General features: G+C 46.5%; 1 protein-coding gene across 9 annotated transcripts; it reads left to right on the top strand.

Annotated features, from left to right (window-relative positions):
• Nucleotides 1-30,578: 30,578 nt before the first annotated feature.
• On the top strand, nucleotides 30,579-52,728 carry LOC103650352 (uncharacterized). Of its 9 annotated transcripts, none has more exons than XM_020550252.2 (7): nucleotides 30,579-31,065; nucleotides 32,934-33,218; nucleotides 33,312-33,417; nucleotides 47,485-47,608; nucleotides 47,701-48,432; nucleotides 48,808-50,725; nucleotides 52,019-52,728. In XM_020550252.2, exons 2-7 carry the CDS (start codon nucleotides 33,026-33,028, stop codon nucleotides 52,444-52,446), a joined length of 3,501 nt encoding a protein of 1,166 aa, XP_020405841.1. In that variant the 5' UTR covers nucleotides 30,579-31,065; nucleotides 32,934-33,025; the 3' UTR covers nucleotides 52,447-52,728. The 9 variants fall into 9 exon arrangements, with proteins under 9 accessions (XP_020405841.1, XP_035822147.1, XP_008674168.1 ...); XM_035966254.1 differs by having other exon boundaries at nucleotides 30,638-31,065; nucleotides 32,934-33,227; XM_008675946.3 differs by having other exon boundaries at nucleotides 30,638-31,065; nucleotides 33,312-33,459; nucleotides 52,019-52,691.
• Nucleotides 52,729-60,948: the final 8,220 nt, after the last annotated feature.

Here is a 60,948-nt window from a genome sequence, read left to right on the forward strand (position 1 = left end):
ACAGCCGAGAGGATGGCGAACGTTGTAGAGGGGTTATTACCGGAGATTGGAGCGCAAATACTCGCGGTCGACGAGTGAAGCGGCACGGTGGTCAAACGCCAAGTCCGACGATCAATTCCGCCCAGTCGCACGATTTATCCCCCAGTCGAGCAACGGATGACAATCAGTGGACCCGAGCAAACTCCCACGGTCGTCCAGCGCAACAAGAATGGCCACGCGGACGGGAGTTCCTAGCGGCGGTGTCGATTTCTATTTTGTTTTCGCGGTGACGGTGGAGGTCGGCCCTGGTGTGGCTGTTTGCGCATTGACGAAGAAAAGTGGAGGTAAGGCCCCAGCTCCGCTCTTCTTATGGTTGCCCGAGGTCGGTTTGCGGGTGACCTCAACTGACCCCGCGAAGTTCGCCATGACCGGGCACGTTCGAGCTGAGCGGCGAAGAAAGGGGAAGGCCCTGACTGGCCGGACCTACCGGTCAGCGAACCAGCGAAGACCGCGCGGTTGTTGGTGGTGAGCGGCTGACAGTGGGGACCATCTACTAGGGACAGAGGTGACGAGCGCGCGACCACAGCGACTGCCCCGTTGGGCCCACCTGTCGGCACCACAACGCGGTTGCTGGGCGGGCTGCGCGGTAGGGGAGGTTAGATGGGCCGAGTCCGAAAATTGGGCCCACGCGGTGGATTCCTGATTTTTCTTTATTCTTTTCTATTCCCTTCCAATTACAACTTCAATTCCACTTTAAATTCCAAATTTGTGGCAATTTCATCTTCAAACTTATATGTTCTATTCCTCTGAACATAGTATGGATAAATTTTATTTATTTACAAATTTATTCTGTTTTGCATAGTATTTTTTTCTCTTGCTTTATATACATTATTTCCAATTTCCTAAAGTGCACCTTTTTAGTTAACTTCAAATTCTCAACTCAAGTATTATATATATATTATTATTATTTTAAATGCACAAACAAATAAGACCCAACATGATGCATAAGTTGTTTATTGCCACTTGTTAATTATTCACTTTTAAATGTGGTTATTCACATGTACCAATGAGTAAAGGCAACATATATAGGGAAACTAATCTCGTTTCTTATGATTTTATAAATTTGGGTATTACAGTCCATGAGAAGAGTTATCCAATCCATGACCTAGAGTTGGCAGCAGTGGTTCATGCACTGAAGACATGGAGGCATTATCTGTATAGGCAGAAGTGTGATGTCTACACAGACCACAAGAGTCTGAAGTATATATTCACCTAGTCGGAGTTGAATATGAGACAAAGAAGATGGTTAGAGTTGATCAAAGATTATGAATTGGAAATTCACTACCATCCAGGCAAAGCGAACATGGTAGAAGATGCTTTAAGCAGGAAAAGTCAAGTAAATATGATGGTCGCTCACCCGATGCCTTATGAGTTGGCCAAAGAATTTGACAGGTTGAGTCTCAGATTTCTGAATGACATGCGAGGAGTAAGAGTTGAGTTAGAACCCACCTTAGAGCGGGAAATCAAAGAAGCACAGAAGAATCATGACAAGATCAATGAAATCCGGCAACTAATTTTAGAAGGAAGAGACAAAGATTTTTGGGAGGATGCAGAAGGTGTGGTATGGTTCAAGGACCGCTTGTGTGTTCCAAACGTCCAGTCTATTTCGAAGTTGATCCTCAAGGACGCTCACGAGACAGCTTATTCCATACACCTTGGAAGTGAGAAGATGTATCAGGATCTGAAGAAGAAATTCTGGTGGTACGGAATGAAAAGGGAGATTGCGGAGCACGTGGCTATGTGTGATAGTTGTCGGTGGATCAAGGCGGAGCATCAGAAGCCAGCTGGGTTGTTGCAGCCATTGCTAATTCCTCAGTGGAAATGGGATGAAATCGGGATGGACTTCATAGTCAGATTTCCTCGCACTCGAGCTAGCTACGATTCCATTTGGGTAGTGGTGGACCGCTTGACCAAGTCAGCCCAGTTCATACCTGTCAAGACTAGCTACAACAGTGCAATGTTGGCAGAACTGTATATGTCCCGGATCGTTTGTCTTCATGGTGTGCCAAAGAAGATAGTGTCACACAGAGGAACACAGTTCACCTCTCATTTCTGGTAGCAGCTGCATGAAGCTTTGGGTACACATTTAAACTTCAGTTCAGCTTATCATCCGTAGACCGACGGTCAAACTGAAAGAACTAATCAAGTCCTCGAAGATATGTTGAGAGCCTGTGCGCTGCAAGATCAGTCCGGATGGGACAATAGGTTACCTTATGCAGAATTCTCCTATAACAACAGTTACCAGGCCAGCTTGAAGATGTTACCAGGCCAGCTTGAAGATGTTACCAGAATTCTCTATGGGAGGAGTTGTAGAACTCCGTTGCAATGGGATCAGCCTAGAGAAAGGCAAGGGTTCGGGCCAGACATTTTGCTTGAAGCTGAAGAGAACATCAAGATGGTTCGGGAGAATCTAAGGATAGCGCAATCAAGGCAGCGAAGTTATGCAGACACAAGAAGGAGAGAGCTGATTTTCGAAGTTGGAGATTTTGTCTACCTAAAGGTATCGCCTATCAGAGGAGTCAAAAGATTTGGTGTCAAAGGCAAGCTAGCGCCCCGATATGTTGGTCCGTATCAGATTCTCGCGAAGCATGGAGAAGTGGCCTATCAACTCAGATTGCCAGAAGATTTGTCAGCGGTGCATGATGTCTTTCATGTGTCTCAGTTGAAGAAGTGTTTGCGTGTGCCAGAAGAGTAGTTGCCAGTGGAAGGTCTAGAAGTTCAATAAGACTTGACCTACATAAAGAAGCCAACGCAGATTCTTGAGACTGCAGACAGGGTCACCCGGAGGAACACTATCATAATGTGCAAAGTTAGATGGGGTCACCACTCTGAGGAAGAAGCAACTTGGGAGCGTGAAGATGATCTGATAGCCAAGTATCCCAAACTCTTTGCTGGCCAACCTTGAATCTCGAGGGCGAGATTATTTTAAGGGGGATAGGTTTGTAACGCCCTGAATTTGGGGGGTAGAATTTTTCTTCTTCGATACTCACCAAATTCATGCGTTACTCTCTTTTCTTCCCGTTTCGCTCCAGTATAGTGACTAGTGTCTGTCTCGCGTGTAAACAAAAACCTAAGTTGACATGGGTGTTGCATCATGCTGAAGCATATTTCTTTTGTCTGATGTTGTGTTTAATCGTGCGTCCGTCTCGCCTCGTTTCAAGTTTTTGATTCGCAATTGGATTCCGAATAGTGGTCGTGCGTGCTATGGGTTTTCGGCCCGGCCTGCGATCCGGCCCGCGGCCCGCCCTGCGATCGGCCCGCGGTCCGGCCCGCAACCCGATCCGGCCTGGCCCTGGCGCCACCTTCCTTCCTCTCTATCTCATTTTGTTTCCCGCGCAGCAACCTCCTCTCCCTCTCTTCCACCTCTCTCTCACCTCCTTGCCCTAGGTGTAATCCGATGGATGGTTATCGCCGGTTTTTGGATCCCAAGGTGAGCTCCCCTCCCCTCTCCTCTCTCCCTCCCTCCACTTTCTTCTTCCCTGCATGCAGCCCCTAGCCCCCGGCGGCGCGGCCCCTGCCCCCCCCCCCCCCCCGGCGCGCGGTCCCTGGCCCCCAGCGGCGTGGCCCCTGGCCTCCCCGACGCGGGGCCCTGGTCCCCGGCCCCCCGGCGCGCGGCCCCGACTCCCCTGCGCACGGCCCCAGCCCCTAGGTAAAGTGGCACCTACCCCCGGCAGCGCCCGGCCCCTGCCCGCGGCGGCGCGGCGCCCCTGCCCCTCGCGGCAGCGCGCGGCTCGCCAGTCACGTTCCCGCGCGCGCGATGTTTAAATTTCAGTTTAATTAATTTTAAATTTCATTTAATTAATGTGCTACGTCACGCGCTTCGTCGCACAACGATTTAGTTAAAATTCAGATTTATTAATGTGATGTGTCGTACGCTTCGTCGCGCGACGGTTCCTTTTAATTCTACATTATTTAATGTGTGACGTCGCGTGTTTAGTCACGCGACGTTTTGTTTTAAATTCAGTTCAAGTGTTTCGTGGTGTGCCTCATCACGCAACGATTCGTTTAGTCTAAGTGTTGTGTCGCGCGCTTTGCCGCGTGACGACTCATTTTATTTTTCAGTGTGTGCTGTCGCGTGTTTCGTCGCACGACAACTCGTCCCAGTTTTCGGTTTAGTTCGCGTGTGGCGTCGTGCGTCTCGTCGCACGACAATCCTTTTAGATTTACCTCGAATTGTTTATAATAATTAAATGCGTAGCGTAACTTTATTTTATGTATAGCGTGATTGTCAAATTAATATGGTTATGTTTAGACGAGTACTTTAATATATGACTGCTTAACGTAATCGCCTTTCGATCGTAGCCTCGACCGTTGTTTTCTCTTTCTCGCTTAGTCGTAGGTGCGAGCCCTGCACCGAGCGTCTGCTTATTTATTATATTATACTGCGTGGTGTATTGTTCTTTTTATATTAAATTTGTGAAACGTATTCATGAACTCGTATAGATAACAGTCAGTTGGTGGAGTCCGAAGGAGTTGCAGGCGAAGACCCTGAGCAACAGCTGGTTGGTGACGGCAAGTGTCCCTTGACCCATCTATGTCCTACTCATTTTTTATTCACTCCTCACATTTACATAATTTATACCTAAGGATTGACTAGCTTTGTTTATCACGTCCTTGTTTACCTATGTGGGTTGGGTTATTTTGGTTTAGCTTTATGCTAGAGCTTCACACTAATCAATGAACATGATGAGATTATTTATGATACGTTATTTTCCCTTTTGATTATGATGATGATATTGTGACATTTAAGGGGAATCGAGCGGTTTCTCGAGTGCCTCTCCGTAAGGACTGGTTAGTTGGATGACCGCCCAGAAAAGCAGTACAACCATGAGGGTGGTATGAGATGCCCTTAGGTGAATAATTAGATGAACTGAGCTGTAGTTCGTTTCGCCGTCATGCCATCAATGGGGCTCGGTGTATGCGGCTCGCTCTGCCGAGGGTGGATTGCCCCTTGGGGAGGAGTGCGGTACATTTAGGAAACCTAACGGGCGGCTACAGCCTCAGGGAATCTTTGTAAAGGCTACGTAGTGAAACCCTGCCTATTCACCTTGGTAGTGTTTACGTTTTGATCGGCCCAAGGCAAAAGGGGATCACGGCTTGTGAGTAAAGTGTGCAACCTCTTTAGAGTGTTATGAAACTGATATATCAGCCGTGCTCGCGGTTATGAGCGGCCAAGGGAGCTCCATTGATTAGAGACACATGGATCAGAGATGTTTTGTTTACAGTTGACAATAAGGATGATGGTTTTGATTATGATTATGGTAATGGTTTCTGGTATTCTTTCCGTTTGGAAAGGGTGCTTTTGGGTTGACAACATGGGTTAATGCTAAAACCTGGCTCTATACTAGTAATATTAACCTGACCAACTAAAAGCAACTGCTTGACTTTAACCCCACATAAAGCTAGTCCACTATAGCCAAACGGAACAATTGCTGAGTATGTTGATGTGTACTCACCCTTGCTTTACACAACAACCCCCCCAGGTTGTTGTCACACCCGGTTTTGGAAGGCAAACCGAATGCGAACCATGTACGCGCCAGGATCAGAACTCACGTACACAGCGATTACATAATTAGACATCATCACACAATGCTCAAAGTAAATAGCGGAAATGTACTTTAATTACATCAAGATGTCCAAGACATCCATAGAGTCTAATACATAACCATTGTCTTCAACATTAATATCAAAGTGCGGAAATATGAAACGTAGATGATAAGCCTACATAGGCAGCTGACTGGGGGTTTGCCACTAAGATAAACTAGAACTCGTCGTAGTCCTAGAACTCCTCAAAGTCCTCCATGTTGCCAGCATCACCTCCTGAGCGCTGAGTACAGTGGGGACAACCTGGGGTGGGGGTGTTTTGTAAAGCAAGGGTGAGTACACATCAACGTACTCAGCAAATGTCTCGTTTGGCTAAGGTGAACTAGTTGTATGTGGGGTTGAGGTTAAGCAGTTGTTTTTAGTTGGTCAAACATTTATTTACAATTAGTAGAGCCAAGTTTTAGTAATGAACCCAGTTATTACCCAAAAGTACTCCCTCCCAGAGGAGATACCAGAGATCAGAATTACAACCAACATTATTAACCATCATCATAAAACTAACCAAAGTTCTTCTAATCAAAGAGGATCCCAAGGCCGCTCTTAACAGAGAGCACGGCTGATATATCAGTTTCTAACACTCTGCAGAGGTTGCACACTTTACCCACAAGTCGTGATCCCTTTATGCCTCGAGTCGATCAAACCCTCAAACACTACCAAGGCGAGTCGGCAAGGTTTCACTACGTAGCCTTTACAAAGACTCCCCTGGTGCATAGCTGCTCGTTAGGTTTCGCCAGTCGTACAAACGCAGTACACCTCCCCAAGGCGGGTGACTAACAAAACCAAATCAAATGAACCTCTACACCCCCCCCCTTGGCAGAGCGAGCACTAAGCCACGACCCCCATTGACGGCCCTCAGGAAAAGCCAACTACACCCCCAGGCTCATCTAATTAATCAGCTAAGGGCGTCCCATTCCACCCTCATGGTTGCACTGTTATCCCGGGTGGTCACTCCACGAACAGGTCCTTACGGAGAGGTACTCAGGAAAAATGGCCCGAGTCCCCTAAAATATCACAAGATTATCATCGGGATAACAACATCGTATCATAAATATTCACATCCTGTTCATTGATTAAGTTAAAGCAATAGCACAAGCTAACCATAATAACCCAAAAAGGTAAACAAGGATAAGTAAATAAAGACTAGTCTATCCTTAGGTTTAAATAATGTAATGCGAAACAGTGAATTATAAATGAATGGGACATAATGGGTCAGAGGACACTTGCCTTCACCAGGTTGTTGCTCAGGAAGGTCTTCCGCAACACACTCAGGAACCACGGACTGCTCGTTGTCTAAATAAAGCGGTCATACATTCAATACATTTGGTAAATGACAAATAAACAACACATCAAACATGTATAAACATGGGAACACATCTCAAAAGAAAAGTTTAAATTCAAAGGAAATTTAAATTATAGGGTGAACTAATTCTCATTAAGTAGTTCATTATTCTCTAAGTATTGTTCATGATTACATAATCTAATTTAATTCCTTTTAATGAGACATACAAATTAAACTAGAGATGAATTCATGTAATACACATTATTAATCTCACAAGAATAAATATACTTTAACCACTAGGGTTTTCCTTTTATTTATTTTATTAAATGAATAAATCAATACATATACTAGTTCATAGTTAGCCATAAAAATTAGAGTGTGCAGATAGTGAATGGAACTAATTTATTTAAACATATAATATTCCTATGAACATTTTGCAATTTGAATCACTAAATTTGGAGTTCATATGCAAAAGATATGAAATAAACAAGTTTGGAAGTTTAAAACATGAAAATAGGTCTAATTCTGTAATTATTTAAAAGCATAGGGTTCAATCTGCAAGATCACAGGGGCCTGCGTATAAAGTATAGGGACGACGGTTTCTATTCGTAGAAAACCGAGGGGGTCTTAAGCAAAACAACCACGGCGAAAGGGTATTCGAGCTTCTCGGCCATCCAATCGAGAACAGACGCCCGAGATTAGAAGCGAGGGCACGGGATCGGACGCGAGGGCTGACCGACGGGTCCCACGCGTCAGCGGCCCGGTATCCCCGGTGCGGGACGCGAGCGCGGGCGCTCTCTAGCGGGCGGGGCCCACGGGTCGGCGACTCAGCCACTTGGGAGGGGGAAACAACGGGGGTCTAACAGGCTGGGTCAGGGGGGTCGGGCCCTCTAGTCAGCGGTAGAGGGCACGCGCAAGCGCGACTTCGCGGGCGCGCCCTGACGGACGGGGCCCTTCAGACAGTGACACAAAACGGGGAAAGAAGGGGGAGACTGACCGGCGGATCCTCCTTGTCAGGACCGCCGTCTACCTTGGTCGCGTACACACCGCGAGCGCCATGGCCAGAGCCGGCGACTCCGCGCGGGCGAAGAAGGCATGGGGCGATTGCGGTTGGCCAGGGGTCTCGGTTTGACGGTGCGGTACCGGTATGAAAGGATCACGATGCCCAAGAGGGGGGTGAATTGGGCTTTTCTAAAAATCAACACTAATTAAAACCTAAGCAAGAGCTAAGCAAGAGCCCAACTTCACCCCAACAACTAGCACTAAGATAATAATACTATAAATACAACAATGCTAAGACAATACTTCAAATACTTGCTAAACAAATACACAATGTAAAGTGCTTGAATTAAGTGCAGAAAGTAAAGCAAGGTTTAGAAGACTCCTCCAATTTTTCCCGAGGTATCGAAGAGTCGGCACTCTCCACTAGTCCTCGTTGGAGCACCCGCGCAAGGGTATCGCTCCCCCTTGGTCCTCGCAAGAACCAAGTGCTCACTACGAGATGATCTTTTGCCACTCCGGCGCGGTGGATCCCTCGAGACCGCTTACAAACTTGAGTCGGGTCACCAACAAGATCTTCACGGTGATCACCGAGCTCCCAACGCCACCAAGCCGTCTAGGTGATGCCGATCACCAAGAGTAACAAGCCGTAGACTTTTGCTTGACCAAGAGAAGCCTAATGCAAGTGGTGTGTGCTCTAGGTGGCTCTCGCTAGCGCTAATGAGGAACAAATGCGGGATTAAGATTCTCTAATCTCCTCACTAGGCTTTTGGTGCTTGCAATGCTCTACCAAGGTGCTAGGATAAATGTGGGCAGCAAGACATTGAATATGGTGGGTGGAGGGGGTATAAATAGCCCTCACCCACCAACTAGCTGTTACCAGCACTCTTCTGTGCATGGGCGCACCGGACAGTCCGGTGCGCCACCGATGCGCCAACGGTGCGCCAATGGTCGACTCCAACGGCTAGTTCTGACAGCTTACCGTTGGTCTGATGGCACACCAGACAGTGAACAGACACTGTCCGGTGCACACCGGATAGTCCGGTGCACTGTCCGGTGCGCCACTAAAATTCCACTCGGGAACTAGGCGCTCTCGGGTTTCTTCGGGAGAAAACTCTTCCCCAGGGCCACCATGGCCCCACCTGGCAGACGGTGCACCGGACAGTCCGGTGCCCCAAGGCCAGAAACCCTATTTCCTGTTTTAAGCTGTTTTTCAAATCGGTTTTCGTTCTAACTTGTGAGTGAGTTCTAGAGTGACACCTAGCACTATATCTGAGTGTGAATGTGCACCAACACTACACTAGAACTCTCTTGGTCAAACTACTCATCGACAACCCCTCTTTATAGTACGACTAAAAGAGAATAAAAGACCTAACTAAATCACGAGTGTCCACAACTCCTTGACACTCGGACTCCGTAGTCCTTCACTTTTTGTTTCGTCGTTTAGCCATCGCTTCGAGTTCTTATCTTCGGGATTGTTTTCACCGTTGTAGTACTTCTACCTGTAATGCGACCTAACTTACCATTTGTCTCTACAAAACACATGTTAGTCATATATAACATTACATTGTCATTAATCACTAAAACCAACCAGGAACCTAGATGCTTTCAATCTCCCCCTTTTTGGTGATTGATGACAACCCTACAAGATTTGTGAGAGTAGTTTGTTTTGAAATTTCTGTCAATAGAGAAGATGGTTAGTTATACTCAGTAATCTTTGACAGCAAGAATGTGTACCATAATAATAAGAATGAGCGCATACACATCGTAAGTTTCTTGTTCATATAAAAGTGAAATCAAATCGATGAACAAAAACTAAAAGACTGGTGATAACATATAAGGTGAAAACATAATACACACATAGTCAACATAAGCATGGAGAGTATATATAGAGTTTGTGAGCCAAAAGCACCATACAAAAGTGAAGCTAGTACAAAGAGTAACAAGCACATATATTACATCAAAATGACTCTCTACCAACTCCCTAACTCCCCCTAGCTCTCACAACTCATATCTCTCCCCCTTTGGCGTCAAACACCAAAAGGGTACCCGAACCTACACATCAGAAGAGGGAGAAGGCGGCGGGGGCGCATCCGGTCGCGGTCGAGGCAGTAGAGCGAACACCAACTATGGGTCAGAGTCAGTCTCGGATCCAGGATCTGCTATAGAAGCTGGAGCTAGTACTGACTCAGATGGAAGCTGCGCTGCAGGGGCTGCCAGAGCCGAAGAAGTCACAGACACCGCCACAACAGCAGTGGTAACAGCAGAAGCTGGTGGCACTAGCGGCTAAGGGCAGACGGAGCTGATGACCGGCGATGTGAAAACCAGGGTGACCAGCCGGAGCGGAGAGGAAGAAGGACCAACTAAAGGAAGAGGGGGTCCTGCCGGAAGAGCTGGCACAACAGGAGCCTGAAGAGGTGGAGGCGGTGCTGACTGAACTGGGGGGATCGATATACCAGAATGCTGAAGCATGAGAGCCATGAACACCCTGTTCTCAGCCCGGTCCTGAAGAAGCTGCTGCTGTAGAGAATCCTGTCTGTCCGGAATTGTCTGAAACATCGAGAGCATTCTCTCGGACAACTACTGGTGGGCCGCTGCCTGACGGGCCTGCTCGGCTGCCAAGTGAGCCTGCTGCTGAGTAAGTGTCTGGAGGATCGAAGCAAGAGCAGGGTCAATGGCAGGAGGGGCAGCAGGGGCAGCACCAGAACTCCCAGCCTCATGATCATGTGAGCGTGGAGGCATAGGAGGTGAGGCGGAGGTGGAATCCCAAAATCATCATCATCATCATCATCAATTGTTGCATCCTGAGCTTCGAACTGATGAAGAGCAGTATCCTCGGCCTGAGTGTCAAATACTGGAGCAGGTGCTGGCACAGGATCCTCAGGCGCTGGACGGTAGGACCCAAAGAGGAGGCGTGAGGCCTCAAGTGTGCCCTGGAACTGTGGAGGCCGAATCAGCTAAGCAAAAATGTGACATAGATAGTGAGCATAAGGCAGCTATCGACAAGCACGCAGACCATCCAGTACGGTGTCCTCGATCTCACAAATAAGAAAATCCACAACATCAAACTCTGAGTGAGAGACTAGGGCACCAAGGAGCCAGAGCTGGATATGAGTGGCAGCCTCCCTATACCCCATCCGCGGCAGAAGTGTTCGTATCATAAGCTGATATAAAAACTTTGCTGCTGTGGTGAAGTCTGCCGGAGAGCGTCGCGACCCATCTGAGAAGGGTGGTCGGAACAGAGCCACGACATGAGCTGTACCAGGAGCAACACCGCCATGAGGGCGACGAGGAGGGTCAGAGGTGCCATAGCATAAGCTGTGAAGATGAGTCGATGACTCGTGAAATCCAAATAGTTGGCGAATCTGACTGACATGAATAGTGACATCCTCTCGCTCAAAACGGATCTCATCCAGTGGTGATCAGGGTCGATCCATACAGTAGCATAGAAAACTCGGACCCATTCCTCAACATATCTGTCGCTGGTAGTCAAAAGAGGGAGAAGTCTAGGCAGATAGGAGAGGTGAACCTCAGAGTCAGCACCGGCGGCTAGCAGAAAAGCGGGAAGGTCCAAAAGCCGGTGCACTCGCAGAGCAATCTGTGCAGACATCTGGGCCCTAAAGAAGGACTCCTGAATCATGGTGCTGAAGAGATCGACTGCAGCAGGGTCCCTCTGAGCCGGTAGCTAGGTCTCCACGGGTACATGTCTGAACCGACGTACCCGTGCCGCTGTAGCACGCTGAAGATCAAATAACCTGGGATCCGCAGCAAGTGGTCGTACCTCAGTCTCATCGCACTCCCGGAAGCGAGCAGGTGGGATAGGAGGAGCGGGAGTGGGAGGAGGAGCAGTGGAAGATGGTGTAGTGGAGGTGGTGGATGGCGCAGCAGGGGTGACGGGAGCAGGCAAAGTGGGTGGTGGAGTGGAAGCAGTGGTGGGAGTGGAGGAGCGAGGCCGGGAGGCGAGGCGACAAACTCGGTACACAATCTGATCTGAAGGAGTCTGTGGCTGATCTCTTAGCTCGGCCTGCTCAGCGGCTGCTGCTGCTGCTGCTGTTGCCGCTGCTCGGGCTGCTCTGTCCATACGCCGCTTCTTGCGGCCTTCCTGCTGCTCCAAGTACACGGTCTTTCCTTTGACCTGCCTGAAGGGGCCACGAGGATCCTCATCATCGCCTCCCCCTGGTGCCGACACATTCTTCGTGCGCGGCATCCTGACCTAACGACTGCAAATGAGAGAGAGAAGCTAAGCAAAGGTTGATAATAGCCGATAGAATATTAAAAGAGGAGATGTCTACCTAGAAAGCTCACACGAGAGGTGAAAATCTAGGCAGGACAGGAGACGGCTCACGGGCAGGCAAGGTCACTGAAATGATAGAAGAGGTGAGCACGTATTAGTCACATAGTCATAAGTATATGAAATGTGAATAAATACATACACAGAGAAATATGGCATAGAAAACGAGAGATATGGCGATCGAGAGGTCAAACGACGTGAAAACGGCGTTTGAACGAGAGATAGTGCCATAGGAGGTTTGGAATTCGAATTGAGATATGAAATAACGTGGAATTGAGCCGATACTTCACGAATAGGTTTATATGGGTGAATATGAGTGAAGTGTGTGCTTGGTTTGAATTTAGGCGAAGAAAATGGAATTTGGGCACTCGGCTCGGAAACGATCGCTCGAAACGAGGAATTTGGTGAAATTGAAGCCTGGTATATCGGATGGGCGTGAAATTTGGCGAATATGTTACTGGAGGTGTTGTGAAGGTGCCTGAAAATTTTGGGTTCAATCGAAGCATTTTTGGCTGGTTTGGACATTTCACCGAACACGTGGCGTGCGATGAATTAGGTTTTTGTAGATATGTCCATTTGAGGATTGAAACCCTCCCAAAAGGGAGCTAGAAACCTGCAGGGATATTCAAGAGACACATAGGAACACATTCCACCACTTGGAGTTACTGGAATTCATAAGAATTTGAAATGGGCACAAAAGGGTGGATTGGAGAACCTCTGCACAACAGAACAGAGAGGGAGCAAAGACAGAGGGAGAAGGGGCTGCTCACCGAGAGGAGGGCAGGAGAGGAGCACTGGGTCGCCGGTGAGGGGAGGTCGCCGGCGAGGGAGAGCAAATCGCCAGAGAGGGCAGAGAGCTAGAGAGCAGAGAAAGAGTTTGGCCTCTGGCTCGGGCGCAGGCTGGAGGCCTTTTTTTAAAACGCGATATGGGCGAACCGGACAGTCTATAGTGCATGTCCGGTGCACACCGGACAGCGCACAGAAAAATGGAATTTGAGCGTGCGGCTGTCGGTGCACCGGACATTGCACAGTGCAGTGTCCGGTGACCCCAGACAGAGGAAAATTTTGAAATTTTTGAATTTTTCTATCTAGTTTACAACCAAACCAAATCCCAACTTATAATCACACATAAATAACACTTGTTGGGACAGGTATTGGCACCCTCATATAATTTCTCATAATTTTCAAAATATTTTGCCATATGCTAGATAATTTTTAGAGAAAATAGGCAAATGGTGAAATTTGCATTTTGGTCTTGCACTAGGGGTTTTCATGAGTGGTTTGAGTTTTGAATACTCCCCCTAAGTGCAGTACCTCATGCATATTTCAAGAACCAACAATTGCATAAAAAGTAAGAATTCAAGTGCTAAAAGCTTAAAACTAAGACTTGTCAAGTTTGATCCGAGTTAAGCTTTTTCACTCGCTTTGTTGGCGGTTATCTCAACTAGGTTAGACAAGCCCTAGATGCAATACAAGAAATTTAAACATGCAATGCAAGCTTGACAACACCATTTGACATCTTAAATAAAATTTCTGAGATCAAGTATATTTAATTCATTCCTCAACGTGCAAAAGCGGGTCTTATCAAGTGGCTTAGTGAAAATATCCGCTAATTGATCTTCCGACCTCACTCCTTCTAAAATGATATCTCCTTTAGCAACATGATCTCTAAGGAAGTGATGATGGATATCAATGTGCTTGGTGCGAGAGTGTTGTACAGGATTATTAGCAATTTTAACAGCACTCTCATTATCACACAACAAAGGTACCTTTTCTAGAACTACGCCATAGTCTAGAAGAGTTTGTTTCATATATAAAATTTGTGTGCAACAAGCACCCGCGGCTATGTATTCCGCTTCGGCGGTTGACAAGGCAACACTATTTTGCTTTTTGGATGTCCATGATACTAGTGATCTACCAAGCAGATGGCATCCCCCAGAAGTACTTTTCCTATCAATTTTGCAACCGGCATAATCCGATCAAAAGTAGCTCCTTTGGGATACCACAGACCAACGCTTGTGGTGTGCCTGAGATACCTAAGAATTCTTTTAACAGCGCGAAGATGAGCTTTCTTAGGATTAGATTGAAATCTAGCATACATGTAGACACTAAACATGATATCGGGCCTAGATGCGGTAAGGTACAATAAACTACCAATCATAGAACGGTAGAGAGTTTGATTAACCGGGTTACCTCCCTCATCTAGGTCGAGATGTCCATTTGTTGGCATAGGTGTCTTGATTGGTTTGCACTTCTCCATGTTGAACCTTTTCAACAAGTCTTTGGTATACTTCTCTTGTGAGAGAAAGTTACCATCTTTCATTTGCTTGACTTGAAAGCCGAGGAAGTACGTCAGCTCACCAATCATTGACATCTCAAACTCCTTTGACATCAACTCACCAAATTCCTTGCAATGATAGTCATTTGTCGAGCCAAAGATTATGTCATCAACATATACTTGACAAATGAAAATATCACTGTTATGTTTCTTTGTGAATAGAGTTGTGTTGACGGTCCCGATCTTGAAGCCCTTTTCGATGAGGAAGTCACAAAGACGCTCATTCCAAGCCCTTAGAGCTTGCTTTAGCCCATATAGCGCCTTGGACAACCTGTAAGCATGGTTAGGATATCTAGGGTCTTCAAATCCAGGTGGTTGCTCAACGTATGCAAGTTCATTTATGAAGCCATTTAAAAATGCACTTTTTACATCCATTTGATAAAGCTTTATATCATAGCATGATGCATATGCGAGTAGGATACGGATGGCTTCCAGTTGAGCAACCGGTGCAAAGGTCTCTCCAAAATCTAAGCCTTCAACTTGAGAGAATCCTTTTGCAACAAGTCTTGCCTTGTTCCTTACAATCACACCTTGACCATCTTGTTTGTTTCTGAACACCCACTTTGTTCCAATGATTCTTGCATCTTGTGGGTGCTTCTCCAGGGTCCAAACTTGGTTAAGGGTGAAGTTGTTAAGTTCTTCATGCATGGCGTTCACCCAGTCCGGATCCTGTAGCGCCTCATCTATACAAGTAGGCTCAACACAAGAAACAAAGGAGTGATGTTCAATAAAAGAAGCATGTCTATGTGATCGAGTAATAACCCCTTGTGAAGGACTCCCAATGATTTGGTTTTGAGGATGAGCTTGAAGTAGTGATGAATTTCTCCTGTCAACCACTTGGGAAGAAGATCCTGGAGCATCAACATCTTCGACTTGTACACTTGCTTGTTCATGAGAGACAAATGTATCTTCATTTGCATGCCTCTCATCTTTTTCATTATCTTGTGGTACATTTGATGAAGAAGGCCTGTCAATCTTTTGCACCTCTTCTTCATCTTCTTTTGGTTTGATAGCTCCAATTGGCATGTTCTTCATTGCTTCCCTAAGTGGCTCATCACCTACATCATCAAGATTTTCAAGTGCTCCTTGGGAGCCATTAGTCTCATCAAATTCCACATCATATGTTTCTTCTACCACGCCAGTGGCATGATTGAATACTCGATATGCTTTGGACTTTAATGAATAAACCAATAGAAAACCAATATCACAACGTCTTTGAAACTTCCCTAGGTGATGGCGTTTCTTGTAGATGTAGCATTTGCATCCAAACACCCGAAAGAAGGAGACGTCTGGCTTTTTCCCATTTAGCAGTTCATAGGGAGTCTTTGCAAGCAGCTGGTGAGGAAATAGCCTGATTGATGCATAACATGCAGTGTTGACAGCTTTGGCCCAAAACCTCTCCAGTGTGTTATACTCATCAATCATTGTTCTTGCAAGTGTGATCAAGGTCCTGTTTTTCCTTTCAACAACTCCATTTTGTTGAGGTGTGTATGTTTGAGAGCACCTAGAGGGGGGGGTGAATAGGTGATCCTGTAAAAACTTAACTTATAGCCACAAAACTTGTTAAGGGTTAGCACGATAATTGCCAAGTGGCTAAAGAGGAGATAATACAACAATCACAGAGAATTCAACACAGAGGAGACACGGTGATTTATCCCGTGGTTCGGCCAAGTACAAAACTTGCCTACTCCACGTTGTGGCGTCCCAACGGACGAGGGTTGCAATCAACCCTTCTCAAGCGGTCCAAAGACCCACTTGAATACCACGGGTTTTGCCTTGCTTATCTTTATCCCACTCGCGAGGAATCTCCACAAATTGGAGTCTCTCGCCCTTACACTTAAGATTCACAAAGAAGCACGGAGTAAAGGAGGGAAGCAACACACACAAATCCACAGCGAAATGCGCACACACACGGCCAAGAAACGAGCTCAAAGACTATCTCACAGTTTCTCACAAGAACGGAGCTCGAATCACTTAGAATCACAAACGGATGCGCAAAGACTGAGTGTGGATGATCAAGAATGCTCAAAGGTTGCTTGGTCTTCTCCTCCATGCGCCAAGGGGTCCCTTTTATAGCCCCAAGGCAGCTAGGAGCCGTTGAGAACAAATCTGGAAGGCCATCTTTGCCTTCTGTCGTCGGGCGCACCGGACAGTCCGGTGCACACCGGACAGTGTCCGGTGCCCGATTCCTTTCCTTATTTGGCGAAGCCGACCGTTGCAGATGCGGGAGCCGTTGGCGCACCGGACATGTCTGGTGCACACCGGACATGTCTGGTGCACACCGGACAGTACGGTGCCCCCTTCCGACCGTTGGCTTGGCCACGTGTCGCGCGCAGAATCCGCGGCCGACCGTTGGCCCTAGCCGACCGTTGGCTCACCGGACAGTCCGGTGCACACCGGACAGTCCGGTGAATTTTAGCCGTACGTCGTCGGCGAATTCCCGAGAGCGGCCTCTTCGGCCGAGGCAGCCTGGCGCACCGGACACTGTCCGGTGCACCACCGGATAGTCCGGTGCCCCAGACCGAAACAGCCTCTTGGCTGTACACAGCCATCTCTTCTCTTTTCTTCTTCTTTCTGTTTCTAACACTTAGACAAGTATATTAGTACACAAAACCAATGTACTAAGACTTAGAAACATACCTTTGCTCTAGATTTGCACTTTGTTCGTCTATGGGCATTGATTCACATTTAAGCACTTGTGTTGACACTCAATCACCAAAACACTTAGAAATGGCCCAAGGGCACATTTCCCTTTCAATCTCCCCCTTTTTGGTGATTTATGCCAACACAACATAAGGCAACTAGAACAAGTGCAAAATCTCTTCAAATAAAAACTCAAATTGGTTTTGATTCAATTTTGGCATATATGGATCATCCTTTGCCACCACTTGGTTTGTTTTTGCAAATCAACCTCAAATCTCTATTTCTATGTCTAACACACATGATGAGGCATAAAGAGAGTCATTCCAAAAGAGATTGATCAAAGATTTCAAAAACTCCCCCTATTTCCCATAATCAACACTTCTCCCCACAAGAAGCCGACTTTTGACAATAGAGACAATAAGAGACAATAAAAGCTTTTGACACAACAAAAACTCTATTCTACTATTTTCAAAATCTCTCAAGTGGAAGTAGTAGCTGATCCATTTATCACTTTGGCCTTTATTTTCTCCCCCTTTGGCATCAAGCACCAAAACGGGATCAATCTTGGCCCTTTAACCCCATTGCCTCACCAAAGTCTTCAATTAAGAGCAAATGGCAATAAGATTTCATGAGATGAACTTGGAATTAGTTACCCTCTCATCGGAGTGCAGTGGAAGTCTTTCATGGTCCAAGTCCACCTTTTCCCTTTCAATCCTCCTTCGAGACTAAATCATCAACTCAAGCACATGGTTAGTCTCAAAGGGTCAAGTTGTAACACATCTCCCCCTTAACATGTGCATCACTTTGCAACGGACTTGTGAGGTCCAGGGAGTGTTTGTACAACTTGAGCACCATAATAAGCAACAAAATGCAAAAAGGAACATGATCAAAAGCATAAATACATGTATGCTACAATTCAGTCCAGGTTCTGCGAATCTATGACATTTAGCTCACTACGCAACCTGCAAAAGGTCTTCTCATCTAGAGGCTTAGTGAAGATATCGGCTAGCTGGTTCTCGGTGCTAACATGAAACACTTCGATATCTCCCTTTTGCTGGTGGTCTCTCAAAAAGTGATGCCGGATGTCTATGTGCTTTGTGCGGCTGTGCTCAACAGGATTCTCCGCCATGCGGATAGCACTCTCATTGTCACATAGGAGTGGGACTTTGCTTAGATTGTAGCCAAAGTCCCGGAGGGTTTGCCTCATCCAAAGTAGTTGCGCGCAACACTGACCTGCGGCAACGTACTCGGCCTCAGCGGTGGATAGGGCAACGGAGGTTTGTTTCTTAGAGTTCCATGACACCAGGGACCTTCCTAAGAATTGGCACGTCCCCGATGTACTCTTCCTATCAACCTTACATCCAGCATAGTCGGAGTCTGAGTATCCAACCAAGTCAAAGGTAGACCCCTTTGGATACCAGAGCCCGAAGCAAGGCGTAGCAACCAAATATCTAAGAATTCGCTTCACAGCCACTAAGTGACATTCCTTAGGATCGGATTGAAATCTAGCACACATGCATACGCTAAGCATAATATCCGGTCTACTAGCACATAAATAAAGTAACGACCCTATCATTGACCGGTATGCCTTTTGATCAACGGACTTACCTCCTTTGTTGAGGTCTGTGTGTCCGTCGGTTCCCATCGGCGTCTTTGCGGGATTGGCATCCTTCATCCCAAACCTCTTTAGCAAGTCTTGCGTGTACTTCGTTTGGGAGATGAAAGTGCCGTCCTTGAGTTGCTTCACTTGGAACCCAAGGAAGTAGTTCAACTCGCCCATCATCGACATCTCGAATTTCTGCGTCATCACCCTGCTAAACTCTTCACAAGACTGTTGGTTAGTTGAACCAAATATTATGTCATCGACATAAATTTGGCACACAAACAAATCACCATTACAAGTCTTAGTGAAAAGAGTTGGATCGGCTTTCCCAACCTTGAAAGCATTAGCAATTAAGAAATCTCTAAGGCATTCATACCATGCTCTTGGGGCTTGCTTAAGTCCATAGAGCGCCTTAGAGAGCTTACACACGTGGTTGGGGTACCGTTCATCCTCGAAGCCAGGGGGTTGCTCCACGTACACCTCCTCCTTGATTGGCCCGTTGAGGAAAGCGCTCTTCACATCCATTTGGTACAACCTGAAAGAATGGTGAGCGGCATATGCTAGCAAGATACGAATTGACTCTAGCCTAGCCACAGGAGCAAAAGTCTCCTCAAAGTCCAAACCTGCGACTTGGGCATAACCTTTTGCCACAAGTCGAGCCTTGTTCCTCGTCACCACCCCATGCTCGTCCTGTTTGTTGCGGAACACCCACTTGGTTCCCACAACATTTTGCTTGGGACGAGGCACCAGTGTCCAAACTTCATTGCGCTTGAAGTTGTTGAGTTCCTCCTGCATGGCCAACACCCAGTCTGGATCTAGCAAGGCCTCCTCTACCCTGAAAGGCTCAATAGAAGAGACAAAGGAGTAATGCTCACAAAAATTAACTAATCGAGATCGAGTAGTTACTCCCTTGCTAATATCACCCAGAATTTGATCGACGGGATGATCCCTTTGAATCATCGCTCGAACTTGGGTTGGAGGTGCCGGTTGCGCTTCTTCCTCCATTACTTGATCATCTTGTGCTCCCCCTTGTTCAAGCGCCTCCACTTGAGGTACCTGTACGTCATCTTCGGTTGGGGGATGCACCATAGTTGAGGAGGAAGGTTGTTCATCTTTTTCCTGTGGCCGCACTTCTCCAATCGCCATGGTTCGTATAGCGGCCGCCGGAACATCTTCTTCATCTACATCATCACAATCAACAACTTGCTCTCTTGGAGAGCCATTAGTCTCATCAAATACAACGTCGCTGGAGACTTCAACCAAACCCGATGATTTGTTGAAAACTCTATACGCCTTTGTATTTGAGTCATAACCTAACAAAAACCCTTCTACAACTTTGGGAGCAAACTTAGAATTTCTACCTTTCTTCACTAGAATGTAGCACTTGCTCCCAAATACACGAAAGTAAGATACATTGGGTTTGTTACCGGTTAGCAGCTCATATGAAGTCTTCTTGAGGAGGCGATGAAGGTAGACCCTGTTGATGGCGTGGCAAGCCGTGTTCACGGCTTCCGACCAGAAACACTCGGGGGTCTTGAATTCTCCAAGCATTGTCCTCGCCATATCGATTAGCGTCCTGTTCTTCCTCTCTACCACACCATTTTGCTGTGGTGTGTAGGGAGCGGAGAACTCGTGCTTGATCCCTTCCTCCTCAAGAAATTCGTCCACTTGAAGGTTCTTGAATTCGGACCCGTTGTTGCTCCTTATCTTCTTCACCTTGAGCTCAAACTCATTTTGAGCTCTCCTGAGGAAGCGCTTGAGGGTCCCTTGGGTTTCAGACTTATCCTGCAAAAAGAACACCCAAGTGAAGCGGGAAAAGTCATCAACAATAACTAAACCATACTTACTCCCTCCTATGCTCAGATAGGCGACGGGTCCGAAGAGGTCCATATGCAGCAGCTCCAGGGATCTTGAAGTGGTCATCACATTCTTGCTGTGATGCGCTCCTCCTACTTGTTTACCTGCTTGACAAGCTGCACAAGGTCTATCTTTTTCGAAATGCACGTTAGTCAAACCTATCACGTGTTCTCCCTTTAGAAGCTTGTGAAGGTTCTTCATCCCCACATGTGCTAAGCGGCGATGCCACAGCCAGCCCATGCTAGTCTTAGCTATTAAGCATGCATCTAGACCGGCCTCTTCTTTTGCAAAATCAACTAAATAAAGTTTGCCGTCTAATACACCCTTAAAAGCTAATGAACCATCACTTCTTCTAAAGACAGACACATCTACATTTGTAAATAGACAGTTATACCCCATATGACATAATTGACTAACAGATAGCAAATTATATCCAAGACTCTCTACTAAAAATACATTAGAGATAGAATGCTCATTAGAAATTGCAATTTTACCTAACCCTTTTACCTTGCCTTGATTCCCATCACCGAATATAATTGAATCCTGGGAATCCTTATTCTTGACGTAGGAAGTGAACATCTTCTTCTCCCCCGTCATATGGTTTGTGCATCCGCTGTCGATAATCCAGCTTGATCCCCCGGATGCATAAACCTGCAAGGCAAATTTAGGCTTGGGACTTAGGTACCCAACTCTTGTTGGGTCCTACAAGGTTAGTGCAAATTTCCTTAGGGACCCAAATGCAAGTTTTGTCTCCCTTGCATTTTGCCCCTAACTTCCTAGCAATTACCTTCTTACCCTTTCTACAAATAGCAAAGGGAGCATTGCAAGCATAATAAATGGTAGAAGGTTTGTTCACAACTTTTCTAGGAACATGAGCAAAATTTCTCCTAGGCATATGCACAACATTTCTCCTACACATATCTCTATCATGCTTATAGGAAGAACTAGAAGCAAACATGGCATGAGAATCATAAACATGTGGATCAAAATCATTATAAGCATTTCTAGCATGTCTCCTATCATGGTACAAGAAAGCATGGTTCCTTTTAGCACTACTAGCCATAGGGGCCTTCCCTTTCTCCTTGACGAAGATGGGAGCCTTATGGCTTGTTAAGTTCTTGGCCTCTCTCTTGAAGCCAAGACCATCCTTAATTGAGGGGTGTCTACCAACCGTGTAGGCATCCCTTGCAAATTTTATTTTATCAACTTCACTCTTGCTAGTCTTAAGTTGAGCATTAAGACTAGCCACTTCATCATTTAGTTTTGAAATTGAAACTAAGTGTTCACTACAAGCATTAACATCAAAATCCTTACACCTAGTGCAAATTGTAATATTTTCAACACAAGAGTTACTTGCTACTTCTAGTTTAGCAGTTAAAACATTAATTTCACCTTTTAAAGAAGAAATGGTTTCATTACAAGTAGAAAGTTCACAAGAAAGTATTCCATTTCTTTTAACTTCTAGAGCAAGTGAATTTTGTGCACTAACAAATTTATCATGTTCTTCATATAAAAGGTCTTCTTGTTTCTCTAAGATTCTATCCTTTTCATTTAAGGCATCAATCAACTCATTAATCTTAGCTATCTTAGTTCTATCCAATCCCTTGAATAAACTAGAGTAATCAATTTCATCCTCACTAGATTCATCATCACTAGAAGAATCATAAGTATTAGCATTACGAGTGATTACCTTCTTTTCCCTTGCCATGAGGCAAGTGTGATGCTCGTTGGGGAAGAGAGCCGATTTGTTGAAGGCAGTGGCGGCGAGTCCTTCGTCGTCGGAGTCGGACGAAGAGCAATCCGAATCCCACTCCTTTCCAAGGTGTGCTTCGCCTTTGGCCTTCTTGTAAACCTTCTTGTTCTCTCTCTTCCCATTTTTCCCTTGCTCCTGGTCACTATCATTTTCGGGACAGTTAGCAATAAAATGACCAAGCTTACCGCATTTGAAGCATGATCGCTTTCCCTTGGTCTTGGCCTTGCTTGGCTGTCCCTTTCGACCTTTTAGCGCCGTCTTGAAGCGCTTAATGATGAGAGCCATTTCTTCATCATTAAGCCCGGCCGCCTCAATTTGCGCCACCTTGCTTGGTAGTGCCTCCTTGCTTCTCGATGCCTTGAGAGCAATGGGTTGAGGCTCGTTGACGAAGGACTCCTTTTCCTTGTCGTTGATCACGATTCCCTTCCCCTTAGGATCCATCTCTTCGGGCGGTTAGTCCCTTTCTTGAAGAGAACGGCTCCGATACCAATTGAGAGCACCTAGAGGGGGGGGGTGAATAGGTGATCCTGTAAAAACTTAACTTATAGCCACAAAACTTGTTAAGGGTTAGCACGATAATTGCCAAGTGGCTAAAGAGGAGATAATACAACAATCACAGAGAATTCAACACAGAGGAGACACGGTGATTTATCCCGTGGTTCGGCCAAGTACAAAACTTGCCTACTCCACGTTGTGGCGTCCCAACGGACGAGGGTTGCAATCAACCCTTCTCAAGCGGTCCAAAGACCCACTTGAATACCACGGGTTTTGCCTTGCTTATCTTTATCCCACTCGCGAGGAATCTCCACAAATTGGAGTCTCTCGCCCTTACACTTAAGATTCACAAAGAAGCACGGAGTAAAGGAGGGAAGCAACACACACAAATCCACAGCGAAATGCGCACACACACGGCCAAGAAACGAGCTCAAAGACTATCTCACAGTTTCTCACAAGAACGGAGCTCGAATCACTTAGAATCACAAACGGATGCGCAAAGACTGAGTGTGGATGATCAAGAATGCTCAAAGGTTGCTTGGTCTTCTCCTCCATGCGCCAAGGGGTCCCTTTTATAGCCCCAAGGCAGCTAGGAGCCGTTGAGAACAAATCTGGAAGGCCATCTTTGCCTTCTGTCGTCGGGCGCACCGGACAGTCCGGTGCACACCGGACAGTGTCCGGTGCCCGATTCCTTTCCTTATTTGGCGAAGCCGACCGTTGCAGATGCGGGAGCCGTTGGCGCACCGGACATGTCCGGTGCACACCGGACAGTCCGGTGCCCCCTTCCGACCGTTGGCTTGGCCACGTGTCGCGCGCAGAATCCGCGGCCGACCGTTGGCCCTAGCCGACCGTTGGCTCACCGGACAGTCCGGTGCACACCGGACAGTCCGGTGAATTTTAGTCGTACGTCGTCGGCGAATTCCCGAGAGCGGCCTCTTCGGCCGAGGCAGCCTGGCGCACCAGACACTGTCCGGTGCACCACCAGACAGTCCGGTGCCCCAGACCGAAACAGCCTCTTGGCTGTACACAGCCATCTCTTCTCTTTTCTTCTTCTTTCTGTTTCTAACACTTAGACAAGTATATTAGTACACAAAACCAATGTACTAAGACTTAGAAACATACTTTTGCTCTAGATTTGCACTTTGTTCGTCTATGGGCATTGATTCACATTTAAGCACTTGTGTTGACACTCAATCACCAAAACACTTAGAAATGGCCCAAGGGCACATTTCCCTTTCAATGTTGCAGATACTTCATGCTTGATCCCAATTTCATCACAGTACTCATGAATGCTGGTGTTGTCAAATTCTTTGCCATTATCACTTCTAATCTTCTTGATCTTACAATCAAATTCATTTTGTGCTTTCTTGGCAAACTTCTTGAATATAGATGCAACTTCAGATTTGTCATGGAGAAAGAACACCCAAGTGTATCTTGAGAAATCATCAACAATCACTAGACAGTAGAGGTTGCCACCAGCACTTACATAATTTGTAGGTCCAAATAAATCTATATGAAGTAGTTCCAGTGGCCTTGATGTTGACATGAAAGCTTTAGTAGGATGTGTATTAGCAACTTGCTTCCTAGCTTGACATGCACTACAAGGCTTGTCCTTTACAAATACCACATCCTTTAATCCTCTAACCATGTCCTTCTTTAATACCTTCTTGAGTGTGCTCATCCCAACATGTGCAAGCCTCCTATGCCAAAGCCATCCAAGTGATGCTTTGGTGAAGAGGCAAGTTCTTAAGTCTGCATCTTCTAAGGTGAAATCCACTAAGTAGAGATTGTTGTATCTAAATCCTTTGAACACCATTGATTCATCATCCATTTTTGATACAATAACCTCTGTTGGAGTGAATAAGCATTGAAGTCCAAGATCATAGAGTTGACCCACTGATAAAAGATTGAAGCTCAAAGGTGCAACCAAGAGAACATTTGAAATTGATAAATCATTTGAAATTGCCACCTTGCCAAGTCCTTGAACTTTCCCTTTTGAATTGTCCCCAAATGTGATTTTATCTTGTCCATCAACATTCTCATCAAGTGAGGTGAACATTCGTGGGTTGCCTGTCATATGTTGTGTGCATCCACTGTCAATAACCCAATGGCTCCCACCGGTCTTGTAGTTCACCTACATCCACAGACAATTCAAGCTTGAGTTTTGAGAGCCCTATATTGCATAGGACCAGTGACTCTCTCAATCAAGGACTTTGCAACCCAAATTTGTCTAGGTCTACTCTTGTTTGGTGGACCTAGGAATGTAACTTTGACCTTTCCATTTGCTACTTTTCTTAGAACATAATGAGCATTGAAAGCAAATGGTCTTGAGTGCTTAGGCAAGGGAGTTGGTGGTTTGGCTTTGCAGTTATGGGCAAAATGACCTTCATTTCCACACTCAAAGCATTTTAGGCTTGTGAGTCTGCTTTGGCTTGTATTGAGTAGTAGCTTTCTTTTGCACAAAAGCATTGTATCCAATACCACTCTTGTTGTTTTTCATGACAGTGTTCATAAGCAACTCATTTTGGAGGTATTGGCCCTTATTGAACTTTTGCACACTTGTTGCAAGATGTTCATTTTCACTCTTAAGTTTCTTGACCTCATTTTTAAGCCTTTCATTATCCACTGCCAACTCATTGCTGAAATCATTGTTCTCAATAGCAACCTTTCCTCTAGTAGTTGCATCGGTCAAGTATCTCTTCAATTTTTGGTTGTCTAAAGTCAAGACTTCAACTTTTTCGGTTAATTCATCATGTAGACTAGTTTGCTCTCCTTGACTTAAATCATCACATGAGGTTGCTACATCAATTTTAATAACATGGTTAATAGCCTTATGTGTATTGCAAGATAAAAGTTCATTTTCAACAAGAAGATTATCATGATCAAATTTAATCTTAGTATAGTCCTCCTTGATTTTCACTAGTATATCTTCCAACTCCCTATTAGCTTCATTTAACTTGTCACATTTATCTTTAGCATCTTTTAGGGAGGTTGTGAGCTCATTTACTGTAGATGACATAGTTTTGTTCTCTTCTTTCATTTCATCACTAACTTTCATAACTATGTCATATTTGGCATTTAAAGATTCATTTTCATTTTTCAACTTATCACAATTAGCTTTTGACTTTCTAATGATTTGAGTATATTCTTTAAGCAAGTCAGCTAGTTCATCATATGAAGGTGAAGCAAATTCCTCATCACTATCACTATCACTATCATCAGTAATATCAATATCATCTTGTACCTTCCGTTCACCTCTAGCCATGAGGCATAGGTGAGAAGTCGATGATGGTGATGGTGGTGGTGAAGAGAAGTCCCCGACGATGGCGGCATTTTTTTATCATTCTCTTCTTCACTTGAAGAAGATCCACTTGATGACTCAATGTCAGTGAGCTAGTCACCAACAATATATGCCTTTCCATTTTTCTTTTTGTGGAACCTCTTTTGCTTCCCATCCTTCCTCTTAAAGGATCTCCTTTCCTTTTTCTCATCATCGCTGTCATCTTCTTTCTTGCCCTTGAACTTGTTCTTCTTGGGCTTGTTACATTGATGAGCAAGATGACCAAGCTCTCCACAGTTGTAGCAGTCCATCTCAGAAATGAGCTTTCTTTTGCTAGAAAAGAATTTCTTCTTTCTTGAATCAAATTTGATGCCTTCTCTGTTGAGCTTCTTTAACATCTTGGTGGTCTTCCTCACCATCAAGGCAATGTTAGCATCAAGGTCATCATCACTTGAGGATTCTTCCTCAATTTGTACTTTAGCTTTTCCTTTTCTTTCTTGATTTGCTTTGAGAGCCAAATCCTTTCTTTTGGAAGATGACTCATCCTTGTCATTGATGTGCATGTACATCTCATGAGCATTGATCTTTCCTAGTATCTGTGTAGGTGTGGTAACTGAAAGATCCATTTGATGCAGCACAGTGACAATGTGTCCATATTTGTCAATTGGGAGGACATTGAGAATCTTCCTCACAACATCCGGTTGTGAGATTTGAGTAAGCCCCAATCCATTAACTTCCTCTACAAGAATATTGAGACGTGAGTACATAGCATTGTCATTTTCATTAGCAAGCATTTCAAAAGAATTTAACTTTCTCATAGCAATGTGATATCTCTCCTCACGCTCACTTCTAGTTCCTTCATGTAGAGCACAAATGTCCATCCACAAATCATGAGCATTTTTATGATTTCTAACTCTATTGAACACATCTTTGCAAAGGCCTCTAAAAAGGGTGTTTTTGGCCTTAGCATTCCATTTCTCATAATTAAACTCATCACCTACAAGATTTGTGGGATCTCTAGGTGCGGAGAATCCTTGTGTGGCGGCTTTGTAGACACCAATGTCTATAGCCTCTAAATATGCTTCCATACGAATTTTCCAATATAGAAAATTGTCACCATAAAAAACGGGAGGAGGTCCATCCCCACCGGACATCGTAACTCTAGCGGTTAAGCTAATCTAAGAGCAACAAGGCTCTGATACCAATTGAAAGGATCACGATGCCTAAGAGGGGGGGGGGTGAATTGGGCTTTTCTAAAAATCAACACTAATTAAAACCTAAGCAAGAGCTAAGCAAGAGCCCAACTTCACCCCAACAACTAGCACTAAGATAATAATACTATAAATACAACAATGCTAAGACAATACTTCAAATATTTGCTAAACAAATACACAATGTAAAGTGCTTGAATTAAGTGCGGAAAGTAAAGCAAGGTTTAGAAGACTCCTCCATTTTTTCCCGAGGTATCGAAGAGTCGGCACTCTCCACTACTCCTCGTTGGAGCACCCGCGCAAGGGTATCGCTCCCCCTTGGTCCTCGCAAGAACCAAGTGCTCACTACGAGATGATCCTTTGCCACTCCGGCGCAGTGGATCCCTCGAGACCGCTTACAAACTTGAGTTGGGTCACCAACAAGATCTTCACGGTGATCACCGAGCTCCCAACGCCACCAAGCCGTCTAGGTGATGCCGATCACCAAGAGTAACAAGCCGTAGACTTTTGCTTGACCAAGAGAAGCCTAATGCAAGTGGTGTGTGCTCTAGGTGGCTCTCGCTAGCGCCAATGAGGAACAAATGCGTGATTAAGATTCTCTAATCTCCTCACTAGGCTTTTGGTGCTTGCAATGCTGTACCAAGGTGCTGGAATAAATGTGGGCAGCAAGACATTGAATATGATGGGTGGAGGGGGTATAAATAGCACTCACCCACCAACTAGCTGTTACCAGCACTCTTCTGTGCATGGACGCACCGGACAGTCCGGTGCGCCACCGGTGCGCCAACGGTCGACTCCAACGGCTAGTTCTAACAGCTAGTCGTTGGGCTGATGGCACACCGGACAGTGAACAGACACTGTCCGGTACACACCGGACAGTCCGGTGCACTATCCGGTGCTATCCGGTGCGCCACTAAAATTCCACTCGGGAACTAGGCGCTCTCGGGTTTCTTCGAGAGAAAACTCTTCCCCAGGGCCACCTTGGCCCCACTTGGCAGACAGTGCACCGGACTGTCCGGTGTGCCTTAAGGCCAGAAACCCTATTTCCTGTTTTCAGCTGTTTTTCAAATCGATTTTCGTTCTAACTTGTGAGTGAGTTCTAGAGTGACACCTAGCACTATATGTGAGTGTGAATGTGCACCAACACTACACTAGAACTCTCTTGGTCAAACTACTCATCGATAACCCCTCTTTATAGTACGGCTAAAAGAGAATAAAAGACCTAACTAAATCACGAGTGTCCACAACTCCTTGACACTCGGACTCCGTAGTCCTTCACTTTTTGTTTCGTCGTTTAGCCGTCGCTTCGAGTTCTTATCTCCGGGATTGTTTTCAACGTTGTAGTACTTCTACCTGTAATGCGACCTAACTTACCATTTGTCTCTGCAAAACACATGTTAGTCATATATAACATTACGTTGTCATTAATCACTAAAACCAACCAGGGGCCTAGATGCTTTCACGGTACCGGTGATCACCGACGACTAATCGACGGCACAGAGAAAACGGGGGAGAGAGAAAAGAAGGTCCGGCGGGGAAATTCACCTCGGGTGGGGCGGGAACGGTGGCGAGGTTGTGCCTGACGGTGGTGGAGCACGGTCACGGACGACGGCTGATCTCTACCGGCGGCTGGTTTGGACGCAGGAGGCCTAGCGATGGGGAAGCTCCAGCGAGCTTGAAAAACGGGTGCGCGCAGCTCGGGTGAGTGGGCAGAGGCGAAATGAGCGAGGAAGGGGGGAGGTGGGGGTGTGCGGGGACTTGTAGAGGGGGTCGGGGTGCCGGTTTGGAGCTGGGTGGCGACGTGGGTGCGACGATCTCGGCGTGCGTGCGCTCCGTCCGCACAGGCGAGCGGTTGAAGGAGGGGGGGGAAGGGACTGGCGAGCGGGGCCCGCGGGACAGCGGCACAGTCGCGCGAGCACACGACGGGCCAAAGCGCCGACATGGTGACCCCATAGAACAACGAGAGGGAGAGAGAGGAAGAGAGGCGTGGGTCGGCGCCGACAGGCGGGGTTCGCCTGTCAGAGACCGAGGGCGCGTGGGCGCGAGCACGCGCGCGCGGCTGGGCTTAGTGGACCGATTGGGCCGAAATGGCTTTTCTATTTTCCAGAGATTTTCCAATTGCTTTTCTATTTATTTTCTCTAGGTTTTCAATTCAAATTCAAACCAAGTTTCAAATTCAAGCTAATTCAAACATGTGCAACGATTCAAAGAATATTTAAACTCATCATGATTCAACATTTCATGACTCTTAATGTTTTGGCCAAGATAAATAATTAATCCCTCCCTAATTAAGCTAAATCTACACAAAAGGAAAAAGGAGAGAGAGAGACTAGAGAGAGATAGAAACTAGAGTGAGAGAGAAAAGAGTAACACTTGAATTTGGATGATAATAAGAAAGAAATTTTATACCCCAAATTTAGGGTGTTACAGTTGTCCATGTTGCAACCACTGCTCAGGAGAAGATGAAGTCGTGGAGAAGGACTTCCAGAAGATCCAAGAGTACGATGAGTTTTAGGCGTGGGTTAGCGGCAAACCCTCAGTCGGCTGCATGTGAAGGTCGTGTTTATCTATGTTTCATTTCCGCTGATAATTATTAATGAATATGTGGATGTCTCGGACATCATGATGTAATCAATTATTACTCTCATTTATGTTATTATTTGAGCACTGTGTGTGTTTGGTTATGTAACCGCTGTGTACGTGAATTGCTGATCCTGGTACATACATGGTTCACATTCGGTTTGCTTTCTAAAACCGGGTGTGACATATCGTCCAATCAAACGAAATGTTAGATGCATTTTTAGATTTTTATTTTAGAAAAACAATGCCATAACACATGAATTAATTAATATTGGCTATTTCAAATTTGCTCACCATCAACCAAATAAGAAGAGAGGGAACCTTATCTACGTAGTAATTCTTTGGTTGGGTGACTAGATACGCCGTACATCCTCTCCAATTCCTTAATCACCAAACCACCCTATACAACTCTATTTAATGTGGTCTTTTGAGGGTCTCTAACAGTTAATTAAATAAAATACAAGAGATAAGTTCTTTGCAAGAGTATATCTCTACACGATTTTTTATATATATTTGTGTTTTGAGTGTATCTATGGTCTAAAGGCTCAATGTTGAACTATTATGATGCCTCTTATACTTAAAAACCGATAAAAAAATGAGAGCTGTACAGCCGTAATTTGAACGCCCGCCCCACTATATACCATGCCACCTCACCCCTAATCCTCAACTAATCGGTTTTTCCACTTCTTTAACTCCAAATAAACCAACGGAAATTGAAAAACAAAAGCCACTTCTTCGCCAGTCCTCCGCCTCCCCTCCTCTGCTCCTCCAGCGAAGCGCACGCACGGCGCGCAGGCTGAGCAAGGCAACCGAAGCGAGCGAGGTCCTTTGCTTCTACCCGCGGCAACGCCCCAGGCGCGCGCGACGCGTCGAGCTCCGGAGGCCGAGGGCGAGCACCAGTGCGGGAGTGGAGGAGAGGAGGTCTCCGCTGGACGACTGCACCCCCACCCACTCGGGGTCAGGGTCCAAAGCCGGATCTGCCTTGGGGCTCGCGCCCGCGGCTGGTGGAACGGACTGCTGGCTGACGAGGGCTCCGATAATCGACGGCGGCGGTGGAATGCCGGTGGAACACCTGTTTTTCATTTTTGATGAGGTGGAATGCGGCTTCCCAAGCTCCATTCTGTTTTCCATTTCAATGAGGTGAACGATTCTGTTTAATTTTGTGTGGGTGACTTTGGAGGGAACATGTGGGGCATGAGATTTAGGTGTCTTCGCCAAATTAGCGCCATGTTGGCAGACTTCTGGGGATTGGTATTCGTGTACTGCTAGCTTCTCAGTCCAATTCGTTGCTCTCAGTTTTCGAACCAATTTTTTGCTGCAGTATTTGCGAGTTTATGGCTCTGGGAGCACGTTGCTTGATGATGTTCCTTGGGTAGTAGAATTGAGGGCTTGTTGTGTTGCTCTGGTGTCTAGATTCGGTTTTGAACTAGAAACACATGCGTGACACCCCGCTGGAGGCAACCAGCCCACTGCTGCCAGCGATGACTAATCCACTAAAATTGGTCATCTGGGCCACTGTATTTTCTTAGGCTTCGAATAATGTATTTGGTGCATTTTTCCTGAGTCAGGCCACTTTGAGACCATGAACCTTGACTGCATAACCTCCCTGATGCTATGATACGCTGCAGTGTGCAGTTCCTCTTAGATCTCAGGTCGTCAGCCGTAGAACTCAAGCATGGTGAATAACACCACTATGCCATATCTAGTGTTATAATGTGATACCATGTTCTCTCAAGTAAATAAATTCTATCATGTTTGTGTTAATGTTAAAATAATTCAGTAAGTGTCTTGATGTACCTCAGCTTCCATCTTAAAGGATGAGTGCTAATGGTACGAGGACGATCGGATAGGTTGGTCGATGCAGCCGTGCAGGCGCTATAGCTCATTCTAGAAGCCTTAGCATTGGATGGACGGTTCGATCTCACACTGTTAATGATATGATGGCTAGAGAACTATGAAGATGCAGCCCAATCATTGCCCGATTCTTGGTGCAAGTTTTGATATGTACAGATTGGTTGCTCAATCGCAACTGATCTCATGTGTTCTTTCTTTTGCTCTTGGTTGTTGCTTCAATTCTGCTCTTATATTACTTTGCTATTGAGGAGCTATATTTTGTGTTGTATAAATTTGGGGTGGCGAATAGAGATGTTGCAAGGTCGAGTTTGAGCTCAATTTGTATGGTCCAATTTGCTGCTAGGTCTAATTTCGACTTGTTATCATGCTGACTTATTTGGAATGTTATTCCCTCCAAATTACTTGGTGATTTAGCTCTAACACGGGATGAGTTGAGTGTGCTTGATAGTTCAATTGAATATGAACTTTATGTTTTCTGGAGACACTTGTACATAAGCGACTTTGGGGAACTTGTCTATTCAATTGATTGATTATTGCTAACTCTTTTGAAGACTGGCTTTTTTATTCAATAATAGTTCATTTGATGCAATAAGATGTGCAGTGGATTGTAAATAGCAAACTCAGATGCGAGGAATATCTTTTGCGTTAGCAAATTCTGGTGGTGGTACATGCGATAGGATCCAGGATCCTACTGCGGCTGCGTAGGTTGTATAGGTAGGCCGTAGGCGACCGATGGTCGGGGCGTGTACCCCAGGCTACGCATAGGAGCTATGGTCGCGCAGAGGGAGGGAGGGTTGCCTTGCTTGATTAGATTGATACATCTCTTCTTATATAGAGAAACTTACTTGGCTCCTAAGCAAGCAACCTTATTTTTATAGAAACTTCCTAACAAGAATCAATCATGATCCTATTTTGTGTGGAAACAATACAAAATATCTAAGGATGGAAAATCCTGGGCATCTTGCATGATGAGAGCGATGCTATATTTCTTTTTATATATTTGCCATTTTTGTACCTCACCCTTTGTTTTTCTACACATTTAAAAGTTATAAGTTGGTGCAATTTTGGACCTTTTTAGTTCTTTATTAACGCTACCATATATTGTAGGCCATGATATATGTTCCATCTGTTCTGGATGGAATTTGACTGCATTCTACTGTCTCTAAAAGAAGGGTACCAGGCTTAAGAAACCAGAAAAAATGCCACCGTCACCCTCACCGAGGACATCAAGGTCTCCTGCACAGGAGACTTATCAAAAGAGGACAAACAGTTTCAGAAATGTGCTTCCTGCAAAATCAAAGGATGATGAACTCGCTTTGTTCTCTGATATGCAGAAAGTTGAGACGGACAACTTCTTACTGGAACCGTCAGTGGATTTTGATGATTCAATGAGTAATGCTTGTAAATTTCATCTTCCTTCCTCTTTATACAGTCCCTCTTTTTTTGTTACTTACCATTTTAAAGTTATTTCTTTCTATCCATCAGAAAAATTGAGATATTTCCCGGAAGTAAAACTTGGTGTCAACATTCCTGCCCATGGAGAAAGCCATGAATTGCTTAACACAGACGGCGATAAAAATGATTATGAGTGGTATGCAAACTGGATCATACATTTTATGTCTTGTTTGAAGTGGTAGGTAGTTGCTGTCGCCATGCCTTGCGTCCCTGCACAATTACTTTGTGAACCATCTGCCTTGCATTGCACATTGCAATGTAACGTTTGCCCCGTTGATATTTAAATATTATGGATTGAGTTCTTGTTTCCTTAATGAGTGATGCCTGTTTTTGTTTAACTGGTTTGGTTTGTTGCATGGTCAGTTCTTACAAATCTGGTACTTTTGTGTAGATTTTCATCTGAATTTCGGCAACAACTTGTAAGGTCGTTGCTTCATTAAAAATGAGCTCACATGGTTATTTTGTAGTCCTGTGTCAATCATATTTTACATTGAGAGGAACAACGACCAATCTTTCTTTAGGAAGAGATTCCCATCTAGGCTAACACTCTAGTCAGATTGACTTTGTTATCATAAGAAGATAAGATAAACAAGCATGTCTGGTTTGCAAGGTGGTGATACCTAGAGAGTGTGTTGTCTCTCAACATAAGCTTGTGGTGGTGGTCTTTCGTTTTTAAGTGCGTGCCCATTGGGATAAACTAGCCAACATTGCGAGAATAAAGTGGTGAAAACCGAAAGGGGAGGCGACAAAAATCTTCAAGGAAAGGGCTATCAAAGAGGGTATTTGGAAGGAAGAAGATGATACGGACAATATGTGGGAGAAGATGGCAACATGCATTTGGAAGATGGCCTTAGAGATGTTTGGAGCAACCATAGGGAGTGGAGGCAAAGCTAAAGATACTTGGTGGTGGAACAAATAAAAGGAAGTCCAAAGGGCTATCAAGTAGAAGAAAAATTGCTATAGACGTTTATACCATGTCAAGAGTGTGGACAACATAGAGAAGCACAAGATAGCAAAGAAGACAACAAAGTGAGCTGTAAGTGTGGCAAATGTTAGTGCATATGAGGTTCTTTACCAATGTTTGAGTACGAACGAAGGAAAGAATATATATATAGGATGGCTAGGGTGCATGAGAGGAAGACAAGAGACTTCAACCAAGTTAAGTGTATTAATGATGAAGCAGAGCACCTATTGATGGAGGAGGATGAGATCAGAATTATGGTGAGAGTATTTTGACAAAGGGAGAATGGGGACATAACTTTTCAATTAGATGACTCTTTTGATGACACCATTCGACACTTTATACGTAATATAAAATAGTATGAAGTTAGAGAGTCATTGAAAAGGATAAAAGGGATAAGGCGATGAGCCCTGATGGTTATCCCAATTGGGCATGGAGATGCCTCGGGGACATAGCTATAGTATGGCTAACCAAAGTTGTTCAACCATATCTTCCAGTAAAACAAGATGCCTGACGAGTGAAGAAGTATGTTGGTACCGATCTACAAGGGAGATATTCAAAAGTCATACTAATTACCGAGGAATTAAATTGATGAGCCATATTATGAAGCTACGAGAGAGAGAGAGTTAACGAGTATCGTCTGACAGGAATAACGAGAATCTCTTTGAATTAATTTTGTTTCATGCCTAGAAGGTCAACGAAAGTCATTTTTAATAAGACAAGTGATGGAGCAGTATAGGGATCAGAAGAAGGACCTACACATGATTTTCATTGATTTGGAGAAGGTTTACGATAAAATACCAAAGAATGCTATATGACATAAAGTCCCACGAAGTACATTGAACTCATTAAGGACATGTACAATAATGTTGTGACTAGTGTTTGAACAAGTGATGGGGACACAAATTTCTTTCCTATTGGAATAGGACTACATCAAGGATCAACTTTGAGCCCTTACCTTTTTGTCGTAGTGATGTTTAAGGTCATAACGGACATACAAGGAGAAATCCCTTGATGTATGTTTTTTGCGGGCGATGTAGATCTAATTGATGAAAGTCAAGCAGGAGTAAATAGGAAACTAGAGTTGTGGTAGGAGGCTCTGGAGTCCAAAGGTTTTATACTTAGTAGAACTAAAATCGAATATATGAGATATGACTTCGACACTATTGCACACGAGGAACGAGATGTTAGTTTTGAAAGTTAAGTAGTGCCCAGGAAGGGTACCTTTCAATATTTACGATCAATGATATAGTCAGGCAGGGATATTGATGATGTTAGCCATAGAATCAAAGCAAGGTGCATGAAGTGGTGTCAAGCATTCGACGTTATATATGACAAGATGTTACGGACTCCCGCTTGGTGAGTCCGCAACCTCGGTCTCTTGGTGTCTTTCAATGGGGAGTGGAGAGGAAGGTTAGAGTGGCGCAAGGCATAGGAGGGAAGAGGACGATGATCACCTAGGTCCCCTGCGCCGGCGCCGTGCCTGGCCAGGGTGATCCAAGGTGATCCCGCCCAAAGGGAAGATCTTATTCCTCGATACCTATTACAGCTGATGCCCAACCGCCCTTATAGTCACATGCGATCTAGTGCATCCTATGGCAGAGATAGCCTCTGCTATTATTTAGGAACATATCTATTGGAATGTGAACCCATAACCCTATTCAGGGTTGGGTGTGGTATTAATAGACTTGAGTAATTGGGCCTGACCCATTACAGAAGGGGTGAGATGGTAATTACACGGGGAAGACCCCAAACCCTAGATAGGTATTCTAACACCCCCACAGTCATAACTCTATCCTGTACAGATGTTGAGACTGGATCGAAAGTCTAAAAATACACTCGACGATAACCCCTTAGTGAAGATGTCGGCGAACTGCAGCGTGGTGGGGACACTGAGAACCCGAACGTCACCAGCAGCGACACGCTCGCGGACGAAGTGCAGGTCGATCTCCACGTGCTTCGTGCGCTGATGCTGCACGGGGTTGGTGGAGAGGTAGACCGCGCGGACGTTGTCGCAGTAGACGAGGGTGGCGCGCTGGAGGGGACTGTGGAGCTCGTGGAGGAGCTGGCATAGGCAGGAGGCCTCTGCCACGTCGTTGGCCACGGCATGGTACTCGGCCTCAGCGCTGGAGCGAGAGACGACGGACTGACGCTTGGCGGCCCAGGAGACGAGGTTGGCGCCCAGGAATACTGCGTAACCGGAGGTGGACCGGCGCGTGTCGGGACAGCCAGCCCAGTCAGCGTCGGTGTAGACCATGAGCTCTGACGTCGGGGATGGTCGGAGTAGGAGGCCGTAGTCGAGGGAGCCGCGGAGGTAGCGCAGAATCCGCTTGAGCGCGGTGAGATGAGGCTCCCGCGGAGTGTGCATATGCAGGCACACCTGCTGGACGGCATATGCGATGTCGGGCCTGGAGAAGGTGAGGTACTGGAGCGCGCCGGTCAGGCTCCGGTAGGACGTTGCGTCGGCGATCGGAGGCCCGTCGTCCTCAGAGAGCTTCGCCTGAGTGTCGACAGGCGTGGAGCAAGGCTTGCAGTCAGACATGCCAGCCCGCTCCAGGATGTCGATGGCGTACTAGCGCTGGTGGAGGAAGAGACCCTGAGGCCGGCGCTTGGCGGTGATGCCGAGGAAGTGGTGTAGGTGCCCCAGGTCCTTCATTGTGAACTCCCGCTGAAGGGCGACGATCGTGCGGTGTAGAAGGTCGGCGGTGGATGCCGTGAGCACAATGTCGTCGACGTAGAGCAGGAGGTAGACAGTGTCATCGCCGCGCTGGTAGATAAAGCGGGACGTGTCCGACTTGGCCTCGACGAAGCCGATGGAGGCCAAGTAGGAAGCGAAGCGACTGTACCAGGCCTGCGGCGCCTGCTTGAGGCCGTAGAGGGAGCGGTTCAGCCGGCAAACCAGGTCCGGATGAGCTTCGTCGACGAAGCCGGTGGGCTGGCTGCAGTAGACAGTCTCCGTTAGAGTGCCGTGGAGGAAGGCATTCTTGACGTCGAGCTGATGGATCGCCAGTCCCGGGAGAGGGCGAGGAGAGGACAGTGCGAACAGTGGCGAACTTGACGACAGTGCTGAAGGTCTCGTCGTAGTCCACTCCGGGGCGTTGGGTGAAGCCCCGAAGGACCCAACGGGCCTTGTAGCGGTCGAGGGAGCCATCCCAGGTAAGCTTGTGGCGAAATAGCCACTTGCTAGTGACCACGTTGGTGCCTGGTGGACACGGCACCAGGTCCCAGGTGTGGTTGGCCAGGAGGGCCGCGTACTCCTCCTCCATAGCGCGTCGCCAGTGTGGGTCGGCGAGGGCGGTGCGAATGGAGGAGGGGACCGGGGAGGCGTCCGGTGGAGTGGTAGTCGTATCAGCTGCCAAGATCAGCCGGTCGACAGGTCGAAGAACACCGGCGGCGCGCCGGGTCACCATCGGGTGGATGTGCCCGGGGTCGCGGTGGATGGCGACCGGGTGGTACACCGGTGGCTCGAGGCGGTCTGCCGGGACGTCGGGGGCCGCGGGCGTGGCCGACTCGCGGCGGTGATAGACGACGGCGGGGTCGGCGAACCGCACCGGGCTCGTCGACGGGCCCGGGTCAGCAGGAGCCGAGGTAGTGACGTGGCGGCGACGGTGGTAGACGAGCGCGGGCTTGGCGAAGCGAGCCGTGGGCGTCGACGGGGGGCGTGATCGACGGGGGGGAGGGGGGGGGGGGTCGGCGGGGCCGCGCGAGGCACAGGCGTGGTCGATGGGGCCACACGTGGCGTAGGCGTGATCGACGGGGCCGCGCGTGGCGCAGGCGGGATCGACGGGGCCGCGCGTGGCGTGGGAATAGACGCGAGCCGCGGCGTCGAGGCCGCACGGGGTGCGGGTAATGGCGCAAGGTGGGGCGCCTGGGAGGAGACCGGATCGGACTCGAGGAGGGAGTCGAGGTCGGTGGGTGGTGAGGGGCCAGCAAGGGGAAACACATCCTCGTCGAAGACGACGTGACGAGAGATGATGATGCGGTGGGAGGCGAGGTCCAGACACCGATATCCCTTGTGGTCAGAGGAGTAGCCAAGGAAGAGGCAGCGGGTGGAGCGAGGAGAAAGCTTATGAGGGGCAGTAGCGGAAGTGTTAGGGTGGCAGGCACAGCCGAACACGCGAAGGTGGTCGTAGGTAGGGGTTGTGCCATACAGGGCGAAGTAGGGAGTAGGGTGGCTCACCGCCTTGGAGGGAAGACGGTTGAGGAGGTGGGTGGCGGTGTGCAGGGCCTCTGCCCAGTAGCTGGTAGGGAGAGACGCCTGGAAGAGAAGGCAGCAGATCATGTTGGTGGTGGTGCGAATCATGCGCTCTGCCCGGCTGTTCTGGGCGGAGGTGTAGGGGCACGAGAGACGCAGCTGAACGCCACTGGTGAGGAAGAATGACCGAGAGGCGTGGTTGTCGAACTCGCGGCCGTTGTCGCACTGCAAAGCACGGACCGGGCGTGGAACTGGGTGGATACCCAGGCGAAGAAGTGAGTGAGGGTGGTAAACGTGTCGGACTTCAGCCGAAGGGGGAATGTCCAAAGAAAATGGGAGTAGTCGTCCAGAATGACCAGGTAGTATTTGTAGCCGGAGAGGCTAAGGACAGGAGACGTCCAGAGATCACAGTGGACAAGATCAAAGGCCTGAACAGCCCTGGACGTGGAAGTGGAAAAAGGAAGACGAGAGTGGCGGCCGAGCTGACAAGCATGACAGAGGCGCTCAGAAGAGCCCCGAGTATAGGATATGTCTGAGTGGCTGGAAAGTTGGGACATGACGTCAGGTCTAGGTTGCCCGAGGCGACGGTGCCAAATGGCGGAGGAGGTGGTGGTAGTAGCAAGAGCATGTGATGTGGTGGTAGTAGTAAGTGCAGGAGATGAGGCTACTTGGGTGGGGGGAGTGGAGGGCAAGTGAAGAGAATAGAGGGGGGCAGAGCTGTTACAGCGAGCGAGCACAACATGTGTGGGAAGATGGCGTATGGTGAGACCCCAGGGGTCGAACTCCATAGAGCAGTGGTTGTCACTAGTGAAGCGACGAACCGAGAGGAGGGGATGAGTCAGACCGGGGGCAACAAGGACGTTGTTAAGGTAGAATGGTCCAGGAAGAACTGATGCACCTACTGAGGTGACCGGGAGAGTGGAACCGTTGCCTACGACGATAGAGGAAGGATGTGAGGGGTGTGGTGGATGGGAGTGGAATAACGAACTAGTTGTGGGAGTGGTGTGGAAGGAGGCCCCGGAGTCGACCACCCAATCGGTGGGAGAGGGAGACAGTGGGGAGGCCGTAGGGTGCGCGGAGAGAGCCAGAGGAGGAGCTCTGACGTGGTTACTCGGAGGGAAGGGAGGGAACGACGGCTCAAAGGCCAGGGAGGCGATCACTGCACGGGGGAAGACAAGGGGTCCGGGCATGTGACGACCAGCCTGGGGGTGGAGTTCGACGCAGTCACAAAGGACATGGCTCATGGTGGGATCGAAGTGGGACAAGCTGGCCATCATTGAGAAGGACGCGCACAGCCATCCCGACGGAAACGAGCGGAGACAAGGAGGAAGTGGCGCCGACGGCCAGGGCAAAAGCACGACCGTGGTAGTCAGGAGCCACGGGAGTAGCGGGCGAGGCAAAGCTCATGTGTGGCTGGGGTGACGCCATGGAACCGGGATAGAGCTCAACCGACGCAGCGAAGCCGAGGGCGAGGATGGCCACTGTGTCACAGAAGCAGGGCGCACAAGGGGTGAGCGGGCTGCACGGCGAGGCCGACCCACTTGCGGCACGACTTGGGAAGAGCGGGCACGGCGCCGGGGCCAGCGCAGCGGGAGAGGGGCCAGACGGCGGCCGGCGGTGGACGACGAAGATCCGGTGGCCGGGGCAGGGACCGGTGGCAGGACGGGGCGGGGCGCGTGCAGGGCCACCAGGGGCGGGGAGCCTTCTCGACGGAGATGTGGCGGGCTCAGTAGAGGGCCGCGCCGACAGGAGGTGCTGAGCGGCGGCGCTGCAGGGGTGACAGCGGCCGGCAGAGGGAGGGAACGACAGAGGCCGACCGAGGAGTCCGCCCCCGGGAGCAGAGGATGGTCGCGCCGTGTAGGAGGGAGGAGGCGGCGGGTTCTGGCTGCCTGGGTCGGCAGGGGCGCGGGGAAGCGCGGGCTTCAGCGGCTCGGACGGCCTGAGCGGCCGCGCGGGGCGGCGGTTGGGGTTGCTCGGGCATGCGGCTTCGTGAGCGGCGGCTCGGGCGGCGGTCGGCCTGGCGCAGTCGGGCGGTCCGTCGGGGTCGCGGGGCTGGCGCGGCTCGAGGCACTGGGCGGGTGCAGGGTCTCCTGGGCGCGGATCCTGCAGTCCTGGCGGCGCCCGGATGTTGGGAAGGAGAGAGGAGAAGAGGTGCCGGCGGCTGGGAGGGAGAGGGGCCGACGGCTGGGGGCCGGCGACTGGGAGGGAGGATGGTGGGAAAACCTAAACCTAGCTCTGTGATACCATATTGGAATATGAACCCATAACCCTAATCAGGGTTGGGTGTAGTATTAATAGACTTGAGTAATTGGGCCTGGCCCATTACAGAAGGGGTGAGATGGTAATTACATGGGGAAGACCCCAAACCCTAGACAGGTATTCTAACAATATCAAAAGGAAACTAATCCATTATTGAGGAAACCGATTAAAAGGAAACTAATCCTGACTTATCTTCCAAAGGATCTTGATTTCTCCTAATCAGGTGCTGATTGGCTCTGCTTCTTCTGGCGCCCTGATTGGCTCTGCTGCTTCTTCTGGCGCCCTTCCCTTTTCTTGCGCCTTATGAACTGGCGAACCACAAAAGCGTCTATAACATTTCCCTCCTCTCCGACAAGCAACTCGTCCTCGAGTTGGATTTATGGATATCGTCTCTTGAACTCAGAACATTGCTCCCATGTAGCATCGGCCAGCGCTCGCCCCAGCCATTGGACCAGCAGCTTCCAGACACCTCTATTCAAACGAGCCTTCACTACTTTTGCTGGAACCAGTAGTACCTTGCCATGAAGAACCGCCGACAGGGGTATTGGTGCGGATGGTGGCTCCCCTTGGAATTTCTTGAGAAGTGCCACATGGAAGACATCATGGATTCTTGCATTGGCTGGTAGCTGTAGCTTATATGCGACCTCTCCGATGTGCTGCAGAATTTGATACGGGCCATAGAACTTAGGTCCTAATTTGGAAGTTGCTGCTGTGGTGACACCCACTGCTGACCTTTGGTATAGACAAAGCCAAACCTAATCTCCAACAATATATTGCACATCTTGATCCTGGAGTTGATGATCGACTGCAGCGACTCTGGTCGTCCCGGGCGCATAGGAAAACATTGTTGGAGGGTCCCGGTCATAGACAATTCGGAATGGGGTGCACTTGACCGCAGTTTGGTATGAAGTATTGTAACAAAATTCAGCCCATGGAAGCCATTGTAACCAAGTTTTAGGCCGATCACCCGCTAAGCAGCGTAAATACATGACAATAATCCTGTTAACCACCTCCATTGTCCATCTGTCTGGGGATGAAATGCTGAACTAAGTAACAACTTGACCCCAGCAAGGTGAAAGAGCTCGGACCAGAAAGCACTATTAAAAACTGTGTCTCTATCACTCACAATTGAACAAGGAATACCATGAAGGCGCACAATCCCTTCGAAGAATGCCCGAGCCACGGACACTGCGGTATATGGATAGCCAAGAGGAATAAAGTGAGCGAACTTAGAGAACCTGTCGACCACTATTAATACCACTGTCTTGCCACCAACCTTGGGGAATCCTTCAACAAAGTCCATGGAGATGTCGCTCCAAATTTCCGATGGCACCGGCAGGGGCTGAAGCAGGCCTGCTGGGTGTAGATGCTCAGTTTTATTTCGTTGACAAGTGAAGCAAGCTTGCACAAATTCTCTGACCCGTCGTAAGGCCCAAGGGCTGTAGAAGGATGCTCTCCATCGATGTACAGTCTTCTCAATGCCCTCGTGACCACAATTATGTGCTGCTGCTAAGATTTTTGTCCAAACTGCTGAGGCGTCAGAGATGAAGACCTTCCCCTGAAAGAGTAGCAGACCATCCACTTTTGTCCACCCAGGCTTTGCTGTTCCAGCTGCAATGGCAGCCCACAAACTTAGGACCTGTGGGTCAGTGGTGGCTTCAGTGCGAAGGATGTTAAACAACTGAAACTGTGGTGCAGAAATACTGTTAATTTCTGCGGTGTCTTCGTCTCGATGAGACAAGGCACCTGCTGCGCCATTTAATTTGCCCGGCCTATATTCCACTGAAATGTCATATCCAAACAACTTGCTGACCATGTATGTTGAGGTATTGTAGACAAGCGTTGATCCAGAAGAAATTTAAGACTATAGTGATCTGTCCGCGCCAGAAAAGCTCTTCCCCACAAATATGGCCTCCAATTCCTCACTTCTTTGACTAAACCAATCAGTTCCCGCTCATACGCTGGTAGTTTCTGATGATGTGGTGCTACGGCACGACTGAAATATGCAATGGCCCCATCCCCTTGGTGAAGTACTGCCCCAAAACTAGTCCCTGATGCATCACAGTCCACCACAAACTGTTTAGAGAAATCCGGCAACTGTAACAGTGCTGCTGATATGAGAGCTTGCTTGAGTTGAAGAAATGCCTCTTCCGCCACTTCAGACCAACATAAAGCCTCACGCTTGAGAAGAGCTGTAAGGGGTGCAGATATGGTGCCATAGCCCGCAATAAACTTGCGGTAATAGCCAGTGAGACCCAAGAATCCTCGGAGCGCCCGAATAGACCAAGGACGCGACCATGCCTCTACTGTCGCTACCTTGTCAGAATCCATGGAAACTCCCTGAGCTGAGATAACATGGCCCAAGTAAGCGACTGATGTTTTGCCAAACGAACAGTTGGACTGTTTGACAACTAACTTGTTTGCTCGGAGTGCTGTAAACACTTCCCTGACATGCTGTAAGTGGGCTGCCCAGGAAGAACTGAATGCCATCATCGAAGAAGACAAGGACAAACTTCCGAATGAAGGGTTTCATGATATCATTCATGAGGGAGTGAAATGTTTTTTTTCCGAACGCGCAGGAGAACTGCGCATCATTATATTGAAAGAGAGAAATGTCCGAAGTGGACCACAGTACAATGCCATAACAGGAAAAAAAAAACATAGGGAGCAAACAGAAAAATCCTATTCTTATCTCCAACTTTCATAGCATTAGGCACTAGAAATAGCTCTGACCCTAGCAAAGGCAGCTAGGAGGCCAAGACTCTCAAGCTGCTTCGCACCAGCCCTACACCAGCACTCCACCTCATCCATAAGAAGTCTTTGAATGGTGCGCAAGGAAGGGCTTGCACCATCAAATACCGCCCTATTGCGATGCAGCCATAAACACCAGGCCTCCAGGATAATGAGACTATGAATACCTTTTCTTATTTGTTTGGGTACTCTCCTCTGCACCTTGCCCCACCATTCAACAAAAGAGCCCGCCTCTCTATCAGGCGTAAGATGGCCCATCCTCAAAGATGAAAATATAATATGCCAAAATTGTCTAGCAAAACTGCACGAGCATAAGAGGTGCAAGATAGTTTCCTGCTCTTGGTCACATAAGGGACAAACCACCGGGAGCGGTAGTCCTTTCCTCTGAAGCCTATCAACAGTCCAACATTTATTCCTTATTGTCAGCCAAACGAAAAGTTTGCATTTAGGGGGTGCCACGACTTCCACACCCATTTCCATGGCTCAAAAGAAATAACTCCCATAAAAAACGCCGAATAACAAGATTTTGAGGAGAATTCTCCAGAGCTCGAGTGCACCCACACATGTCTACCCTCCTCTTGGTTAAGCACCACTCCACTTAAAGCATCCCACAGCTGCAAATACTGTTGTAGTCCAATCAAAGACAGTGAAATGTAGATGGTGCATTGGTGAGGCCGAACGACATTACCAGAAACTCGAAGTGACCTCGATGGTGCGGAACGCTGTCTTCTCAATATCATCCGGGATGCGTACTTGGTGATATCCACTGCGGAGGTCCAACTTTGTGAGGAAGCAGGCACCACGTAACTCATTCAAGAGTTCGTCGACCACCGGGATGGGGAACTTGTCCTTCACTGTTTTGGTATTGAGGGCCCGATAGTCAATGCAAAAGCGCCAGGATTTATCAGCTTTCTTCACAAGTAGCACTGGAGAGGAGTAGGCATATGTGCACTCCCGAATGATGCCTTGCTGCAACATGTCTTCGCACTGGCGCTCAATCTCGTCTTTCAACAACTAGGGGTATTGGTAGGGGCGGACGACCACTGGTGGCGTCCCTGGCAGCAGCCTGATGCGGTGGTCGTGACGACGAGGTGGAGGAAGGCCGCGCGGTTCAGCGAAGATGTCGACGTAGGACTAGAGTAGGGCCTGCAGCAGTTCTTGGGGTTCCGACAGGGCAGCACACTGGGTATGCGGCGCGCCTAGTCCCACCCAACGCACTTTGCGGCCGAGACGCCAGAAACCCATGGACAAGGCGTTGAAGTTCCACAGGATAGGCCCCAATGACCGAAGCCACTGGACCCCTAGGATAATGTCGAAGCCGGCCAGAGGGAGGCCGTAGCAGGTGATGTTGAAGATCTCCTCGGCAATAGTGACTCGGAGCTTGGGATATATCCCACTCCTGGCGACGTTGTCCCCGTTTGCTACCTTGACGGAGAGGCCCTGTCTTGGTGCGACTCGGAGGCCAAGTTGGGTGGCCACAACTTCCCGGATGAATGTGTGGGTAGAGCCTGTGTCCACCAATGCCACCAACGTCAGATCCTTGACCCTGACCTGGAGCTTCATGGTGCTGCTGATGTCAATGCCCGTGAGGGCGTGAAGGGAAATGCCCAGGTCCTTCGCTGCTGCGTCTTCATCCATGTCGTCGTCCATCTTCAGCAAGAACATTGGCGGTGCACTTGTGATCAGTAGAGTACTTTTCGTTACAGTGGTAGCACTCTCCATTCGCTCGCTTCACCGCTAACTCTTCTGGTGTGAGGCGCTTGAAACGCGGCCGATTGGGGGCAACCGGCCTAGCCCCCAGTAACGAACCTATCCCTTTGAGGGAGGACAGGGTCCGGTGACCAGGTTTATCTCTGAGCGGCGCGACGTTCTCCTCCTTGCGCTCATAAGCACAGGCTAGACTCATTGCGGTCTGTAGGTTTGTTGGGGCCAGTAGCTCTACATCGGTACGGAGGGGATCGCCGAGACCTGCTGTAAACATGTTCACCTGCTGCATTGGAGACAAGTCATCACAGCGACAAAGCAAGACGGAAAATTGTCGCTGATATGCCTTAACGGTGCATGTCCTGTAAAGAGCTTTCAGTTCAGCCATGCCATTGGATCGGATGGGGGGACCGAACCTCATGTGGATGTATTCAACAAATCGCGACCGCGACGTGGGCACGTATGACCGTCATTGTTGCTGCCATGGTCGCCCTGGTTCGGTGGGCCGTCGGTGTTGTCGATCTCCGTGATGTCCTCCAGTTGGATGCCGCCGGGTGGGACCGTCTCCACCCGTGCCAAATGGCGATCATGGGTGTCAAGCCGACCATTCATCGTGGTCAGCTGGTCCAACATCCTGTTCATCGCGTCCATGAGGAAATGCAGCTTCTGCTCGGTGTTCTTGTCTTCAGGACCGGGCATGACGCCGGACATGGTTGTCGCTGCGTCGTCTGAATCTGATACCAAATTGTTACAGACTCCCGGCTGGTGAGTCCGCAACCTCGGTCTCCTGGTGTCTTTCAATGGGGAGTGGAGAGGAAGGTTAGAGTGGCGCAGGGCATAGGAGGGAAGAGGACGATGATCACCTAGGTCCCCTGCGCCGGCACCGTGCCTGGCTAGGGTGATCCAAGGTGATCCCGCCCAAAGGGAAGATCTTATTCCTCGATACCTATTACAACTGATGACCAACCACCCTTATAGTCACAGGCGATCTAGTGCATCCTATGGCAGAGATAGCCTCTGCTATTATTTAGGAACATATCAAAAGGAAACTAATCCATTATTTAGGAAACCGATTAAAAGGAAACTAATTCTGACTTATCTTCCAAAGGATCCTGATTTCTCCTCCTAATCAGGCGCTGATTGGCTCTGCTTCTTCTGGCGCCCTGATTGGCTCTGCTGCTTCTTCTGGCGCTCCTTCCCTTTTCTTGCGCCTTGTGAACTGGCGGCCCACAAAAGCGTCTATAACACAAGAGGGTACCACAAAGGCTTATAAAACGACGATTAGTCCCGTTATGTTGTATGGTACGTAATGTTGGCCTTAAAAAGTCGACATATCCAGCAAATAAGTTTACGAAAATATGTATGTTGCGTTGGATTTGTGGTCGTATAAGAAAAGATCGAGTTCGGACTTATAATATACGTGATAGGGTAAGGGTACGACCAATTGAAGAAAAAGTATGTCCATCACTAGTTGAGATGGTTTGGACATGTCCAATGGAGACCTCTAGAGGCATTAGTGTGTAGTGGTATTCTGAGGTGCGATATCAATAGGAAGAGAGGCAGGGGAGGGCCGAAGTTGACATGGGAAGAGACAATAAAAAGAGACTTAAAATGATGGAATATAATCAAAGATTTAGCCTTGAATATAAGTGCGTGGAAAATAACTACCTATGTGTCTAAATCTTGACTTGTTTTCTGTTGGGTTTGAACTCTAGTCTACCCCAACTTGCTTAGGACAAAAAGGCATTGGTGCTGCTGCTGCTGTCACATTGTTTTCTTGTATTTCTGTTTCTTATCACTAAGCACCCTTGTCAAATGCTGGTTAAGACTGAGATTTTTAATGGTGTTCGATTTTCAAATAAAGTGGTTCCATATTATGATAGTATGAATGACTCAATAACCCTTTTGTAAGCATTCCATTGAATGTTCTGATTCTGACGTTCTGTATTAATGAATTCATAACAGCTAGAATATTTTCATCGCTTAAAACATGGAATATAATTGGAAAAATGCCAAATGCACCTTTCATGTTTGAAGAATGTTAAAAACGATATGGTGACCTACTGGCTACTTTTGTTGGTACTGCTTTGGATGGGTAGTAAGTATGAATGCATGATGCTAACCATTAATTCATTCTTTTTATTGGAGGATCATTTCTTAGAAGAATTAGTAGCATAGCTCTATGTCTAAATGTCTACTAAATTTATCTTACAGGAAAAAAGTAATTGGTGGTTCTGAACTTAATAATACTTCATATGCCTGCACTTCTATGTTAGTGTTTATATCTTGGTGCAGGGTAATGTCTTGACCTCCATTAAATTTTCCAATATCAGGTTATTAACTCCTCCTGAAACTCCACTTTTTCGATCTTTGGATGACGAAGAAAACCAATCCATCACTCAGGTTTCTAGGGGCAGAGCTCAGAGCAAGCCTATACAAATTTCAAGATCATCCATGGTGAGTGCTTATGTCCAGAGGGGTTTATTCAAAGGACTATATTAGGTTGCATCCATTATGTATCAAATCTATTCTGTTGTATTGATATACAGGTAGATAATAATCAAAGAGCTAGTAGAAGCAGTGCAAGCTCAAGTAGGCTTAGCCCATCGCCATGCTCTATGGGAAGGACAAGATCATCTAGTTCAGCTTCTCGCTCTAGTCCACCACTTGCTGAAACACAAACACCATCACGAAGATTGTCAACCCCTCCGATTGCTAAGACATTAACACCTCCTCGAAGGTCTCCAAGTCCTGTCTCAAGAAGGATGAGTACTGGTTCAAGTGGCCCAACTTTGAATGGAACAAGAGGAGCTTCACCAGTGAAATCTAATCACAGGTCTTCTTCACCAAAGCTGCATGGATGGCAATCAAATGTTCCTGGTTTCTCTTTCGATGCGCCTTTGAACCTTCGCACATCTCTAACTGATCGTCCAGTATGCCGGTCAAGGGGTGGATCGCCTTCATCTTTTAGTGGACTAGAAAAGGGTTCAAGAGGTAGAAGACTGTCAATGTCTCCCACTCCACCTAGAAGAGCCAGTTCATCTCACAGCATTGAACGGGACCGAATGAGCTCTTATAGCAAAGCTTCTGCAACATCATCTGGTGAGGATGATCTGGAGTCTATGCAGTCTGTACCAATTAGCTACTCCAGTAGCCCAGTTGTGAAAAAGAGCTTGGTTGTGATGAAAACCAGAACCATTGCATCATCAAAGAATCTGTCCAAAAAATTGACACCTAGTTCTGTCCCAAAGCGGTCATTTGACTCTGCACTTTGGTTAATGGTAAGCATTTCTCTGCTTTTAATTTTATAATAATAGAATATTTTCTCATGTCTTGCAAGCATCTCTTGTATTGTGTAATTAGCAGTTGATTTGATAAATTCTGACACTTAGCATACATTTATTGTCTCGTGTTGATCTTGGTCAATTGGTGCATTTTTTACTCAATATGTTTGGTAATTGGCACCTTATGCAAATGATTCATTTCGTACTGCTACCGAGAACTATTTTTTATATAGTAAATTGTTGTATAATTTTATTTCAACAATGCTGTGGGTGTACTTTTTCGGCAAATGAAGACCATACTTCTGTTTATTGTGGATTTTCTGAAGTTAAAACATGAAACTAAGATGTGAATGTGATGGTCTTTCTTCTCAGGATCATCGCAAAGCTCCACAAGATAGGTTTCGGCCACTTCTATCAGGTGCCCCTGCCAACACATTTGGTGCTGGGAATGGAAATGATGTGCACAAACCTATGTTCTCACACAATTCTTCTTTGACAACTAGCAGCACTGCAAGCTCTTACCATGGTGCCACTTTTGGCTCTTATATGCATGGCAGCCAAGAACAACATGATTTTGCTGGTGAATGGGAAGCAGATGATATTTCTCAGGGTCATGAGGATATATTTATGTTTGATAAATTGGATGAGCTAAATGAAGACATTCATTACAAGAGCATGGAATCTACGGATAATTCACTGGTAATAGTAAAACATCTAGTAAGTGGCAGACAGGACTTGGAAGGAAGCAGAAGACCTAATCAGTCCTTATGCCATTCTACTGATATTTCTCATGTTAGCTTTAAGGCTACTTGCTCTAGATGTGGGAAGTTTTTCGATGCGATGGATGTTGATGAAGAGGGTGTCTATTGTGATGCATGTGCTACAAAGGATGGGAATATCCTCACCAGTCCTATTGTACAAACTATAGGAGAAGAAAACCAACAATATGGTAAAACTGCAAATTTGAAACCTTGCATCGCATCTGATTCTCCTGTACCCACAGATTGTGAAATCTATAGCAAAGAAGTATCTCTTGATCATCAACTAGTGAACAATGAATCTTACGCTGATTGCCTGGACCAGGCCCCTCCAATTCACTCAATGGGGCACACACCTCAGGAAATGCTACTGGGGCAGGAGGAAAACATTGACGCTGAGCATAGAAATAAACATGTTGGGGATTCGTTAGGAAATACAAACGATAATTCCTTTCATCGATCTAGTGTGGATGAATGTGAACAAACAGAACCAACATCTGTAGGGCAGGACCTTTTTATCATAGACCAAATGAATAACCATAATCGTGGACTATCCCAATGTAATGAAAATGTCTCTGAATCTGTGACCTGTGACAATTCTCATCAACTGGGATCAACTACATATCAGAACCCTAAGCTTGAAACTACCGAGGATACTGGGATATCAGTATTGTTAGTCCCTAAGCCCAACAGTAATAAATGGCCAAATATGCTCTGTTCAGAACCCTATTATGCAAGAGATGGTGTCAGTATGATGAAGCGTAGCTTTGGACTGGGCAGCTCTTCAGCTGCTTCTTCCAGTGATCTTGGGTCTTCAAGACAGTCAATCATATGTTTTGAGCGCCTTAGGAGTGGTAAGAAGGGTGACTTTGAGAAGTCCCAGATAAGCAGTACTATTAGTTGTCAAAGCATTGCTTCTGTGTCAGATATGTCAATTTGTAGCTCTTCAGCTTCACTTTGCCCTCAGAGTGATGCAGTAGGAGATTCCTGTTTCCCAATTGACACTTTGGAAAGCGGCACTTCAGGAACTCTGATCTCTTCTCAAGAAAATGATGATGCTTTTTGTAAGGATACTTTGCCAAGTGCTATGGAATGTCCGTCTTCTTCACAGTTTATTGCTGATGATGACAGTCCCGGTGACATGAAAATCCAGAGCTACTTAAGTGAGGTAGGATATACAACAGTTGAGAACCATAGTGCTTGCAGAATGACTGACATGGATTGTACCAGTACAAATATGTATTCTTTAGATACTGAAATGCCAAGTGATACCCTAGAATCATCAGGCCCAGTGGAAAGTAGCATGCCTGAAACTGAAGAGGATGCTTACACTATCAGTCAGTGTAATAAAGGTAGTGCTCCAGAACATTCAAGTGATGAGAATAACTTTGATAATATTCAAATGCAGTCTGAAATAGTTCAGGGTTCAGCGGAGGAAAACAGATTGGATGATTGTTGCATGTCTGCTATCTCGGAGGAGGACGTATTGATTTCTGGACAAGAAGATGACATAAGGAATCTTCCCAATGATGGTACAGATTTCTGTATTCTTTTTTTCACTCCCAAGAGTTATGAGTTGTGCTTATCTCAATGCTCATGTATATACGATACTTTCTTGAGTCATGCATATGTCCTCTATTTATCTTGTCCGCTACATAGTTTTCTGGTCTGGGAAACAGATCTTTTGTGGACATGATTTATTTTTTGGACTAAAAAGAGAATCCAGGGTGTACATGGGTCTGTTTGGTTCATGTCCTTGAGTGCTGAGATAATTTTTGTTGCTGCCTAGGTTATCTGGTTAGCATTTGTTTTTATTTTCTCAAACACACAGGAGAGTTGCGTATTATTGCACTAAAAATAGTTACAACACACCCAAACATCCCTAAAAGAACATTTGGTGTAGGGTCCAGTTTGGTTGAGTCAAGGAAATTATGGCCATGCTGTGTAGAGTATGCAGCAAGCCGCAGAAGATTGCAGGATGGCTGATTTTTGTGCCACATTTTGGCTTTGCGACATGGGCAAGCACAAGCTGAAGTGTCAGCTGGCTGCTGGTTACAAAAATTGCGTACATTGCTGCATCATCAATGTTCAGATCACAATATTTGCTAAACCAAGTATCAATTGGAAATCTATTTGAACTATTTTGTATTGTATCCCTTATAATTAATCTGATAAAATAAGACCTATTTTCCCTATATTTCGATTAAAAAAATACTTATGACATATAGGACTAGGCCCCACACGTCGTGTTCTCGGTTTGACAGGAAAATTAGGCTACTTTGGCTTGGCCATGAAACAAACATTTCATTTTTTGCCAAAATTTCCGCTGTCCAACTTTGTCCAATGCTAATATTTGGTCAACCACCCAGGATATGCAACCAAACATGCCCATAATTCTATGATTAAGCAGTCAGTCCAATTACGTGTTAATTATTTGAAGGGGCCATGCATAAAAATACCTTCCATGTGTGAAATTTACAAGAGGGGTGGGTAATTTCCAAGTGATTTGGTTTCAAAGAACATCTTCAAGATTATTTAATAGACCATTCTACTGTTTTGTGCACACTGCAGCATAATAGACAAAATTTACATGGGTTTTTGTTGATTTATCATCTTAAACTGGTAGCCCTGATGTATCTTCAAAGATATGCATGCCTTCTATTTTCTTCTCACAACCAATGAAATTATTTGTATCCTTTGATGAATATAGGTGAATATATAAGTATTTGATACTTATTTGCAGCAGGAGTTCGACCCTTCCTGCTCCTATTGAAATAAAAGTAATATATAAGTATTTGACACAATATTTTTCCTTTGAACTGTAGAAGAATTATGTGCGGAGGTAGAAGGACCAAGGAAACAAATCCAGAGATGTTTTACATTGGAAGAAGCTGCTGATACAATTCTCTTCTGTAGTTCCATTGTCCACGACCTTGCATACAAGGCTGCGACTATTGCGTTGGAAAACAAGAAGGAACCAAAGTTTGTGGACTCTATTCGTCCAACTGTTGCAATTGTTAGAGGATCTTTTGCTAAGGAAGAGAGTTTACCAAAGCTGCCTCACAGACGAACCCCAAACCGTAAGGTCAAAAGGAAAAGATTGGAAGGCGAAACAACTACAACGGAAACTACAGAGAAAGACGTTGTCGCGAATGACTCCCCCCCTGTATGTTCTGCATCGGGTATTACAAGGAATTCCGATAATATGAAGCCGCCAAAGCTGGAGTCCAAGTGCAACTGTATAATTATGTAACTCGGTCACATCCAAGATTGAAATTCCTACATGCTTGGTTAACCCCGTCATCAGCAGCGATGGAGTTCAGCACAATGGATCTTCCGCTAGATTATTTTGCAAAGGTGCATTTGCTGTGTTTTAGGTGACAGAATGCACTGCCAGCTGCTATTCTTTTGTAAAGTCTTTTCTTCTCTTTTCTGCTTGTAATGAGGTCCTTGCGGTTTGTCCAAAGTTGTGCTGATAGCCTATTTACTTGCAACGCACGTGGCTGCTTGTGAAAGTGATGGTCGTACTCGTATACCGGGCGATCGCATCGCATCCCCCTCTATCGACGTTTCCTTTTATTTCCTTTCCAACAAAACCTGACATCAAATCATGGCATCAGACTGCCTATTATAACGCACCCTTATACTCGTCTCTTCTCTACTACCTATTATAACGTAGGTAACCACACCTGCGATTCCATGCCCCCCCCCTGGGCCCGCAGTATGAGCATCAGCAGGTTGGTTCTCATACTCAATATTCCAAAGCTGCATCCCTCTCCCCGCTCTGTTCTCGTAATATCACATACTGAAAGTTACTGATGCTCACAATTGAGATCACCACCAATACAATTTATTTGGTATTATCATGTCAAACTTTATTTCCAAACTATCTACGAACAAGTACACAGCAACTAATCAACTACATGAGCATCAGTAACTTTCAGTATGTGACACTTTCAGTTCCTGTTGCACACAATCCTCAGGTCCTGTCATGTTGCCCCTTTCTACAGCCCTGTCATTGCGCCACCACAATTCACTCGCTGTCATTGTGCCGCCACAATTGGACTTGTTGCTGCCATTTCCCCCTGTGCCCGGGCCCTGCTATGAACCTGTCATTAGAACACTAATGAATAGACCTACACTGAACTTGCAGTCATTAGAACATTAAAGAATAGACCTACACTGAACTTGTCATACAAATAGTTCCAAACATCAAGTCTCTGCACACCTGTAATTAGTGCTAACTAGTATAGTAATTAGCACTCAACTTGTCATAAAACATTTACAAAGAAGAAGCACATCGCAGTGAGGGGGGCAGGGGCCCGGGCGTAGGGAAGAATGACAGCTGCAGCGAGTCGAACTGTGGTGGTGCAGCGATGGGAACGTGGAAGCAACGCAACGGCGGAAGACCGATGGAGGCCCGACCGCCCGAGGGCTATTGAATGGGGGCGGCGGGAGAGAATGGCGGCAGCTCAAAGAGGAAGTACCAGGGGTTATCCAAAAATAAAAATGCTTTGGTGGGAGGGTTTAAACGAAAATTCGCCAACGACCATCAGATGTTAATTCGAGGCTCTAGATTAAGGGCCAATTCCCTGTATGCCACTGAAAAATATACTCATTCCTTGTATGCCACTGGCCCCACATGTCATAGACACAAAAAAATATACTTATATGCCACTCAGTGGCACACAAGGGATGAGTATAAAATCTGATGGCATACCAGGAATTTTCTCCTAGATTAACGATTTGCACGTTTGCACCGTTACACTGTTTGAAGCCCAAACGTTCCCTTTAAAGTTAGGCTGTATTTGATATGGCTCTGCTCCACCCTAGAGCAGCTCTGGGTGGAGCAGCTCTGCTCCAGAGTTTATATTGTTTCTCATAACCGGTGGCAGTGGCGGGTAAATAACTCCAAAATCCATGACTAGGTTGTTTTTTGGAGTTTTCGGAGCAGCAAAACAGATACTCCAAAAAATTGTACTACAGCTCCAAAAACTCTATAGAGTTTACAACTCTGGAGTTAGAGTGTTTGGCAATGCCCTGGCCAGCTCCTCCTTGAAGTTTTACTCTGGAGCCATGCCAAACTCGCCCTTAATGTCTAGACTAGCATGCTAGTGATATACAGTACTAGCACGGTATGATTAGACACTTTAGTGCCATGACACGATTACTAATAGTGCATGACAGTGTTATGTTTAATAGTGCTCGGACCAGTGCGACACATTTGTCATCTATAGTAGTAGCTACTGCTATTGAGGCAGCGCTATGGGTTACCGTACTGGCGTCTGACTGTCTGTGGACGCCACCTCGCACCACCAATGCAAGGCGAATGGGACACACGTGTTGGTTCCGATTTGGGCCCAAACATTAGGGGTGAACCTCTTGGTAGTGCTCTTTGTGCGAGCGTGGACGGTTCGTGACCAAGGACCAGATGGTCTATGATCTCGCTGTAGGAGCGGCTCTTCTCTGCGTCACACCGGACGGTCCACACTGAGGCCAGACGGTCCATGATGGTACAGAGCGTCTTCTTCTCCGTGGTAAACTCTAGAACTCGCCTCCTAGGAGGGACCTCGCCGGAGAGGAGAGTTCCAAGACGTGCCTCAGGATCGACAAGCCACCCAGGACGTCTCTAGACGATGCAGAGTCAAAGTGGGATAAATATTGGGGATGAGAAATGCTAATTACTGCTACTCCCAGGGCAAGAAATGTAAAGGCAATGATAATAGATTGATTTGGATCGATTGTGCTATGCGCCAATCGGTTGTACCCCTTCATATATATAGGGGGAGGTATGGACCCGTTCCTAGGCATATCCTAACAGATTCCCAAGTGATTAGCCGGATCAGCACTTATGGGATAAGGACTCTCGCCCAAGTTAATCTGATCACGGACCGTCCGGGCTACACCCGTGAACCGTCCAGGGCGCAGACCGTTCGGGCCACATGATCGGATCGTTCGCCCGTCCCCAGGTGCCACAAATGGTGCTCAACACATGCCCCTCAGCCTTTTGGAAAAGCTAAGTGAACCAAAAGCACCTGGTATAGGTTGTTATCAACTCGATGTGAGAACATCGATTTTCTTAGCATCTTGCCATACACTAAGATGATATTTCTTCAAGAAGCAACCATTAAATGCCTTCGGTAGTTCATCACCTTGCAAAGTCTGCAACATATATGCATTACCATATATTACCTTCATAACTCTATAAGGTCCTTCCCAACTTGGTCACCATTTGCAATACTTCCTGTCCCTACTTTTTACTGGCAATATTGTCTTCCAAACAAGATCTCCAACCTAGAATGACTTAGCTTTTACCTTCTTGTTATAAGCTGTGGTAACTATGATCTTGTCTTTCTCAGTTTCCTTTAGAGCCATCATCCTCTAATCGGTCACCTCATCAATATTATCCATCATTAAGTCATGATAGTCATGATGGTTAAATCATTTTGCCTAGCAAACATGATAGCATTTATGCTTCTCTCCACAGGCAAAACAACTTCTTGTCTATACACAAGTTCAAAAGGAGAGACTTTAGTAGCACATTGTTTAGATATTCTGAGCCCATAAAGCCTCAGACAAAACTTTATACCAATGCCTAGGATGATCAATTATCTTTTTTTAATAAGGCAAAACAACGTCTTATTGCTAGACTTGGCCTGACTATTGGCCTGAGCATAATATGGAGATGAATTGAGCAACTTGATCTTACATAATTTAGCAAACTCGTGTACCTCTTTTGACATAAAATAAGTCTCCTAATATATAGTCATAGTCTGAAGAATGCCGAATCTGTGAATAATGTGCACGGTCATGAATTCAATTACCTCCCTATGTGTCATGTTTTTTAGATCAATGGCTTCGATCCACTTGGTGAAATAATCTACTTTCGATGGTGAAGGGTGAATTTCTCCTACAAAGTCCAAACCCCATCCGCTAAAGGGCAAAGGTTTGTAAAAGGATGCAGTTCGACGGCAGGAACTAATTGCAAATGACTGAACTTCTGACATACTTGACATTCTTTGTAGTACTTAAAACAATCTCCTATCATGTCAGGTCAATAGAAATCAAATCTCCTCAAAATCTACTTCATCTTTGGAGCTAATTGTTAACTACCACAAATTCCTTCATGCGTTTCAGCCATAGCTAACGTAGCATCCTCAGGACCAAAGTACTTAGGTAAGACATCACTAGGAGTTTGGCGATACAGTTCATCATCAATTAAGACATACTTAAAAGCCATCCACCGAATATTCCTATCTATACTATACTTAGTTTACACAGATATGCAATCAAATGCATCGACTGAATTATTAGCCAGGTTAACTAAGGATATGCCTCTGTTAGCGTAAGATGGTTTGGTGTCCTTGACCGAATGGTCCGATGCCAGCGCAGATGGTCTGTGACCTGAGAACTCATCGCAATGTTGGTTATCGAATTTCCAGAAACATGAAATTTTTCTCACGTTATTCAATAACCTGACGCTTCCTGCGCTAGGCCATTAGCTCTAAAGTTCTTAGCCCAAGATATATGGTGATTGTTAAATTCATCAAAAGGTCGAACTATGTTCCAACATCCCTCGAGATAATCCTTCAAATTACCATCTAAACATTGATATTCTGCTAACATCTATTGGACAACCATATGAGAATCCCCAAACACTCTTACATGATGTACTCCCATATAATCTAAAAGTTCTAAACCGAATAAAAGAGCTTCATATTCGGCTTGGTTGTTGGTGCAATAGTATTTCAATCGTCTAGAGAATTCAAAAGTGTCATTCCTTAGTGATACAAGCACGATGCCAATCTCTTGTCCTTTATTACAAATCGATCCAACAAATCATAGAGTCCATGGAGTAATAGTAATGTATGACATGTTGTAACACCCCTGGTGTTACTGGCACTAAAACTTGAGCATAACATCATGTGCATTGACATTTCATGTGTTTGTTACACCTAGAGTGCATTCACTAGGTAAAAATTTCAAACAAGTTGTGGTGATAGGACTTGATGTGTGATTAACCCTCGGGTAGAGTACTTAACCCTAGAATTAGGACCTATGGATGAAAGTGAAGCCCAAATAAGTAAAAATCTCATAAGCCATGAGAAATGTTCACAAGGTACACATTTGATGAACTTTAGTGGCACAAAAACCCTAAAGTACTCAAAACCCTAAAAGGAACCCTAGAAAACCCTAATTGGAACCCTAGGGGTAACTGTAAATTCTAGGCACTTTTGGACCAAAGTGCAAATGTCAAAGTGATAGAACACCACAAACCAAGTAACTTTCATATTGGAGAATTTTCAAGTGGAATGATGAAATTTGGACTTATTTGCAAAAGGGTCACATGAACACTATGAGACTAAGTTTGAAAATTCAGTGTATTGGAGTCAACTTTGGAGCTATATATCTCTCAATTCATAAGGATTTTGCCCCAGTTCAACACATCAAATTTGTAGAGCTATGATAGGAGTATAACTTTGCTTAAGTGACTAAGCCTTGGTGACATACAAAATTTGGAGTAAAATAGACTCAAAGTTGGGCTGTCAGTCGCTACTACTGACTGAATTATGGCCACCAGTGAAACTAGGAAAACTTGGAGATCAAATTGTGAGGAATTGAGTGGGTAGCTGAGTAAGATCTTTATAACAAACTTGTAGCTGGTTCTTTGGATGAGAATATTGATGCAGACAAGTGACCGAGTTGTTACATGAAAAATAGAGAATGAAGCTCTCCAAATCGCGCTGTCAGAGTGTCTGATGAAGATCGCCATGGTACAGTGACCATAAAGATCTCCGGTGTCGTGAGCTCAACGCCGGTGATCTGCCACCACAATTCGCGCCCGCCTGAGAGATTCGTGTCGCGAGAAGAGTAGATAACGTCAGGGCGGGGTGAAAATATCTAGTGTGGGGTGAATCCGGTCGCTGGCCGGACCGGCCGTCGTGTCCCGCCGCGGTCAATCGCGTTGGCATCACCGGATTTCACCATTATCTGGCCAGGTTACATGCCTCAAAGCCTTACCACGTCGCAGTAGACCACCTTAGGTAGCTTGTTCATCGCCTGAGACACTGCCCCGGTAAAAGCCACGATAGCGCTTGCGCAAATGATTTCCCTCTCTCGGATCGCCAACACACTTCCTTCAAATTGGGCGCCACCGCTGATGAACTCTATAAATTGATGCCCCAGTGAGCTCCGCTAAGTTATTATGCACCCAGTGAACCAGGCCTTGCCTCCAATCGTTCACCATAGCCTCTCAATTTCTCTTTTCCCCCAAATCTGTTTTCCGCGCCGCCGAGAGTCTCTCACTGTGGCCAGCCCTTCTCAGGTTGGTTCATGCCTCTCTGTTAGATGTTCTAGCATCTCTTAGGTCTCCTGTTGCTTGTAGGGTCGGTTGATTGAACTAGACCGCGCTGAATTGCCCTGAACACCATAGTTTCTCCTTAGATCTTGTCGTCGTCGTGGGCAGACGAACTCCGGGCTAAATTAGTGCAATTAGTTGAGGGATTATAGTCGCCTGGGGGTAGAATTTGGTGTTAGACGAGTTAGGTCACCAGCCGTTGAGTATTCCGGCCAGTACAAGTTCGCGGGAGGCATGCTCGTCGTCGTCCACCGTCGTGGACCTGGCGGTGCGAAGAAATAGAAGTGGAGGGGCCTAACTGTGAATGTTAGAGACAGATGAATATTGCACAGGGTTCTTTACCGATTATTTGAATGACCAAGGTCCTCTATGCAAAAATGACACCGCGGGCGCACGCGGGCGCGTTTTCCCGTTTGTGGGCCGACTCGGGCAGATTTGAGCCCATTACTATTCATTCCTTTTCTTTTTCTTTTTCTCCCAGACTTGAGGAATTTATAGAAAATTCTTAAAAATGATAAAATCATGAGACCAATTTGACTAGATTCCTAATTTTCTCTAGAATTTAATAAAAATAGTTCCAAGATTTTTAGCCACAACTATAAATTATTTAGTATTTAAGAAGGCCTAAACCTAGACTTTTGGAATTTTAGAAACTATTTGATAACTCCAAAAATCACAAAACTTTTTGGGTAAGTTTAGTTTGGTAACTAGAGCCCATGGGTGAAGTTTGACATGTTTTGGACATTGTTTGATCCCCAAACCCAAAACCCTAGCCTTCTAGGTAATATGTGCCTTATTCTAGTGGAGTACTGACTCAGAAAACTCTAGTTTCCCTAGTGTACCGTGAAGGAAAGTTGTATTCAAGATACACTTGATGTATCTCTATTATAATTGCATATTCATAGCATCACATGAGCATTCATGTATATGTATGGTTATGTATAGAAAACGAAGAAGTGTCGAAGAAGAAGAGACTGCACCACCAACTAAGACTCCACCTGTCGGGAATTGTTTTTATTTTGATATCTCTGGAACAGATCCTGAATCCCCTACAACGAAAGGCAAGCCCCGGTGCATTTACCTTTTCCTTGTGATTTTAAACTATTTATCACTTGAATGATGCATTAAGTGATAGGAGTTGAGTGATAAACCAATTGCTGCATCTCCTTCCTTAGAACTGTTTACCATCCCTAGATTACCTGTTTTATTAAAAGGTTTTCTGATGCTTAGACTTGCTTTAGAAAACAAAAATGTTTTGGTTTTAACAAAAGATGATGCTTCAGATGGAATGGAATGTTTTCAAAAATAAAACTTGATGGTGGATCCATCATGGCCGTGATGGGTTCAACATCGGACAAGATGTACCTCTGTTAGGTACCAAATTTTGGGTTTGTAAATAATCAAGCTGAGACCGGGTGGGTGACTTGCACGAGAAGGAAGTCTCGGTGTAGTGTCTCCGTCTGAGTCGATTAAGGACCGTACCGATGTAGGCTTGATGATTGAGGACCTTTTAACTGGCCACATGCCTCGTCATGGGTAAGCTTTGCCTCGGGCAGACTAATACCAGAAAGGCCAACACGCAATGGGAGTGGAGAGACGGCAGGGTGAAGCTTACCGTGGCACTGGACGGGGCACAGACGCAACGGTGGCCACGGAACAGGCGGTGGACGTCGGCGGGCGGGGCGGAGGTTCTCGGTTCACGTGGGCAGAGCGAAAGAGAGGGCGAGAGAGCTGGGCAGAGGGCGCAAATGGAAGAGAGGAGGTGGGCGAGCAGGGCGCAGGGTTCAAAAGGGGCGCGGGGGCTCGGTCGTGGCCAGAGAACGCGCGGTCGTGGGCGCGTCCACGGTGAGGAGATCATGGGCGGGAGGTTAGGGACGCGCTGACAGGTGGGGTCGGTGGGGCAGAGAGAGGGAAAGCGGGCATGGACGAGAGCAACGGCGCCGGCAGGTCGATCCCACGGAGTAGCGAGAGAGCGAGGGAGAGAGGGTGCTCGGGTTTGCGCCGACAGGCTGGGTCCGTGAAAGGGAAATAGGGTCAAACCTTTTTCTATATGATTTTGGTGGTTGAATTGCCCAACACAAATAATTGGACTAACTAGTTTGCTCTAGATTATATGTTCTATAGGTGCCATAGGTTCAACACAAACTAATAAAAAGAACAAGTTAGGGTTCAAAAAGAAAGGAGCAAAAGAAACCGAAGATTGCCCTGGTCTGGCGCACCGGACTATCCGGTGTGCCACCAGACAGTGTCCGGTGCACCAGGGAGATCAACTCTGAACTCCTCAGCTTCAGATTTTCTCTAGGCCACTCCGCTATAATTCATCGGACTGCATGCGGAGCAACGACTACTGCGCCAACAGTCGTCTGCAAAAGGTGAACAGTGCATGAATAGTGCGTG

This window comes from Zea mays, chromosome 3 (genome assembly GCF_902167145.1).
Source record: "Zea mays cultivar B73 chromosome 3, Zm-B73-REFERENCE-NAM-5.0, whole genome shotgun sequence".
Taxonomy (NCBI): domain Eukaryota; kingdom Viridiplantae; phylum Streptophyta; class Magnoliopsida; order Poales; family Poaceae; genus Zea; species Zea mays.

Excerpts from the sequence above, each read along its gene's own strand:
- LOC103650352 (XM_008675946.3), top strand. The coding sequence starts at position 33,026 with ATGCCACCGTCACCCTCACCGAGGACATCAAGGTCTCCTGCACAGGAG. Across the intron at positions 33,460-47,484 it reads TTTATGTCTTGTTTGAAGTG|GTTATTAACTCCTCCTGAAA; the intron begins GTAGGTAGTTGC and ends TTCCAATATCAG. Across the intron at positions 47,609-47,700 it reads AAATTTCAAGATCATCCATG|GTAGATAATAATCAAAGAGC; the intron begins GTGAGTGCTTAT and ends ATTGATATACAG.